This window comes from Pelecanus crispus, chromosome 31, assembly GCF_030463565.1.
Source record: "Pelecanus crispus isolate bPelCri1 chromosome 31, bPelCri1.pri, whole genome shotgun sequence".
NCBI lineage: Eukaryota > Metazoa > Chordata > Aves > Pelecaniformes > Pelecanidae > Pelecanus > Pelecanus crispus.
In genome coordinates, this window is record NC_134673.1 from 135586 (window position 1) to 204500 (window position 68915).

Sequence of the window (68915 nt, forward strand, 5' to 3'; positions counted from 1 at the left end):
GGGACTGGGGGCGTTCGGAGGGGCGGGAGGGGGTGGGGGGGCGTGGGTTCGGCGGGGGGGGCAGGAGGTTGGGGGCTGATGGGGATCTGGGGGGCTCTGGGGGGGGCAGGAGGTTGGGGGCTGATGGGGATCTGGGGGGCTCTGGGGGGGGCAGGAGGTTGGGGGCTGATGGGGATCTGGGGGGCTCTGGGGGGGGCAGGAGGTTGGGGGGCTGATGGGGATCTGAGGGGCTTGGGGGAATGGGGGGGCAGGAGGTTGGGGGGTTGGTGGGGATTTGGGGGGCTCTGGGGGGGCAGGAGGTTGGGGGGCTGATGGGGATCTGAGGGGCTCGGGGGGGACAGGAGGTTGGGGGCTTGATGGGGATTTGGGGGGCTCAGAGGGGTTGGGTGCTGGGGGGGTTGGGGAGGCTCAAGGGGAGTTGCGGTAACTGGGGGGACAGGAGGTTGGGGGCTGATGGGGACTCGGGGGAACAGGGGGGACAGGAGGTTGGGGGGGTTGATGGGGATCTGGGGGGCTTGGGGGAATGGGGGGGAGCAGGAGGTTGGGGGTTTGATGGGGATTTGGGGGGCTCAGGGGTTGGGGGAGCGGGGTGGGGCAGGAGCTTGGGGGGTTTGATGGGGATTTGGGGGGCTCAGAGGGGTTGGGGGAATGGGGCGGGCAGGAGGTTGGGAAGAGCTGGGGCATTGGAGGGCATGGGGAGGGGTGGGGGGAGCTGGGAGAAAGGGGTTGGATGAATTTGGGGGGCTCAGAGGGGGTTGGGGCAAATGGAGCACTATGGGGGGGTAATTGGGGGGGCTGAGAATGATTGGGAAGGGGTTGGGGGGTCCCCCAGGACACCCCCGGCACCTCCCGGAGGACCCAGTGCCACTGGGATATGAGGAGGGATGGGAACAGGCAGGATCCCAGCAGCCCCGTCACCCCATCTCCCTTGTCCCCAGCCCCCCCGCGATGTCCCCTCTCCCGCAGGCCACCCCCTCCCCGGGCCGTGACACCGAGGACACAGTGGTGGGCCAGGACAGGAGCCCCCCCCCAGGCAGCCCCAGAGGGGGACAGCAGCCACCCTGCTGAGGCTGGCTGGGGGGTCCCCACTGCCCCCCCCCCCCCCCAACTTGGGGGCTGCCCCCCCCACGTCCCTTGGGGGAGGCTTGTCACTTGGGCAGGGTTGCCATAAGAGAGGGGGTGGGGGTCCCCTTCTTGCCTCCCCCTTACACCCCCGCTGCTTACGGCCCCCCCATCCTCCCCTTTCCCCCCCTGTTGTTGCCCCCTCTTGCTCACAGCCCCCAGGACTGGGACCGAGGACATCGCCACCCTGGAGCCACCAACATGTCCTGTGCCCTCCGGGGGCAGGTGGGTGACGGGGGGGTGCCGGTTGAGGGGGCGTGTGGCACGTCTCTGGGGACCGGGTGGCCCACGTGCCCCTGTGCCTGGGGTGCCCCACAGTCCCCCGGGGGGCTGGAGCTGGGCATGGGGCAGGGGAGTGTCCTATGGGTGCTGGCCTGGGCCACCAGTATGGGGGGGCTGCCCCGCACCTGCCTGCCCCACATCTCCCTCTCTGCTCCTGCACCCCTCCCTGCCCCACATCTCCCTCTCTGCTCCTGCACCCCCTCCCTGCCCCACATCTCCCTCTCTGCTCCTGTACCCTCTCCCTGCCCCACATCTCCTGTAGCGGCATGGCCATGGGCTCCTTCTCTGTCCTTACATTGTCCAGCCTGATGTGGTCCTTCTTGCAGCTGCCCTTGTATCGTCTGCCCTTACCTTGTCCATCCTGAAGCACCCCCTGGCTTTGGTAGTGGCAAATATCCCCAGCTGTGCCCTACAGATCCCTGAAAAGCCCCCCCAGCAGCCTGGATCTCCTCCTGCTTCCTCCCAGCAGCCTGGATCTCATCCCAGCAGAGGAGGAGCCCAGGCAGACAGCAAGGTCCCTCACCTGGCCAGACCTCAGGATCAGCACATGCTTCTGCCCACCTTCCCTATGCACGTGGAGCATGCCAGGTGTCCTTGTCCTCCAGCCATCTCCATCTGCACCCTGTGCGCCCTTGGGGACCTCGTGTAGGACACAAAACACCAGCCCTGCCTGCAGTGCTGGAGGTGATGCTGGAGGTGCTCCAACACAAGTTTTCCTGCCCATGTACGTGTGGCATTGGCTGCACCAGCTGATTCAGTGGGCCATCTGAAATGCTTCCTCTTACTCCTGCTCCTCCGTGACTCCCGGTGCCACCTTCCCTGGAGCAGGAGGCTTCTCTGAGCAACAGAGGCATCAGACGAGCCCTTTCCCTTCCCCACGAGGCATTCCTTGCCTCTGACAGTGGCTGCTGCTCTCGGTGCAATGTTTGCAAGAGGATGCTCACCCAAAATCAGTGCCCCATGCGGAGGGGCAATGCTGGAAGTGGTTTGAAACCCAGGCAAAGTGGGTACAGCAAGTTACGGCTTCATTGTTTCATACCTTGGTGGTCATTTCTACCTTACTCAACCTTATTTTATTTTATTTAAAAACCAGGGGAAAAAAATAATTGGCAAAAGGAACTTGTTTTGCCTTCCACCATCCGTATGAAGTCTTCCCAGACATTTGCCATGCGGCAAGCATTTCTGGGGGTGGTTGATACCAAGCAGCCATCACCAATCTCCATCAGCTGGCTGTGGGCTCCTGCTCACCTTCAGCAAAGTCCGAAACTGAATTTGTAGCTTAGAGCTTCATTGTGGTAAGCCCAAGGTTCGTTCCTGAGGCTGAATCCTAAAAGCAACCCCAAGTCGATGCCTGCCCCAGCCATTTTTGACCGATGAGACTTGGTTGAAATCCTTGGGTCAACCATGGAGACCCCATCCCAGACCTGGGTGAGCTGAAGAGGAGGAAAGAATCATGAGGAAGATGGCAGTTTAAGCCAAGCAAAAAAGGAGAACAAGAGCTAGGTGGGAAGACATGTTGTCTGGTGTCCTCTGCTCAGCAATTAATAACTGGGAGATCCTTGGCTGCCCTGCTGCCAGTTGTGGTCCCACAGGCATGTCTGCAGCCTTACTGCCCGTGTTTGCCCATGGGGATGGAGAAAAGGACCTCTTCCAGATGGCCTCCACAGGTTTGGGCTGAATTTCTGCTTCAGATCTGAATGAGATAGTAGCTGAAAGTGGAAGAGGCTGCTCTCCTTCCCTGTCAAGAGCACCTGCTGTCTGTCCCAAGCCTCTGAGATGCTCCTGAAGGGTTGCCATGCTGGTGCCCATGCCTGATCTGCTGGTCTCAGCCCCCTCGGTGTGGCCAGACCTGAGTCTGCTCCTCATCAAGGCAATGGGCCATTTGATGCTTATCCATTTTCTTGTCTGTTGGCTATGGAGTCCGCATTGCATATGAGCAGACGCACTTGCTGGGGTGAAGCTAAGACCCTACAACCAAGCCCCGCAACTCCCCCAGCCCTCCCCGTCGCCCATCTGATATCCTCTTGCGCAATGGACTCATGGGACACCACCCATGGGTGATGTGGCCAGAGGATGCTTGCTGGTCACCAAGGATCAAGCTGAAAGCGGAAGATTTGGTTCCTCTTCATCTACTAGGCTCCACATGATGCAAGAGCCACCGGGGAGCCGGGGGACGGAGTAGTGCGGAAAGTGTCCTCTCCCAGCTGCCTTCATCAGGTCTTCAGCATACTTCTCCATCTGGTGATGGTGGACCTGATCTCAGCCTCTGCCAAGCCTACCTCTTCCCGCACCCCTGCCAGGCTGGGAGCAGCTTCTCCAAAAGCACTTTGCGGTCAGCTGGGCACCCTATGGGCGACAGACTATCCACCCATGCTGGGCTTGGGGCTGCAGAGATCCTCCTCATCCTCACAGGGCTGTGCGGTGAGTGCTCTCACGTTTCCCGCCGCGTCTCCTTCTCCCCGTGCTGGTTGCATGCTGCATTTTGGGACGCAGCGTGCCAGAGTGCTGCCGCTCCTCTTTGTTTCTGGGCGGCTTGATTGTGGCTGCTGCAAATTTGTAAGGTGCATGTTTAGAGCAACACCCATGGTTTCATGGCTTCATAAGGTGTGTGTGTAGAGCAGCGCCCATGGTTTCACGGGTGCTTCTGCAAGTAGGGTAGACGCAGACCTGCCAAGCCCAGCTGCAGCGAGCAGGTCTCCTCCAGCCGATGGCTGCAGAAGGCAGCATAGAGTCGCACAGCACATTAGGAATAAGTAGTGAAAAGAGGGAAAGGTGAAGAAACCAAGTGCAGCGAGCGTGTTGCTGCCATTTCAGTAGGGCTCATGATGGGCTATGGAGCTTGAATGGCCAAAAAACTAGGAGGAATGGGATTTACCTGCCCTGTGATGGGGAAGGAAATATCACGGTGCTGATGTGCTTGGGTCAGGCTGGTCTGAGAAAGCAGGATGGGTGCTTGCCGAAAATAAGGGAGCCCTTTGCTCGGCTCCATTCCTTACCCTGAAGTCAAGGCTGTTCATCCAGCAAAGCCAGGTTAGGGCCGTGGGTGCAGAGTCCCTGCCACCTTGTGCTCTGGCTGCACAGTCTTGCTCAAAATCACTCCCACAAAGAGCCTGCAACTCAGTTACCTGTGCTGGTGGTGTGCTTAGGGAGTTCATCCTGCAACCTGTGCAGAGTCAGGCACTTAAAAAGCAATTAGCAGTGCACTTAAAAAGCAATTAGCAAAATGTCTTATTGTATTTTGGCCTTCCTGGTGTTGAGGGACTGTATTCTCAGCTGGAAAAGCCTCAAGTTTGCTCAAGGGCAAGCTGCCATGTGTCCCCCTAAAAATAATTATAATCAAATTATAATTGTTCATGTCCTTCTCTCTCTCTTGCTGGTTCTTCCCCACTCCTTTTGGCCAACAAGTGTCAAGATGCTTTCCCAGCTGCTGCCTAGCCTCTTCTTTTGCATCATTTCCCATTAACATCTCCTTCCTTTTGCTTTCCATCGTCACCAGTGTCAGGTCCTGCTGACGTAAGGCTGGTGAATGGCCCCGACTCCTGCACGGGCCGGCTGGAGGTGTTTTACAATGGCACCTGGGGGACGGTGTGCGATGACCACTGGGACCTCAACGGAGCCCGCGTAGTCTGCCGGCAGTTGGGCTGTGGGACAGCGCTGTCGGCCGTTGGCGGGGCTCGCTACGGGCAAGGAGCAGACCCCATCTGGCTGGATAACGTACGCTGTGCCGGGACAGAGGCCGCCCTTTCCGAGTGCCAGGCACGGCCCTGGGGAGCCCACAACTGCGGGCACAAGGAAGACGCCAGCGTCGTGTGCTCTGGTGAGGAAAAACGCACCCACCATGGCTTGCATCAGCCACTGTGGACAAGCAAAGGGTTAAAGAGCAGGCAGGACAACTATCTTGCCTCTTGCTGTTGACTGGTTGCCCCTTGTTGTTGACCGGTAGCCACTTCTTGTTGACTGGTTGCTCCTTGCTGTTGACTGGGTGTCCTCTGATTGTACAGTGAGAGGAGGCACCTAGCTCACAGGTAGACACATATCTATGGCCGCTGGCAGGTAGGACCCTTAATTTTGAGCTGGATCTGGCCTCTACAGGTAGGCAGAATTACTCCCTCCCTACCTAATTTTGTGAAGAATTAGCCTTTTCACATCATTGCTCCAGGCAATCTCCAAATGCTGTTCTCACCTTCCAAAGCTCTCCACATCTCCTGGCATTGAGGCTGCAGCTCCCTGGCCATTTCTTAGCCCAGCCGCTTCCTGGCTTCACGGGGATGAACCCCTTCATGGGCACAGCCTGTCAGATGCTTGCTGGGCAGACTGCTTCTAAGCATTGCCAGCGACGACATGCCCAGCAAAATCTCTGACTGTTTGCTCCCTGGGGGTGTTCGCAGGGGCTCCCGATCCAGGTTCGACGCGTACCAGGCTGGTGAACGGCTCAAGTTTCTGCTCCGGCAGAGTCGAAGTCCTCCACAATGGCAAATGGGGCACCGTGTGTGACGACGGCTGGAGCATGATGGATGCCGAAGTGGTGTGCAGGGAGGTGGGCTGTGGCCAAGCACTGTCAGCTCTGGTCCAGGGTACCTTTGGGCAAGGGTCAGGGCCCATCTGGCTTGACGAAGTGACCTGTGTTGGGACGGAGGCTGCCCTTTCTCTGTGCCAGGCCATGTCCTGGGGAAGCCATAACTGCAACCACGGAGAGGATGCTGGCATTGAATGCACAGGTAACTCTTGACTCCTGCCCCGTCAGGGCTGGCACCCAGGCTGTCTGTCGTGGTTCAGCCCCAGCCAGCAACCAAGCACCACGCAGCCGCTCGCTCACTCCCCTGCCCCAATGGGATGGGGGAGAGAATCGGAGGAGTAGGAGTGAGAAACACTCCTGGGTTGAGATAAGAACAGTTTAATAATGGAAATAAAGTAAAATAGTAATGATAATAATAACAATATGATAATGATAATAATAATAATATCCAAAGCAAGTGATGCCCAATGCAATTGCTCACCACCCGCCGACCGATACCCAGACAGTTCCCGAGCAGCGATCGCTGCTCCCCGGCCAACCCCCCCAGTTTCTATACTGCCCATGACGTCACATGGTATGGAATAGCCCTTGGGGCAGTTTGGATCAACTATTCTGGCTGTGCCCCCTCCCAGCTTCTTGTGCCCCTGGCAGAGCATGGGAAACTGAAAAGTCCTTGACTGGCATAAGCAGTACTGAGCAACAACTGAAACCATCAGCGTGTTATCAACATTCTTTTCATCCTAAATCCAAACCACAGCACTGTGCCTGCTGCTAGGAAGAAAATTACCTCTACCCCAGCCAAAACCAGGACACTATCATAGTCTTTTTTTTTTTTTTTTTTGATGGAAGGGTAGAGGAAAGAGCAGAAGACCTTTGAAATGGTCCTGGATGTAGATACCTCCATTGTGTCCAGTTTTGGGCCCCTCAATACAAGAAGGACATTGAGGTGCTGGAGCGTGTCCAGAGAAGGGCAGCAAGGCTGGTGAAGGGTCTGGAGCACAGGGCTGATGGGGAGCGGCTGAGGGAACTGGGATTGTTTAGTCTGGAGAAGAGGAGGCTGAGGGGAGACCTTATCGCTCTCTACATCTCCCTGAAAGGAGGTTGTAGTGAGGTGGGTGTTGGTCTCTTCTCCCATGTAGTTAGTGATAGGATGAGAGGAAATGGGCTCAAGCTGCGCCAGGGGAGGTTTAGGTTGGATATTAGGAAAAATTTCTTCACGGAAAGGGGAGTCAAGCATTGGAACAGGCTGCCCAGAGAGGTGGTGGAGTCCCCATCCCTGGAAGTGTTCAAAAAACAGGTAGATGTGGCACTCTGGGATATGGTTTAGTGGGCATGGTGGTGTTGGGTTGATGGTTGGACTGATGATCTTAGAGGTCCTTTCCAATCTTAATGATTCCTAGTTTTTACTTTCATTAAAAATAGTCCAGCCCCCAAGCCAGGAAACATGAAATTGCTACTCTACCCTTAATTGTTTTAGTGGTGGACTTGGTAGTGTAGGTGAATGGTTGGACTGGATGATCTTAAAGGTCTTTTCCAACCGGAACAATTCTATGATTCTATGATTTATGATTGCAGCCCTGCCAGTGGAGGCAGGAAGTATCCCCTGATGGGTGGGTGTGTGCTGGGGAAGGAAAGAGGGAGCTTCTGGGGCAAGTCCATCCAGATGCCACCCGCCAGGGAGGGTGGTGAGTTTGGGGAGGTGGTGAGCGCCTGAGGAGAGCCTGCTTTTCTCACTTTGGGTGGGCAACCTCCTCACCCTCCAGCGCAAGGTTCTGGGATGACTGAAGGACTGGGCAGCTCCAGCGCTGTCACCTCTCCTATGATATCCAGATGGTTTTGGTGCTTGTCTCTTTTCAGAACCAACTCAGGTCCGGCTGGTGAATGGCTCCAGCCGCTGCTCAGGGCGAGTCGAGGTCCACCACAACCAGCAGTGGGGGACGGTGTGCGATGACAGCTGGAACCTGAGTGATGCCGAGGTGGTCTGCCGGCAGCTGGGCTGCGGGCTGGCCGTGTCAGCCCCTGGCAGGGCTCTGTTTGGGCAAGGACACGGTCCCATCTGGCTGGACGACGTGAACTGCACGGGGATGGAAGGTGCCATCACTGAATGCAGCTTCAAGCCCTGGGGAGCCCATAACTGCAACCATGGTGAAGATGCGGGTGTCGTGTGCTCAGGTAAGCCTGGTCCGGGTCATGGCTTCAGGGAGAAGTTTTTCTGTAGGTACGCTCGCATCTAATTTCAGTTTGCTTCCCTCCCTGCACATGTTGTTTTCCTTTGGGTATAATGTCATTGCAAGCAACAGTCAAAAATGCTTGGGAGGTGAGGTAGCTCTGCTTCTGTAGGCATCATATCAATGGAATATCTGAATGCACTCCTGCCCGTTTGTGGTAGTCCTCTATCTGACACCTTAAACTGTCGGTTCTCAAGTGGCTTGCCATGTCCATGCACACCTGCTCTGAATGTTGAAGTGCCTGTGGTCAGAGGAGGCATTTGGCCATTGATGCTTGCCATGCATGGCTGCAGGCTTCTCCATCTCTATGTCCCAAGCTTCTTCTGGATCTCTAGAGGTAGTCCAAGATGAAAAGACATCCCCCCCATCCCTCCAGCTTGCAATGGGATGCCAGCCCTGTCTTACACCGGTGTGACTTCAGGGAATATTTGCAAGGAGCTGCAGTAGAGCAGAGCAAACAGAGAAACAGCATGGAAAGACTCTCCTCCTTGATGGAGCCAAGCCAGTCCAGCCTTAATTTAGTTAGAGTAAATAAATGCAAGTTTTTAGTGTCTTTCATTGTTAGATGTGTTCTCTGAGGTAGATGTAGTCACCCTAGCAGACCTCCAGAGCACGCTCATGGATTGGACATGGATGTCCAAGAGTCTTCTTGGTATTACCCAGGGGAAACACTCTCTGTGAGGCATCCCACAGTGTTTTTACCTTCTCCTGAATACAACCAGGTCTTTCTGTTGCTTCCAACTGAAGATGCTGATGTGGATGGGGGAAGCATGATTATGTAGTCGTACCTTGTACGATTGCACATCGTCACCAACACCAGCAGGGAGTCTGCTTCAGAGGGCTGAGGTGCACCATGCTGCCATTTATTCATTTGTGTCATTCCCCCTTTAGACCCTACGGAGCTACGGCTGGTGAATGGCCCAAATCGCTGCGCTGGGCGCCTCGAGGTGCTTCACAACTGGCAGTGGGGGTCCGTGTGTGACAACGGCTGGGACATGGAGGATGCCAAAGTGGTGTGCCGGCAGCTGGGCTGTGGTGCTCCAATCTCTGCTCCAGGCTGGGCCAGGTTTGGCAGGGGCTATGACCCCATCTGGCTGGAGACAGTCAGCTGCCAGGGGACGGAGGCTGCCCTTACCGAGTGCAGAGCCCAGGTGTGGGGCATCCACAACTGCCACCACGGGGAAGACGCCAGCGTGGTGTGCTCAGGTGACCCCCCCAGTGTGTTCCTTCTGCGTGTCCGTAGGAAGAGCGGTGCCACTACCAAGCCATAGCTCCCTTTCCTCCAGAGGGCAAGGGAATGATAATTCCCTTGATACTAATGATAATAATGGTAATAAGGGCAAGGGATGCAAGAGGGATCCCATCACTGCTGCTTCTCCCATGTACCCTGGCTCATTTTCAGCGCAAGTGGACAACCACTGAGCATCTCCCTGGTGTGAATGACCATGCTGGGTCCCACAGGAATCCCTGTTTTGTGAAGGGGTCATGCCAGGGAGCCAAGAGTAGAGGGGGCCATGGTCCTGCACAAGATCCCATGTCCAGGAACGTTTCCAGCAGCCCTTCCTGAAGGGTTCTTGGTGTCCTTCTTCATTCCAGACCCAATGGTGCTTCGGTTGGTGAACGGCCCCAGCCGCTGCTCGGGGAGGGTCGAGGTGCTTCATAACGAGCAGTGGGGGACGGTGTGTGACGATGGCTGGGACCTGCGCGATGCCGAGGTGGTGTGCTGGCAGCTGGGCTGCGGGGCGGCAGTCGCAGCCCCGGGCTCAGCTCGCTTTGGCCGGGGACGTGATGCCATCTGGCTGGATGAGGTGAACTGCACAGGGAGCGAGTCTGCCCTCTCCGAATGCGGGGCTGAGCCGAAAGGAGTTCACAAGTGCCACCATGGAGAGGATGCTGGTGCGGTGTGCTCAGGTAGCTGCTGTTCCTCTGCTGATGAGCTCCTGGGTAGCAACACTGCAGGAGCTCCAGGGCCAGTGTTCCTTGCTTATCTGTGATGATGTTCTTTCCGCATGGGGATCCTCAAATCTCAGAGTCAAGAGAAATGCTGAACATGTGGGCACTCATCCTCCATCTCACATCTAACACTTGCTTTCTACGTCACCAGGCGCACCACCGCAAGGCGACACCTCTCTATCTTTCCGTTTCAGACCCTACAGAGGTCCGGCTGGTGAACGGCTCGAATCGCTGCTCTGGGAGAGTTGAGGTGCTGCACAAGCAGCGATGGGGAAGCGTGTGCGACGACGGCTGGGACCTGGACGACGCAGCAGTGGTGTGCCGGCAGCTGGGCTGTGGGACAGCTGTAGCCGCTCCGCCCAGAGCTCAGTTTGGGATGGGGCACGAGCCCATCTGGCTGGACGATGTGAACTGCACCGGCACCGAGGCTGCCCTGTCCGAGTGCAGGGCCAGACCGTGGGGAGAGAATAACTGTGGCCACCAAGAAGATGCCAGCGTGGTGTGCCTGGGTAAGCCACCTCGTACTCCACTGTGGTGCAGCTCTGGAAGGAGCACCGTTGGTGCATGGATAACTCAGTGGAGAAACAGCTCCGCTCTGCTGACATTAGGCCTCTTGCGTCTGTGTAGCAACCAATTTCAGGTTGTCGGAGAGCAGCAGCTCCCCTTGGCCACCATGAGGACTTTCTCCCAGGAGAACGAGTGTCAGTCGCCAGCGACCACCTTGCTCTCCCCTATAACCCCTTAACTGGTCCCTCAGCTCTTCTGCTATGAGCATCCTTTCCTTTGTCATACATGGACAGTGCTACCGTGACTCGCATTGTCACGGTACCGTAAAGTCCATTGAACCTCCGCTCCACCTTGGGTCCATCTTGTGTGGCTGGACTGCCCGGACACCAGCATCTAGTGCCGGTTGCGATGCGCTGGCCTCCTGCCACCCCTCCAGGTGGGGGTGGGTCTCCCATTCAGCCCCGTGTCACGGCTGCTCCCTCCTGCTGGGATTCGTGGGTGCCCAAGGGCACCTAAAATGGGATCAGATGCCTGTGTTTGTGCCGGTGACGGTCTCCACGTCACCTTGCAGATGACCACGGTTTGAGGACCCATCTTCCAATGCCTGGGCAAGAAACACCTGTGTGTTTGAGCTCCACGTGTCTTTTGTAATTCCAGGACCAGCTCAGCTCCGTCTGGTGAACGGCTCCAGCCGCTGCTCGGGGAGGGTCGAGGTGCTTCATAACGAGCAGTGGGGGACGGTGTGTGACGATGGCTGGGACCTGCGCGATGCCGAGGTGGTGTGCCGGCAGCTGGGCTGCGGGGCGGCAGTCGCAGCCCCGGGCTCGGCTCGCTTTGGCCGGGGACGTGATGCCATCTGGCTGGATGAGGTGAACTGCACAGGGAGCGAGTCTGCCCTCTCCGAATGCGGGGCCGAGCCGAAAGGAGTTCACAAGTGCCACCATGGAGAGGATGCTGGTGTGGTGTGCTCAGGTAGCTGCTGTTCCTCTGCTGATGAGCTCCTGGGTAGCAACACTGCAGGAGCTCCAGGGCCAGTGTTCCTTGCTTATCTGTGATGATGTTCTTTCCGCATGGGGATCCTCAAATCTCAGAGTCAAGAGAAATGCTGAACATGTGGGGACTCATCCTCCATCTCGCATCCAACACTTGCTTTCTACGTCACCAGGCGCACCACCGCAAGGCGACACCTCTCTATCTTTCCGTTTCAGACCCTACAGAGGTCCGGCTGGTGAACGGCTCGAATCACTGCTCTGGGAGAGTTGAGGTGCTGCACAAGCAGCGATGGGGAAGCGTGTGCGACGACGGCTGGGACCTGGACGACGCAGCAGTGGTGTGCCGGCAGCTGGGCTGTGGGACAGCCGTAGCCGCTCCGCCCAGAGCTCAGTTTGGGATGGGGCACGAGCCCATCTGGCTGGACGATGTGAACTGCACCGGCACCGAGGCTGCCCTGTCCGAGTGCAGGGCCAGACCGTGGGGAGAGAATAACTGTGGCCACCAAGAAGATGCCAGCGTGGTGTGCCTGGGTAAGCCACCTCGTACTCCACTGTGGTGCAGCTCTGGAAGGAGCACCGTTGGTGCATGGATAACTCAGTGGAGAAACAGCTCCGCTCTGCTGACATTAGGCCTCTTGCGTCTGTGTAGCAACCAATTTCAGGTTGTCGGAGAGCAGCAGCTCCCCTTGGCCACCATGAGGACTTTCTCCCAGGAGAACGAGTGTCAGTCGCCAGCGACCACCTTGCTCTCCCCTATAACCCCTTAACTGGTCCCTCAGCTCTTCTGCTATGAGCATCCTTTCCTTTGTCATACATGGACAGTGCTACCGTGACTCGCATTGTCACGGTACCGTAAAGTCCATTGAACCTCCGCTCCACCTTGGGTCCATCTTGTGTGGCTGGACTGCCCGGACACCAGCATCTAGTGCCGGTTGCGATGCGCTGGCCTCCTGCCACCCCTCCAGGTGGGGGTGGGTCTCCCATTCAGCCCCGTGTCACGGCTGCTCCCTCCTGCTGGGATTCGTGGGTGCCCGAGGGCACCTAAAATGGGATCAGATGCCTGTGTTTGTGCCGGTGACGGTCTCCACGTCACCTTGCAGATGACCACGGTTTGAGGACCCATCTTCCAATGCCTGGGCAAGAAACACCTGTGTGTTTGAGCTCCACGTGTCTTTTGTAATTCCAGGACCAGCTCAGCTCCGTCTGGTGAACGGCTCCAGCCGCTGCTCGGGGAGGGTCGAGGTGCTTCATAACGAGCAGTGGGGGACGGTGTGTGACGATGGCTGGGACCTGCGCGATGCCGAGGTGGTGTGCCGGCAGCTGGGCTGCGGGGCGGCCATGTCAGCTCCGGGCTCAGCCCAGTTTGGGCCAGGGTCCAACCGTATCTGGCTGGCTGATATTGAGTGCATGGGGGCAGAAGCTACCCTCTCCGAATGCAGGTCCGGGATTGCAGGGGAGCCAATTAATTGCCACCATGGTGAAGATGCTGGTGTTGTGTGCTCAGGTAATTTTTTTTTTTTTTTCTCAAATGGCGTTATTCAGCGCTTTGTTGGGCTGTGTGGCTGGAAAGGGGGAGGGTGACTTTGCTGGTGACAGGGTCTCCCCTGAGCCTGGGTAGCACCAAAACCCATGGAAGAGCTGAGGTTGCTCTTCTGCAGAGGTGTGTCCATGTTGTTCAGTGACTGGTCTTGCTGATGAAACCCTGGGGGTGTGGAGGACCTGAGCAATCTGAGAAATGCTGAGCACAAGAATTTGAGCAAAGCAATAAGAGACACACAGCCAAGCCTTCAAGGGCACAGGAAGAAAGAGGCTTTACTTAGGGACCTAGAAGGTGACATGTAGAGTTTGTTGCAATCCAGAAAACCACCAAAAGCTGCTGGATTGAGAGCGGTGTAGGAAGAAGGGACCCATCATACAAGGACTCCAGTGGTCAGGAAGGGAAGAGTTTTACATATTCCACTGCTTTTATGCTTTTCCAGCAAACATGTCTGAATTTTCTCTATTTCAGCAGTTTTCTTATTCTAGCTGATGTTAAGTAATGCCTAACTTTAAGTATCCAACATCCCTCTGGTGTTTGGGGATGTTCAGTATAATGGCAGGACCAAGCATATCCTTCTCAAAGGTCCAGGAGCAAAGATGGGCAGTGTGCATTAGCCACTACGAGCAGCGTAGGCATGGAAGCAGACTTCCAAAAAGGGTGTCCACTTTGTCCTGTTTCAGACCCTGTGGTGTTACGGCTGGTGAATGGCTCAAGCCTCTGTGCTGGGAGAGTTGAAGTGCTCCACAGGCAGCAGTGGGGGACCGTGTGTGATGACAGCTGGGATGAAGAGGATGCCATGGTCGTGTGCCGGCAGCTAGGCTGTGGGACGGTGGTCTCAGCCCCTGGTGCAGCTCGGTTTGGGCAAGGGCGCAATGCCATCTGGTTGGACGATGTGAAATGCACGGGGAGGGAGGACACCCTCTTGGAGTGCCTGGCCAGGCCATGGGGGACACACAACTGTGACCATGGGGAAGACGCTGGTGTGGTATGCTCAGGTAATGTGGCCACCATCATTTTGGAAAAGGGTCTGGCCATGCCCCAGCCGTGGAAAAATTCAAGGTCAGGTTGGACAGGGCTCTGAGTAACGTAACCTAGTAGAAGATGTCCCTCAGGGGGGTTGGACTAGATGACCTAGGGTCTAGAAAACAAGTCATGAAGAGCAGCTGAGGGAACTGGGGTTGTTTAGCCTGGAGAAAAGGAGGCTGAGGGGACACCTTATTGCTCCCTACAACTGCCTGAAAGGAGGTTGTAGTGAGGTGGGTGTTGGTCTCCTTTCCCAAGTAACAAGTGATAGGATGAGAGGAAATGGCCTCAAGTTGCGCCAGGGGAGGTTTAGGTTGGATATTAGGAAAAATTTTTTCACTGAAAGGGTTGTCAAGCATTGGAACAGGCTGCTCAGGGAAGTGGTTGAGTCCCCATCTCTGGAGGTATTTAAAAGATGTGTAGATGTGGCCCTTAGGGACATGGTTTAGTGGTGGGCTTGGCAGTGCTAGGTTAACGGTTGGACTCGATGATCTTAAGGGTCTTTTCCAACCTAAATTATTCTATGATTCTATGGCCTTTAAAGGTCCCTTCCAACCCAGACCATTCTATGCTGGTGTGATCTCCTTGCTCAAGCTGGGAGAGTGCACACTTGCTAGTGGCTCAGGAGGCAGAAACAGGGATGTACGTGCTGGAGAGTGAAGATGGGCTTTCATTCAGCACAAGCTGGGTCCTACGTTTGTAGACCCTACTGGAATCATCTTGAGCACCACGGCCAACAACGTCATCTCAGGATGGGGGTTCCCGAGTATGTGCTCAGCACAAGTTGGAGGGGAATGATCCTGGCCATAGGAAATGGAAATATTATGATGAAAACCTTCCAGGAGGAAAATGTACAGCATGGGGAATATCCTCATGGCTGAGCTGGGAAGATGAGGGCCACGGTTGGTGTTGGAAAGACTTGTCCCTTGCCCTTCTCTTCCTGCTTAACTTCAGACAAATCTCAAGGCTTCTGTGGTCCTCTCAAGGCCAATGGGAACAGAGAGGTATCTCCATGTCCTTCTAAGAAGGACGTCTGCATCCAGTGAGTTATCCAGGACTGGATGCACTTGCTTGGGAGCCACCTGGACTCAAATGCAGGCTCCTTGGGGAGAGTACCACATGGGTGGTACATCCTGCAGGCCCTTCTGTCTTAACTGGTCACCCAGGCTTCTCTGAGGAGAGAAACAGGTGACCATGGGATGTGGTTTGTAGAAGGGACCATTCTGCAGTCATCCAGCCCTGGTAGGGCCCACCAGGAATAAGCCACTTTGCAGGTTGCCCTGCTTGGAGCAGTCAGAGTGGTGGCACCTTGAACGGCCTTGGCTTCTCCAGCGGTCTGCCCTTGAAGCATAGACAGTTGTGATGCACCAGACGGTGCATGGATGTGGGCGTTGAATGGCCACGACCAGTGCAAAAGTGCTACAGCACTGAGGGGACCGTGCCTGATGGTGACAGGGTCTTAGCAGAAGCTTTGTTTGTATCTCCTTTCCTGAATCATATGATCACAAAGCAATGTAGATTGGAAGGGATCTCTGGAGAGCTCTGATCTGATCTTCCACTCTCTGTTCGACCAACTAGACCATGTTGTCCATGGCCTTGACCAGTGAAGATGTGAAAGTCCCCAAGGATGGAGATCCAAATGCCTTTCTCATCTCTGTTACAATATTTAACCATGCTCATGAGGGAAAAGAGTATTTTCCATTGCCTAATGGGAATTTGCCATGGCGCACACTGTGCCCATTTCCTCATGTCCTTGTGATGTCCGTTTATCTCCTGAATTAGCTCTGGATGAACAGTTGTTTGCTTTCTCCCCACAGGCTCTGTTACCATCAGACCTCCACAGCCTCTGCCACTGCTGCCGTTGCTGGTCTCAATCATCTTGATCATCTTGATGATGGTCTGCGGGGCTCTTCTGTACCAGAGGAGGCGGCGGCGAATGCAAAACAGGGCTTTTAATTCCGCCCTAGGTGAGCTCTGCTGTGGGTGAAGAGGGCAATGGAGTTTGCAGAAGTGTGTGGCTGGAAACGAGTTTTGTTCAAAACTTTGATGTCAGCAGAGTTGGGGCAGAAAGTTTTTTTCCCCGTGGCTCATGTTGAAAGGAACTTTCTTTTCTGATTTGACCTCTTCTCTCCCCGTCCCCTTTCCCTTTTCCTTTCCACTCTTCCCCTTTCACTTTGATACCATCTTCCCTGCTGGGTTATGGACACACTGGGAGGCGGGACAGCCCTTGAAGCCTCCTCGAACACTGCCTGCACTTCCCCCTGCTGCCTGCGCTGCCTGTACATCAGACAGGAGCTCTGAGCAGAAGACAGCTCTATAGGTTCTTAGCTTCCCGTTGGCAAGGGATGTTCCATCTTTAGCCCGAGGGGTGAGAAAAGACCAGGAATTCTGCCTGTTCCTGAAGTTTTGGGGCTATGATGGAGACTTTTGGAAAGTGGGGTTGAGCGGTTGGGGTTGCCCATGTTGAACATCCCCATGTTGTCTTGTTGAATGTCCACCACGTTGCTGAAAGGTGCTGTGCGTGGACCAAATGCTGGATCAAGGGTGGTTTCTGCAAAGCAGGCTTCATGTCTGAGTGCTGGCAGGGGCAATGGTGGTGTGCCCTGTGCTGCCACTGTTGTTGGCCAAGCCGAAGTGATTTGTGTCATCTCCAGTGGAGTGAGCATCCTCAGTTGGTCTTGTTAAAAAGGGGAAAATTCAGGCTGCGTGGGGCAAACTGTCAACTGAATCACTGTGCTCTGCAGGTTTTGTGCGCATGGAGGAGCTGGTTGTCTCTGACATGTCTGTCTCGACGCATGGGGAAGAGTAAGTGGCAGCCAAGGTGGCTCCTGCTGGGGATGCTGACAACAAGAGAGCTCAGCACAGCCTGTGACCAAGCCTAGACCTAAAACTCCAGTGATGCAGCTGCGTCCCAGCACACAGCTCTTTCACCAAGGGCCCTGGACCACCTCGTCTCAGGTGGTTAACAGAGGTTACAAGTCTCACTAGATCCACCACCCATCTCCATGCCCACCTCGGTCAGTCACCCCGAGCGATAAAAGGTGTGATGCACACCGTGCGGCACCAACAGTCTGCATGCAGAAGACATTTGGCGCATAGAAATATTTCAGGTTCCCTCTTTCAATTTTTTTTCATGCATTTGTGAAAATAAAAACATTCTCTAAGACTCCAGCAGTGTTTTACTGTTGGAGGATTTTTTTGTTGGGGTTTTTTTTTCTTCTTTTTTTTTATACCCAGTCAGTGGAGGCTGCATTTTACCCCGAAGTATATGCCAGGGCTTGTTTCCCTATAATGGTTAAATTGAACAGTTTTGCAAAGTCCACCTGAAAGCTTAGTTTCGGCCTCATGTAGATATTTAGAGCCATCCAAGATGCCCTAGTTCTAGGACATTGATAAGGGACTGGCAAACGTGACAAAGGACCTACAGGTCACTAGATGCATCTGCATGGGGGCAACTAGACCTCGCTGATTGCTTCCATCTGCTGTATTCCTAATCGCGCCTCTGCGCCTTGTGTCCTTGGACATCTGTCTCCTGGGGCCTCTCAGAGGACAGGGGCTTCTTGTGAAAAGGTTGGAGGGCATGGAGGTGCGAGTCAGCCATGCGGAGGGATGCTGGCAGGAGGTTTAAGAAGCTCTGGTCATAGAAACAAGCACTGGGTACCACCACGGCTCATGTCAACCCAAGTGGTATGGGACTACGAGCAGCCAAGCAGGACCCCATGCAAGCACTCTGCTGTGTGTTGGCAGGACAGCGCTGCTCACAAAGGACCAGGAAAATAGATAGGTAGCCAACCAGAGGGAAACAGGATGAGTGATGTGATCAATACGGTGGCTGTGGTGGGGTAAAACATGAACATCTGCAAGGTGGGGGAAGAGAGGAAACGGGAGGCATGCTGGCTTGCAGGGGCTTAGAAGATGAAGGCTTGGAGTGCCCTGAGAGGATTGAGCAAGCTGGAAAACAGAAGATGGCTTGTACGATGTGTGGAAAGCATCTGCCAAGGGAAACGAGGAGTGCATGAAGAGCCCAAACAGACCAAAAGCTCAGAGAACTAAGCTCAGAGTAAAAGTTGATCCTACAGCAAGCAGGACACTTGCAAAGGAGGACCAGACAAGGCTATGGCCAAGTCCATGGCTGTGGCACGTACAGAGGAGTGTTTATGGCTTGTAGAAGTGCTTCTCTGAGTAGTAACTCTTTATGTTAAACTTGTAGTAAGCCTTGCATGAACATTTCATAGTCCAGTTGATGGTGATGTTGGGAATTTTCAGTTAATACCTGCATGGATGTGGGTTGGTCCTGGGCTGTGTTGCACTAAAAAGGAGTTGCCCAGGACACACACTCCCTAGTTTCTGCCACTTTTCCAGATCCTGTGCTCACTTTTCTGCTGTTTCCTCAATCTGAAAGTCAACAGCACCAGTCTTCCTCATGCAAGGGGGCTTGGCAGTGGGTCCGTCAGGGGTCCAAGCGTTTTCCAGGGAAGGGTGTGATGTTGATGGGGTTTCTTCTTCTGCCTCACCTTCTTCCATTTTCAGATTCACATGTTTTCTGACATACCTTCACACTTTGTTCTTCCCTTATCTGCCCGTAAATCAATATTGCACCCAAACTGACTATATATGGGGCTTTTTCTCTGTGTTGGGTACTTGTTCTTTGTTACCCCCAAAGCTATTATTTTCCAGCTCCAGGCCTGCAAGCTGATCATCGGTGAGCTGCTGATAGCCTTGGGCTTTCCAGTGTGCCCCACCTCTTATCATCCCATGCCTGTCCTCTACACCGCCTTGTGTGTTTCCATTTCTCAAGGCTTCTGCTGTAACACCAGCTTTATGTTTCTCCCTGCCTTTGAAAGCCCCAGGACACTCCTAGATGCCCTGCACTTCATGGGCTGCTTCTGAAGGGTGGTAGAGACCACAGCAGGGCTGGATCCTTCACCCCTTATCCAGTCTCCCAAAGCTATCTCAGCAGGTCTTGTCCCACCGGGCACCCAGGTCCTGGCACCATGACCATGCAACACACGGTCCCTTTCATGCTGCAGAAACACCCCTTAGTCAGCTGAAACACACCTTATTTCAGGCACTTGGAGATGAAAACATACATCACAATTAATAGTTCTGCCTTAGGCCACAAGGACGTCTTGTCCTGACCCCTGACTGCCTTGGTCCTGCTCTCCCCTAAAGACTCTAATGAGGGTAATGGAGATGCATGCAGCAGGCTTTGCAAAGTTAGCTTTTCTTTCTTCTTGTTCCTAAAGCTGTGGCCCAGAGTTACACTCTACCTACCTCCACCCCCAGGAAGCACAGTTCCCTTTTCAGCCTTTTCCCGGCACGGTTCAGAGGAGTTCAGCTCCAGGGTCCTCCCTTGCATGGCTGGGTGGTCACCTCGGGCTGCTGCAGCTCCTTCATCTCATCTGTGGATGAGCCATTCTGGACACATCCCTGGGTTGCTCCAGTTTGATGCAACCTGAATATTCGACCACGGATCCTCAGTTGGCTTTTTGTGGAGGACTGGGAGGTGCGACAGGAGATCCAGCCAGCAATGTGGTGGGACAGGGAGTCTACCAACCACCCAACATTTCCTCGGGCACTAACTTTGACTCTACAACCTGCCCATCCTTCAGGTTGTGTTTAAAGCCCACAGAGGTGGTAAGAAAGGGTTAGGAGTGGGGTAAAGCTCTTTTTAAGGGTAGGAATGGTAGCTGAGTGTCTAACGGCACTGAGGGACATAAGGGCACCTTACAAAAAGGAATTGACACCCATGCACAGGTCTCTGAATCGTCCAAGGCTGAGGTGTGCGGATCCTACACCTGTTGTCCAGCCTGTCCCTGCAGTCCCTTTCAGTGCCCTCTGCATATGGGCCCTGAGGGTAACTCTGGTCCATGCCCTGCTGCGCCAGGACGCTGACACTTCTGACCCATCAGTCACGCTGCCTTCTCCGTGGGCTGGTAAACAGGGCAATGGCCCTTGCTAACAGATACTTCTCCATGGAATATCTATTTGTGTGTCTGCTGCGTATCGTTGCGGTGATGATGCCCTGTGAGGGAGCTCCTCCAGGCGGCCCTTGGGGGAGGTTCAGTGCGGAGGACACCAAGGGATGGGCAGATGAAGGGGTGGGGGTGACTGGGCAGGCAGCGATATGCTTCGTGTCTTCCTCCCCTACTCCCCAGACGCAACCATGACACTGAGCACAGCTTAGGTCCCTCCTCAGTACCATCTCCTGCCCCCTCCCAGCCCTGGTGGGGCTGGACTCAGCCCCCAGAGGGTCTGCAAGAGCAGGAGGGGCTGCTTGGCTGCCTGTGCTGGATCCCGAAACACAAGGATCCTCAGGGGCTCTGGGGTGGATCTGAAGGGCTGCCAGGTCCCATGGGGTGGTGTGCCCCACGGGGTCGTCTCAGAAATGTCGATGCCTGCTGTGCATTGTGCCTGGTGTTGCGTGGGATGCAGGCGGGATTTGAGTGGAGACAGCCCAGGGAGGGAGTTTGGGGAGAGGGCTCATCTCTGGAGGGTGGGTGACCTTCCTCCCCGGCCAGGAGCTGAGAAGGGAGAGGGGCTGCAGGGTTTTTGGCTGTGGCATTGGGAGCTGCTGAGCGCTTTTCTTTGCTCCTTCTGCCAGGCATGACCATGCCCAGCTCCATCATCTCTGATGATGGCATGGTGTCGTGGTTTAGCCCCAGCCAGCACTAAGCACCACGCAGCCACTCGCTCACTGCCCCTGCCCCGATGGGATGGGGGAGAGAATCGGAGGAGTGAGAGTGGGAAACACTCCTGGGTTGAGATAAGGAACAGTTTAATAGTTGAAATAAAGTAAAATAGTAATGATAACGCTAACAATATAATGATGATGATAATAATAATAATATAAAAAGCAAGTGATGCACAATGCAATTGCTCACCACCCGCCGACCGATGCCCAGACAGTTCCCGAGCATCACCCAGCCCCGGGACCAGGACACTGGACCGAGTGGGCTCCTGGCCATGTGTCCTGGTTTCGGCTGGGATAGAGTTAATTTTCTTCCTAGTAGCAAGCATAGTGCCGTGTTTTGGATTTAGGATGAGAAGAATGTTGATAAAATGCTGATGTTTTTAGTTGTTGCTAAGCACTGCTTATGCCAGTCAAGGACTTTTCAGCTTCCCATGCTCTGCCAGGGGCACAAGAAACTGGGAGGGGGCACAGCCAGAAGAGTTGATCCAAACTGACCAAAGGGCTATTCTATACCATGTGATGTCATGCTCAGTATAGAAACTGGGGGGTTGGCCAGGGAGCAGCGATCGCTGCTCGGGAACTGGCTGGATATCGGTCGGTGGGTGGTGAGCAATTGCATTGTGCATCACTTGCTTTGGATATTATTGTTGTTATTATCATTATTATATTGTTACTATTATCATTACTATTTTACTTTATTTCAATTATTAAACTGTTCTTATGTCAACCCAGGAGTGTTTCTCACTCTTACTCCTCCGATTCTCTCCCCCATCCCATCGGGGTAGGGGGAGTGAGCGAGCGGCTGCGTGGTGCTGAGCTGCTGGGGCTGAACCCCGACACAGGGCTGGGGACCCTGCGGGGGACCCACGCCGGAGCAGGGGGCTCCTGAGGGGCTGCACCCGTGGAAGGGACCCACGCTGGAGCAGGGGGCTCCTGAGGGGCTGCACCCGTGGAAGGGACCCACGCTGGAGCAGGGGGCTCCTGGGGGGCTGCACCCGTGGAAGGGACACACGCTGGAGCAGTTCGTGGAGGGCTGTCTGCCGTGGGAGGGACCCACGCTGGGGCAGGGGAGGAGTGTGAGGAGCCCTCCCCTGGGGAGGAAGGAGCGGCAGAGACAACATGTGATGGACTGACCCCAACCCCCATTCCCCGTCCCCCTGCGCTGCTCGGGGGGAGGAGGGAGAGAAAATCGGGAGTGAAGCTGAGCCGGGGAAGAAGGGAGGGGTGGGGGGAAGGTGTTTTAAGGTTTGGGTTTATTTCTCATTACCCTACAAATGTTCTCACTCCTCTCCTACTCAGTTTTGATCGATAATAAATTAAACTGGTTTTCCCCAAGTCAAGTCTGTTGTGCCCATGATGGTAATTGCTGAGTGATCTCCCTGTCCTTATCTCGACCCACGAGCTTTTTCATTATATTTTCTCTCCCCTGTCCGGCTGAGAAGGGGAGTGACAGAGCAGCTTTGGTGGGCGCTTGGCATCCATCCTGAATTATAGTATGAGCATGGGGATGTTTAGCACAAACCCAGGGTTTTGTGCTAAACCATTGCCTGCCTCAGAGATCGGTCTGTAAATTCCCCGAATTCCCTTAAACTCAGGACAAGAATCAACACAATGGGGGTGCCCAAAACCTGGGCATGTTTGTAGCTTAATCTCAGCAGCTACAGCACGGTTTCTGGACTACCCTGCCCTTAATCTTTATATTATGGGATACTCCCAGAATACAGGCTGTGCATTTTATATGTGCACTGGCTTCAGCAACGTGACTTTAGGACAGACTCCAGCCAGAGCATGCTATTCAATGCACACAACCCCTTGAAACTCCTTATTTTGGCAGGGGAAAGGAGGCTTCTTGCAAGCACCCTGGGGGTATCTCTGTATAGCAGGGGTTCAGCTTGGATACCTGTAAGATGAGACTAAGCATTTCCCAAGGGTGTAAACCTCCGTAAAGTGAGCATTGCAAACCCTCCTGCTGCCAGATCCACAGCCCGGAGCTGGCTGGGGACCGGGGAGGTGGGGATGGAATGGGGCAGACACAGCTGGGAGCGGGGGAGCCTCCTAGCACACATGGCTCAGCTGCCGGGGGGCACTTAAACCACTTAAAATGAGAGGGCAAAATCCTGGGGACAGCAGGGAGGAGGGGTCAGAGCAGGAGGAGGGATGAGCGCTGGGCAAACACGGGCACGTTACTGCAGAGGAGGGGACAAACCTGCCCTCGCCACCTTCCCGGCAGTGACAGCACCCAGCTCAGCTTGCAGCTCACACTGGGACCTGTCCCAAGGCGTGTGCGACGGGCATGGGGGTTTGGGGATTTTGCCTCCTGCCCCTGCACGGCAACCTGGCTGGCTTCACCGGAGCAGGGCTCCTCATCTACCTGGCGTGTCTCTGCGGTGAGTGGCTCTTGCATGGGGAAGGAGCATCCTAGGAGAAAGACGGGGCCGGAGATCTGCAGGAATGGGGGGAACTGGGCTTGCAGATGGATGGGGCAAAGCCTCCTTTGATCCACCAGCCTTTCAAAGGAAGAGAAAGCAGTGGATGGGGAAGGAGACGTCGTTAGCCGGGTAATTATCCTGGCCTCTGCGCTGCTGCCCTTGCACAGAGCGGTTGGGAAATGCTTGGAGCCTCACCAACTGGTGACAGTCAAGACCAGAAATTGCTTGTTTGTGTTGGCCACCTCTTCAGGGCCAGACAGTTCGTTTACAGAGGGCACAAAGACCTCTTCCCCCCCCAGTGCAAACAGGAGCTTTTATTCTGCTCTGCGCCCTGCAGACACGAAGGCTTTCCAGGAGGTGGCCAATTGTGCTGCAAGTGGGATGCCAAGGTGCTTTTCTTATTTTTTTTCTGCCTCTGCCTGCCTTGTTTTGCATCCCCTTCTCCAGGAGATGCTGCAGCCTCTACCCAGACCCCAGCCCGGGCAGCCCACAGAGGCTTGGCCGCTCCAGCACTTACTGCCACGGTGATTAAACCCCTCGTATTTACCTTTCTTGCTGTAGTTTCAGCCTGTGCAATGCCTTCCTCTCAGATGCAGCTCCACTTGGCTAGGGGCCACGGGCCAATTTGCCACACAGGCTCCCAATCACATCATGCAAACCGCTAATTAAAGCACCAGGTTGCACACAGACAGACTCCCCCTTTCCATCAGATGGCTGGCAGCTACTCCCTACATACAGTTTCCCAGAGTTTTCAGTCCAGCTGGCAGTGTTTTCCTTTTCACTGATTGGGAATACCAAGCAAAAAAATATCTGAAGCCCCTTTAAAGATAATTATCTTTCAAAAAAGGGGTTTGCAGAGCATTTTCTTTCCTGGACTTGGATTTTTTTTTTTTGATTTGTCTTTGAGCCAAAGGAGAAGCACGTCTGTGGTTCATATACTCCACCACTGTTTGCAGAGGCTCCGTGAAGCTCGTGCAAGCGATGCAGCCTTTCCTGGCGCTGCTCTTCCGCACCGGACTCTCTCTGTATCCCTCTTGCAGACCCGGTTTCTTCCCAGCGGGCTCCCCTCCGCCTGTCAGATGGCCCACACCGCTGCGCCGGCAGGGTCGAGGTCTTCTACGAGAACCAATGGGGAACAGTATGCGATGACCACTGGGACCTGGAGGATGCTGGCGTGGTGTGCCGGCAGCTGGACTGCGGCACGGTGCTGTCAGCCCCTGGGGCCGGGCATTTCAGGGCAGGGTCTGGTCCCATCTGGCTGGACGACGTCAACTGCGTGGGGACGGAGGTCGCCCTGTCGTACTGCAGGACAAAGGGCTGGGGAAGGAACAACTGCCACCATGGTGAAGATGCCGGCGTGGTGTGCTCAGGTAATGAATGCCCTGTGGAAATTATGAGGTGGGAGATGACAACAACACATGGTCCACAAAGCAATTCCCTTGCAAGGAGTGTCACCCCCCCAGTTTTCCAAAAGCCCCCTGCAGCACAGAGCACCCATGGCCCCAGCAAGGGATGGTTTTGTGGTTTGTCCCATACAAGGGGCTGCATGCGCGTGAGCAATCTGGGAAGCAGGCTTGGAAACATTATCTGTGCTACTCCACCTTCCTGAGATGCTGAAGCACCTCTGGGAGAGGCGTCGGGACCCCTTGCACATCACACACCTCCATGGTGAGCAGGACCCCACGTACCTTGCTTTGGCTGCATGTTCTGGGGACGGGGGCAGGGCTACAGACCCCTTGTGTTTTGCAGGCTGGCACTGTGAGACACAGCCTTAGGCGGGGGAGAGAACAGCCAGGAGGAGACACCAAGATTCCTCCTCCCCATCACCAACACGGAAGACACGATAGTTTCCATGCCCTCGCCTCTGGCGAGCTGCAATCAGCTAGGGAACACTCTTTTATGGCCACAAACTGTGAGGCTCCAAAAGCTTGGAGCTTTGGTGGCTGATCGAGGTGCAGGCACGCACAGCAATTGGTAGGTGCTGGAGCCCCCGGCGCCAGAATTGTCCCAGCAGACATCAGCACATGGCTGTGCTGAGCTCCCTCGGTTGTCACCTTGTCATGGTTTAGCCCCAGGCAGCAGCTCAGCACCACGCAGCCGCTCGCTCACTGCCCTGCCCCGATGGGATGGGGGACAGAATCGGAGGAGTAAGAGTGAGAAACACTCCTGGGTTGACATAAGAACAGTTTAATAATTGAAACGAAATAAAGTAAAATAGTAGTAGTAATAATAACAATATAATAACAATAGTAATAATAATATCCAAATAATAATATCCAAATAATAATATCCAAATAGTAATAATAATATCCAAAGCAATCGCTAGCCCTTGTTCCGCAATCGCTAGCCCTTGTTCTGCAATCGCTAGCCCTTGTTCTGCAATCGCTAGCCCTTGTTCTCATGGGGGACTTCAACTTGCCGGACATCTGCTGGAAATACCACACAGCAGAGAGGCAGCAGTCTTGGAAGTTCCTAGAGCATGTGGGGGATAACTTTCTAATGCAGCTGGTAAGCGAGCCTACCAGGGGAGGTGCCCCGCTTGACCTGCTGTTTACCAACAGAGAAGGGCTTGTGGGAAATGTCGAGGTCGGAGGCCGTCTCGGGCTTAGCGACCACGACATGATAAAGTTCTCAATTTTGGGTGATGCTAGGCGGAGGGGCACCAAGGCTGTTGCCGTGGACTTCCGGAGGGCAGACTTTGCCCTCTTCGGGACCCTGGTTGGGAGGGTCCCTTGGGAGGCGGTCCTGGGGGGCGGAGGGGTCCGGGAAGGCTGGGCCCTCTTCGAGAGGGAAGTCTTGGGGGCGCAGGAGCGGGCTGTCCCCGTGTGTCGTGGGACCAACCGGAGGGGAGGTCGACCGGCCTGGCTGAATAGGGAGCTTTTGCGGGGACTCAGGGAGAAGGGGGGAGTCTGCCGCCTTTGGCAGAGGGGGGCGGGCGGCTCGGGAGGAGTGCAGGGATCTTGTTGGGTCCTGCAGGGAGGAAATTAGAAAGGCAAAAGCCCAGCTAGAACTCAATCTGGCCAGTGCTGTAAAAGACAATAAAAAATGCTTTTATAAGTACATCAGCAATAAAAGGAGAGCCAAGGAGGATCTCCATTCTTTGCTGGATGTGGGGGGGGAACATTGTCACCGAGGACAAGGAAAAGGCTGAAGTACTTGGCGCCTTCTTTGCCTCTGTGTTCAACAGCCAGACCGGTCATCCCCAGGGTACTCAGGCCCTTGAGCAAGAGGATAGGGATAGGGACCAGAATGGAGCCCTCATAGTCCAGGAGGAAGCAGTTAATGACCTGCTATGCCACCTGGACGCTCACAAGTCTATGGGGCCGGATGGGATCCACCCGAGAGTACTGAGGGAGCTGGCAGAGGAGCTTGCCAAGCCACTTTCCATCATCTATCAACAGTCCTGGTTAACAGGGGAGGTCCCTGATGACTGGAGGCTTGCCAATGTGACGCCCATCTATAAGAAGGGCCGGAGGGAGGACCCGGGGAACTACAGGCCTGTCAGCCTGACCTCGGTGCCGGGGAAGATTATGGAGAGGTTCATCTTGAGCGAACTCCACAGGCAAGTACAGGTCAACCAAGGGATCAGGCCCAGCCAGCATGGGTTCACAAAAGGCAGGTCCTGCTTGACCAACCTGATCTCCTTCTATGACCTGGTGACCCGCCTGGTAGATGATGGAAAGGCTGTGGATGTCATCTACCTGGACTTTAGCAAAGCTTTTGACACCGTCTCGCATAATATCCTCCTCGGGAAGCTGGCAGCTCACGGCTTAGACAGGCATACTCTTCGCTGGGTAAAGAACTGGTTGGGTGGCCGAGCCCAGAGAGTAGTGATAAATGGTGTTAAGTCCAGTTGGCGGCCGGTCACGAGCGGTGTTCCCCAGGGCTCTGTTTTAGGGCCAGTCTTGTTCAATATCTTTATCAATGATCTGGATGAGGGGATCGAGTGCACCCTCAGTAAGTTTGCAGACGACACCAAATTGGGTGGGAGTGTCGATCTGCTCGAGGGTAGGATGGCCCTGCAGAGGGACCTGGACAGGCTGGATCGATGGGCCGTGGCCAACTGTATGAGGTTCAACAAGGCCAAGTGCCGGGTCCTGCACTTCGGTCACAACAACCCCATGCAACGCTACAGGCTTGGGGAGGAGTGGCTGGAAAGCTGCCTGGCCGAAAAGGATCTGGGGGTGTTAGTAGATAGCCGGCTGAACTTGAGCCAGCAGTGTGCCCAGGTGGCCAAGAAGGCCAACAGCATCCTGGCTTGTATCAGGAATGCTGTGGCCAGCAGGAGCAGGGAGGTGATTGTCCCCCTGTACTCGGCGCTGGTGAGGCCGCACCTGGAATACTGTGTCCAGTTTTGGGCCCCTCACTACAAGAAAGACATTGAGGTGCTGGAGCGTGTTCAGAGGCGGGCAACGAAGCTGGTGAAGGGTCTGGAGAACAAGTCTTATGAGGAGCGGCTGAGGGAACTGGGGTTGTTTAGCCTGGAAAAGAGGAGGCTGAGGGGAGACCTTATCACTCTCTACAACTACCTGAAAGGAGGTTGTAGTGAGGTGGGTGTTGGTCTCTTCTCCCAAGTAGCTAGCGATAGGACAAGAGGAAATGGGCTTAAGCTGCGCCAGGGGAGGTTTAGACTGGAGATTAGGAAGAATTTCTTTACGGAAAGGGTGGTCAGGCATTGGAACAGGCTGCCCAGAGAGGTGGTGGAGTCACCATCCCTGGAGGCGTTTAAAAAACGGGTAGATGTGGCACTTCGGGATATGGTTTAGTCTGGTCTACCCTTGATTAGTCTAGAGTGGGCTTGGTAGTGTAGGTTAATGGTTGGACTGGATGATCTTAAAGGTCTTTTCCAACCTAGATGATTCTATGATTCTATGATTCTAAGTGATGCACAATGCAATTGCTCACCACCTGCTGACCAATGCCCAGACAGTTCCCGAGCAGCGATCGCTGCTCCCTGGCCAACCCCCCCAGTTTCTATACTGAGCATGACATCACATGGTATGGAATGGCCCTTGGGGCAGTTTGGATCAACTCTTCTGGCTGTGCCCCCTCCCAGCTTCTTGTGCCCCTGGCAGAGCATGGGAAGCTGAAAAGTCCTTGACTGGCATAAGCAGTACTGAGCAACAACTAAACCATCAGCGTGTTATCAGCATTATTCTCCTCCTAAATCCAAACCGCAGCACTGTGCCTGCTACTAGGAAGAAAATTAACTCTATCCCAGCCAAAACCAGGACACACCTCCACCTGCAACGGGATCATGGTGCCCCATGAACACCAGGAAAAAAGTTTTCTTCCTTCTCCTTTCCCAGCATCCTCAGGACTTCCAGCCACAGCTGGAAAGACCACGGGTTGCTGGGAATGTGTGGCATCGCTCCCGTCTTGGTCTCGAGGTGGCTGCATGTTGGTAGCAACTGGGTGCAGCCAACAACTGTAGTGGAGTGCAGAATGGTCCTGCAGAAATGAGGGGTTTTCACGGTACATCTCTCGTGCCCTCCGTAGGCTCAATCAGCCACCCTACGGCCATCCACACCGGTGCTGCAGAGCTCCGCCTGGTGAAAGGCCCAAACCCCTGCTCTGGAAGAGTAGAGGTGCTGCACAACCACCAGTGGGGAACTGTGTGTGATGATGACTGGAGCCTCCTCGATGCCAGCGTGGTGTGCCAGCAGCTGGGCTGCGGGACCGCCATCTCAGCCTACGGCGCAGCTCACTTTGGCCAGGGATCGGGTCCCATTTGGCTGGACAATGTTCAGTGCAGTGGGACTGAAAATGCCCTGTCTGAATGCATGGCCAGACCTTGGGGTCTCAACAACTGCGACCATGGAGAAGATGCCAGCGTAGTGTGCACAGGTAACCGTGCTTGCGGACCAGGAGCAGAAGTTCAGCAGAGGATGCCCTGCTCTGGGGATTTGTACCAGTTTCACAGCTGCAGCCAAGGGCTGGGCAGCAGACACCTGGGTGGGTGACCTCGTCCCCCTTGTCCCATCTCTTACAACATGCCATGCTGGCACTCTTTAACACACAGGTCCATGAAAGTAAGGAGCAGCAGGGATAATAGGAAGGGAACAACGCCCTTTGGGCAGCATGCAAAAAGTGTGCTTGCGTGGGCACCAAGGAGAGAGGGGAAGCACTGGACTGTGTGCTAGGTGCTCCTAGCAAGGTCCCAATCCACCACGCTGTGGGGACCAGTAGCCCCTGGGCCGTGCAAAGCGGGAGGGCTGAAGTCTTTTTGAAGAAGGGGAAGTGGCAGTAGGGGTCTGCAGAAAGTCTCTCCCTTCGGGGACTGCTGTGGCCCTGTGAAGGTTTCATGGATGGCCACCTGGGAGGACTAAAAAAAAAGATTGCAGCTGTTTATGGTTTGCCTGCGCTCATGTTAAATGTGCACGGGCTCTGAGGTTGCACAGATGGTTTTGTCTGCACCTGAGATGTTTAGCCCCAAACTTCAGATATTCCTCTATGGCTCTCTGTGGGTGTGGGAACCCCCCTGTGCAGAACAGAAGGGAGCATCCTCTGGCATGGGTCTCACCATGGGAGCAAGAAGAGGCACCGTGGGGGAGACCTGATCTGATGCTCCCCCCGTGTCTTGTATCACAAGCAGGCACAACCACCAACACACCAGTTCACCTGCGCCTGGAGAATGGTCCTGGCCGCTGCACCGGGCGTGTGGAGGTGCTCCACCACCATCAGTGGGGGACAGTGTGCGACAAGGGCTGGAGCCTGGCCGAGGCAGCGGTGGTCTGCCGGCAGCTGGGCTGTGGGACGGCCATCTCGGCCCCGGGCTCGGCTCACTTCGGGCAAGGGTCTGGCCGCATCTGGCTGCAAAACGTGAACTGCACGGGGGAAGAAGCTGCCCTCTCCGAATGCCAGTCCAGGCTGTGGGAATCCAACAGCTGTGACCACCGGGAAGACGCTGGTGTGGTGTGCTCAGCTGATCCACGTTAGTTGGGATAAGTACCATGCGTGTTGGGGTGCAGGATCAGCTCAATCGCGTCCCAGGTAGCCAGGGATGGGTCCCTTTACCCTGCCCTGGTTCAAAAAAATAAATCAAGAGAAGGGTATGAATGCCACGGTAGGTGATGCTTTTCCCTGTGTCGGTGCAGGCTGTCAGACCCCAGCATGCTGTTATGATGATTTTGTGTAGGAAGAGCAAGCCCTTCTACCTTTCCAATAGCGCTAGCTACACAAATTCATTGGGCAATGCCTCCTACCAACTGTCATAGTCACTGCTGACCCCAGGACCCTCCCATAGTCACTACTGACCCCAGGACCCTCCCATAGTCACTGTTGACCCCAGAACCCTTTGTTAGGCTCCAAGCCCCAAGCTCTGGAGCTATGACCCCTCTGTCCACCCCAATGAGAAGCAAATCCCAAGCCAGCCCTGTCGGTGTAGCACTTTTCCCAGGCAGCTGGAGGCTGCACATGAAGAAGGATGCTCTGATTTTCCTGCGGCTTAGCACGCTGCAAAGCCCAACTGGAGCTTTGGATGATGGTCAGGCATGAACGTGCCCCTTGCTCCTTTCGCAGACACGGACACTTCGGGGCAGCACCCACTGCGGCTGGCAAATGGCTCGAACAGCTGCCTGGGGAGAGTCGAGGTCTTTCATGACCAGAAGTGGGGGACCGTGTGCGATGACACCTGGGACCTCCATGATGCCACTGTCGTGTGCAGGCAGCTGGGCTGCGGGATGGCGCTATCAGCACCGGGCTCAGCTCATTTCGGGCCAGGGTCAGATCCCATCTGGATGGACGGCGTTCACTGTACAGGGATGGAGTCAGCCCTCACCGACTGTGAGCTGAGCAGCTGGGGAGAGCACAACTGTGGCCACAGCGAGGATGCTGGTGTGGTGTGCTCAGGTGACACAAGGCCGCAGGGACCGGGGCGGGTGAGCCAGGATGGTTGTGTCCATCCAAGGTGGGGCTTGATGGGTGCTGGAGCTGGTGTTCTACCCCAGGGCTGCGCCAGGCTCTCTCATTTCTGCTCACTCTTCCCCAGCCCCAGCATTGGAGCAGAAGTCAGCTTTCACCCAGCCACTTGGCTTGGAGTTGAGCAAAAATGCCACCCTGCTTTAGACAGGAGTTGTGCATCTAACTCATATTGATTCAGTCTAGACTATGTCCCTCTAGCTCATCAACGACAGCATCCTGGGATGGGCAAAGCCTTGCTTAACAAAAAATAATCCAGACACACCTTTCCTAGACACAGAAGTCCAGTGCCACCGGGGAGGTGGGTGTGGGTCTCCCATGAGCCCCATCTCACAGATGGATACCAGCCCTGCGGTGACATTGCTTATCAAGGCCTCTCGTACAAGGGGATGGAGCAAGGCAATCCATGCCTCGTAGCTGGTCATGGGCGCTGGTGGCTTGCCTTCAGCAGGGCACCAGAAAAAAATGGCTAGAGCAAGTCAGAAGCTCTCATCGCCATATGGGGTCAGAGGGGCCGTCTCACCCCCTTGCACTCTTCCTTGCAGGCACAAGCCCCTTGCAGGTACGGGTGCAGGATGGTCCCGGTCCCTGCGCGGGGCGGGTGGAGGTGCTCTACAACGCTACCTGGTACGGGGTGTGCAGCAGCAGCTGGAGCCTGCTGGAAGCCGGGGTGGTCTGCAGGCAGCTGGGCTGTGGGCCAGCCCAGTCGGCGCCCGTCGGAGCCCAGTTCGGCCAGCGGGACGGCCATGCCTTGCTGGAGGGGCTGAGCTGCCGGGGTGTCGAGTCATTGCTCCTGGAGTGCCAGCAGAGAGAGATGGGGCCGGGGCCGTGCAGGCACGGCTCGGCAGCCGGTGTGGTGTGCACAGAGCAGAAAGGTGAGTGCTGGAATCCCCCGTCATCCACTCTGTCTGCATCAGGGCCAACCCAGCGCAGACACATGGTGGGGTAAAGGCTCCTATCTCCATCCCAGTCTTGGCCTTCTCCCAGGCAGGCAGAAGCATTGCCATAAACCTTTTTTCTGGGCACTGTTAGGTGGGCAGGGTAGAGGCAGCTGAGGGCAGTGGCTGTAAGGCAGTGGAGTGGGACCGACTGAGTGAAGACACCTCAGTGGGCATGGGGATCCGAGTATTCCCAGTGTCCATTCACCGAACCTCCCAAAGCAGAGGGTGAGCTGTCATTCCTGCTGATGAGGGTCAGCCCCAGAACCCAGGAGGGCAGCAAGGGAGGATATTGCAATTCCCCAAAAACACGTGGCAGAACGGCAGGGTGAGAGGGGCAGAGGGGGTCAGGCCATCCAACCAACCCTCTGAGCTTCACTCTTCCCACAGACATTACACAGTCCTGCTCGGTGCTGGCAGGCCTGCTCGGCATGGCGGCAATGCTTTGTGGGACCCTCTTGATCCTGTACCTGTGGACGAGGTGCGGAAGACGGGCTGGACGCTCCCCAGGTAAGAGCAGGAGCACAGCACGTGGTGCACCTGGCCTGCTTGTGGAGCTGGCTGCACTCCTGGCTGGCATGGATGCACCCCAACCTGGGGCTGAGGATTGCACCCTCCATGCAGCACCCTGCTCCTTCATTTTGCAGACAAGCCACTTATAAACAAGACAGAGGACACCGGGACATCATCTGAGGCTTAGGCAGCCACGCTCCTGGTGTCGAAGGCAAGGCTCCCTCAGGACCCCCAGAAGACCCCGTTCTGTGGAGCCAGAAGAGCAGAGCAGTCGCTGCGATGGTCAGCAGAGAGGACCCCCTCTGGCAGAGCAGACACCCCTGCCCTGTGTGCCCCATAGCCTCCCGCTCACTGCGCTGAGCCTCTGTGGGCCCCGGTTCCTCCACACAGCACCGCAAAGTCCCTCAGTCTCCAAGCAAGGTCTTCTCAGAATAACACCTATTGGGTCCTCCGGGTAGGCTCCAGCACCCGAACCCCATCTGCACAGGCTCCTCTTATTCCCAGCCCTATAACTGCTATAATCCCTATTCACAGCCCTATAGCCCCCTATAATCCCTATAACCCCCTGCAGAGTCATCTGCAGCGGCACCCAGTGCTGTCACCGCATTCCCAACAGGATCACACCTTTTCCCCTAATCTCCCGTGGAAGTGAGGATTACTTCCTGATCCAGGAGCAAGCAAGCAGGGTGCTCTCCTGCACTGTACATGACCACCTTTGCAAAATGAGGAATGCACTTAAAAGCTCATCCAGAACAGGGTGAGAAGTCCCTCACCCATTGTATTTATTCAACCCACTTTGAATACCAGTAAAAACCCTGAAACCTGAAAGAACGAGAATGCAGCATTATACAGATTCAGCGATGTAGACTGACTTAGCGAGGTGGAAGTGGTGGAAGAATAGGCCCCTTGGTTATAGAGGGACTGTAGATGATCGGGTCAGATACAGGAGACTCAAGATTGCTAACGCTGGGTGAGGTATCATCCTGGCCACCAACAAAGAGGGGTCACGTTCTCAATGGAACAACCCATGGAGTCAGGTCTGAGTCCCAAACTGTCCACCACTTTGGTGAAGCCAGGAGGGGCCACGGTCAGAGGAATGTCCAGGTGCCACGGGGAGGGAACGAAGGGAACACAGGCTTGGCCAGGCTGTGATGAAGGTGTGTGTGCCTTGCGAGCCAAGCTGATCTCTGCACAAGGGCATGGAAGGGAAGTGTTGGTGCAAAAGGCGGAAGGGAGAAGAGATGTATTGAAAGAGTCTCAGTATGTATTTCAATGCCCTTCAGGTCTAGCCTCCCACCTCTCCTTCCCTCCCAGCCAGTGGCTGGCAGCTGTGACCAGTTTGCGTCTCGCTACTTGTCCTAAGCCCCAGCCACAGATGCCCTGGCCGGGTGTCTCCTGTCAACACATGGCCGCAAGGTCATCTTCTACTCCTCCACGGACATCCATCACTCCTGGGACTTCAGGGTTTCTCATCCTCCTGCTAGTAATGAAGCCTTCTCATCTTCCTGCTGGCTGTCCCTGCAGACCTGGTCCTCCAGCCTTGCCTGTCCCGAGGTTACATCAAAGGCCCAGGGCTCCGTCCAGCTCTGGGTAGAGTGTCCTCAGAATAGGGGAAAACAGGGGCTTGGACCGAGTTATATGCAATAAAATATGTGCACCGTTTGGAGAAGGTCTTTGTAGTAAAGTTGGGATGAGATGGGGCTCTTCATAGCTCCAACATGCAGGACCAGCACCTGCTAGATCCGAGCTCAGGCCATGGGCTACTCTGCAGAGATGCTCTGCAGGGACTGCAGTATCTCAAGAAGGGTTTTTTGCAGACTTCCCAGGGGGACACAACACCCAAATTCAGAAGGAGCAGACGGGATGTAGGACAATGACTCACTTCCAGAGCGGCTGTTTGTCCAAACTGTGAAAACAGCCCAGCAGAAACGCCCTTGCCCAGAGCTGCATCGGCCATGTCAGGCTACGACAGTTCACGGCATTTCCGTGCTGGTCAATGTCAGGAATCTCTTTGCTGCTGGCCTGTTTGTTTGCAAAGAAGGGGAACAAAGTCCTTGGGCTCACTTTTCTCAACTGCCCAGTGTTTTACGAGATGAGTTTTGACTTGTGTCCAGCCTAATTTTCACCCACTCACTTTGTTTAGTACACCTCTTTTTTCCTTTTCGTCTTCAGCCATAGCTCTGCATAGCTTTGGGGTTTGGGTTTCTCCTGTTTGATCTTCCCACAGGCAGCAATCGGCTCTCCACTCTACTACCCTCTCATGTTTTGCCAGGCTGAACATGTTAAACTCAGCCTGAGACCTTCCTGGCCATGCTGTCCTCTTCCCATTACATGCTCCAGATTTGCTTCTTATTTTTGCACAGACACGGGCAGAACCATCCACCCTGTTTCTGGCAGGGGTCACATCCTTGTCCAATGCAAGCCCCATCTTCCACGCACCACCAGCACAGCACCCACCCCTGTCTGAACCCTCCCATTCGGAGCAGTGATGTTAATTTGACAACCCTTTTGCAAAACTCATTTTTTCCCGCAACACGCTGCTCTGGCTGCAGGCCCTTTCCTTGCACAACTTCAGCGTGCTGCCATGAAGGGGTGGGAGGACAGCAAACTCTTCCATTCTCTCAGCATCTCAGGATATGCTTGGGGCAGCGATTTGCAAGGGACATGCCTGGAGCGTCAGCTGCATAACAGCAACTGGGAAGCAAACTGCTAATCCAAAAGGGACCCTTGGGGTCTTGCAAGTGCAGCCACAGTAGGATAAGAAAATGGCACTTCTCCTTGTTTTCCAAATCCAGCCAAGCCATTCAAACCATTGCAAGGTGGTGCAAGACCCTTTCTCATCACGGATGGTGTCCAGGCTCACCTGAGGACAAACAGCTACAGTGCAGGTGCTGGTTCCAGCCTCCAAAATAAAGCCATTTCCAGCCTTTAGTAACCTATTTTCTTGCAGTGGATGGTTCCTCACCCCCGAAAACCAAACCAGGCACTTTCAAATGAAGCTAATGTACCTATATTTCCCCAGTTCTGTGCATAAAGGCTTGATTTATCTTGTTGAAAGTAGATCAGCAGTCTTGGTCTTGTACCAGGATGCGTCAGGGCAGCCGAGGTGCCCGCAGGGGCTGGCACGTACGAGACGGGACCTGAGTGCCGAGAGGGTTGTTTGCTTCATGTTTTCCTGGAACAGCTTGCCGTTTCGCAAGCCTATGACAAGACTGGCTGCTGCGTGGGGCAGCAGGTCACCTCCTGGCAGAGCTTCACAGGAAGTGAAGCTCCTGGGGGGAGCAGGGAGGAGGAAGAGGAGGGCTCGCTGCAGAAATCCCAGTTTGTCCTCCCAGTTGGCCAGTGGAACACCAGGTTCAGCTGGCATCTCTCACAAGGACAGTCCACCCCCAGCCTCCAGCTCGTGGCCAGGCTGCGAACATGGGCACGCCGGGCAGTCTCCATCCCATCTCCAGCCGCGCCAGGGGGGGAAACCAACCCACCCACATAGGGGCCAAGAGCGCAGGGACCCTCCTCCTGATGGCATGCCTTTGCGGTGAGTGGCGTTCACCTTTGCTGCTGATTGCAAGGAGTCCATCGGCCATATCTGGTCCTCCAGCCTGCTCAGCTGACACCTCATGGAGCACAGCAGAGGCTGGTTGGGGGTCCTGGGTTTCTCTTGGGGGTTTGGGGCTGGGTGGAAAGTCTTGTGGTGGCTTTGGAAGAGGGTGAAAGGTTTTTTACGTGAAGTCGGGAGCTCAGCTATCTCTGCTACTCTCCAAAAGCCATGCATTGCAGGTCTACTTCCGCCCACATGGTTTTGCCCCATAATCAAAGGCTTGTGCCTCATAATTAAAGGCTTGTGAGCACTACAAGAGTGGAGGGAAGCATGCCCAGTCCTGAAGCTGTCTCTCAGCTGGCCACAGCATCCTGCCCTGCTTTAATCTTGGCTTGTCCCGGACTGTGCATGGCAAACTCATGGTATTGCAGCACGGAGGGGAGTTGGCTAAACCCAAAAGCACTTGCATTAAGAGGGCAGGTCCCCATACGATGGAGGGGTGAGCAAGCAGGAACCCACATTGCCAGAACAAGGCTGGGTGGCTCATGGCTGTGCAGCAGAAAGAACTGAATATTTGTTGGACTAACGGGGCAGACAGGCAAGCTGCTGGCAGGAGACACGACCCTTGTACGCAGGCAGAGCTGTAAGGAAGCTGCAGACCCTATAGGTCCCTTATCTGCAGCCATGGTTTGCTCTCAGACATTGGTGCAAGGATGGGGAAGAGCTCTGCTGCAAGATCAATATCATGCTGATGGTTCAACAGCAGCTTCACTTTGGAAATGGTTAAGAAAAGGCTCAGGGCTTTGCCCAAGCTGTCCCAGCTCAGAGCAGAAGTTGGTTATCTGATTTGGGCAGCTGCCTTAGTGCTGTTTCACATTTACAAAGGGCACAAGCAGAAACACTCATCTTCTGATCAGGTTTGGAGTGAGCAAAATTAGGAACACGCTTTCCCTGCTGGTAGGGATTTCGTTTTAATTTCCAGGATGATTAGTTGTTAATGCCATTTTGTACCACTGCCTCTTGGAACTTGAAATTTTGCTTTAACTCGCTTGGGTTTTCTCCTTCTTTGGTGATCTATTCACAAACAGTAGAATCTTTCCACTTCTTGTTTTTAAATCCTGCACCTGGAAATTTCAGTATGGCATTTGTCTTCGACAGTCAGTATCTCCAGTCAGTATCTCCTGGCTGGCTGGAGTCACCTGTGCTGGGACTTGTCAACCCAACCACAGTCGACGCACACACGACTGGGCAGCGCTTGCAAGAAACACGCCAAAAAATCTATCAGCTCTGCTAAGTCTCACCTGTGGGACTGATTTATTGCTTATAACGGGGTAGCCTCATCGCTCCCAGTAAAAATAAGGAAGGACAGCAAAAAGACACACTGGGAAAGGATGAAACAGAAGAGCCAGCCATCATCAGGACTGTGCTCTTAGCCTGGGGACAGCAGAGCTTGCAAACTGGAGACTGAGTGCCCACAAAACATCTGGTTCATCCTCCTCATAGAAGTGAATTTTGAGCGGTGGCTTTGCAAAGGGGCTTTACAGAAAAGTCACTTTATTGCAAAGACACTTTATTGCAAAGACACTTTTCCACTCCCCGAATGAAAGAGCATACACGCCTGCACGCAGCATGCCACAGCTGCCCAGACGCTGTCCATATTTGAATGACTCAGGGATTTGATTTTCAACCTGTTTCGTCCTCTTTCTGGCCCCCATGACTTCCCAAGTGCTACGTCCGGCCCCTCGCTTGCTGATGGTCAGACCCATGCACAGATCAGTGCTTGAGCACTTTGGAAATCATTATCCATGGTCAAAAAGCTTATTTACACAATGCAATCATATCCCTCTTGAACTTCTTTTTCTGCTGACCCAGTTGAGCTCTCCACGTGACTAACTTCCAGTTACTGCTCCTTTCTGCACAGTCTCCCTTCGGTTAGTGCTCTTGCAAACCGTGCCTACGGGACCAGCGGCAATCTCATGCTGTGGGTTTTGCACATTGCCAGTACCCTTAGTTCAAGCACTGTTCCACTTGTCCCTGCAAGCTCGCGGCTCAGCCGGACCCCAAGGCATTACCCACTCTTGATGGTGAAGCTATATCTTTGTTGATGGCTGCTTGTACAAAAAAATGCATAAGCTCAAATACCCATTTCTTCTGCCTATTACATAAGCAAGAAAAGGGCTCCTGGGGTGTGGGATCCCCACCGAGGTTAGATGAGGTTAGACTCAGGCATTTAGATACAGAGATGGGGCTCAGTTGCCTACAAACAGATGCCCAGTGCCATCTGAGATGCCCAGGGCAGGTGTGGGATGGTCAGTGCCTCCTCTGCAACCCTTTTTGGGGAGCAGGAGCCATCTCAAATGTGCAAGCAGCTGAGTCCCATTCACCCGCAGGATTTCAACTCCCCTCCTCTTTCCCCTCCCGGCTTTGCAGGTGCAGCTGCTGAGAGCCCAGGGGGGCTCCTTCGCCTGGTGGGCGGCCCCGGCAGCTGCGCCGGGCGGGTGGAGGTGCTCCACAATGGGACGTGGGGGACAGTGTGCGACGACGGCTGGGGTCCCCCCGAGGGCCGGGTCGTGTGCCGGCAGCTGGGCTGCGGGACATTGCTGTCGGTGGCACAAGGAGCTCGGTATGGAGAAGGGATGGGACAGATCTGGCTGGACGAGGTCAACTGCACCGGGGAAGAAAGGGACCTCTCCGAATGCCAAGCCAGGCCATGGGGGGAACACAACTGTCACCACGTGGAGGATGCCAGTGTTGAGTGCTCAGGTAGCCCGGGATGGCAGCGATCCAGCTGTGCACCACCTTCACCCCTGCATCCCTTCCTGCTGTACCGGCAGTGATGCACAACCGTTCTCCAACTGTTCCCTTTGGGACACCCACAGACTCCAGCATCACCGCCCTGGGCACCCTCCAGCTGCTCAACGGCCCCAGACACTGCACCGGGAGGGTGGAGGTGCTCCACAACCACATGTGGGGGACTGTCTGCGATGACGGCTGGGACCTGGTGGATGCGGCAGTGGTGTGCCGGCAGCTGGGCTGCGGCACGGCGCTGTTGGCCACCAGCGGGTCTCGCTTTGGCAGGGGCCATGGTCCCATCTGGTTGGACGAGGTGAACTGCACTGGCACCGAGAACACCCTCTTCGACTGCCAGACCAGAGCGTGGGGGGACAACGACTGCTTCCATGGGGAGGATGCTGGAGTGATATGTTCAGGTAACTCAACTTGAGGTGCAAGAGGGGTCAACATCAGACTGTCAGGGTTTCCTAAGGGATCGAGGGATGGTTCCTGCATCCCCCGCCAAGGGCGCTTGTCTGTGGCATCCCCTTTGCAGCGCTGGAGAGCACCTGCAGCATGCAGGTGGGCAAGTTGCCATGCAAAGGCTTCACCCACCTCCTGTTGCCGTGATTCCAGCGCTAAGCTGCAGGAACAGCAAAAGGCCATTTGTTTGCAGTTGCATGCATGAATTACCAAGGACCTACCCCAAAGCCTGGTTTGCCTTGGGGGCAACTAAGCTGTACCACGCAGAGTGTTCTGCAGGCATAACTCACCATCCCCGGTTCCTGCCCATCCAACCAGGCCAGGTCTCTCTCACCCACCACCCACCACCATCCAGGGATTCTGATGGTTTTTTTGATGCATGTGTAGCTCAGCTCTTCTACTTGGGCTGTGCAGCAGGGAGCAGGAAAGTGCCTTGGCAATAAAGTGTCTTTGCAATAAAGTCCTGCACCTGGGTCAGGGCAACCCCTGGTATCAGCACAGGCTGGGGGATGAAGGGATGGAGAGCAGCCCTGTGGAGAAGGACTTGGGGGTACTGGTGGATGAAAAGCTGGACATGAGCTGACGCTGTTTGCTCACAGCCCAGAAAGCCAACTGAATCCTGGGTTGCATTGAAATAAGCGTGGCCAGCAGGAGCAGGGAGGTGATTCTGCCCCTCTGCTCTGGTGAGACAGCTGGAGTACTGTGTCCAGCTCTGGGATCCCCAGTACTGGAAAGACATGGAGCTGTTGGAGCAGGTCCAGAGGAGGGCCACAAAAATGATGCGAGGGCTGGAGCCCCTCTCCTATGAGGCCAGGCTGAGAGAGTTGGGGTTGTTCAGCCTGGAGAAGAGAAGGCTGCGGGGAGATCTTCTTGCAGACTTTCAATACTTGAAGGGGGCCTATAGGAAAGATGGGGAGAGACTTTTTAGTGGGGCCTGCTGTGATAGAACAAGGGGTAATGGTTTTAAACTATAAGAGGGGAGATTCAGACTAGATATAAGAACTTTTTTATGATGAGGGTGGTGAAACACTGGCACAGGTTGCCCAGAGAGGTGGTAGAGGCCCCATCCCTGGAAACATTCAAGGTCAGGTTGGACGGGGCTCTGAGCACCCTGATCTGGTTGAAGATGTCCCTGCTCATTGCAGGGGCGGTTGGACTAGACGACCTTTGAACGTCTCTTCCAACCCAAATTATTCTATGATTGTCTGATAAGGTGACTTTGCGATAAGGTGTCTTTGCAATAAGTGACTTTGCAATAAAATGTCTTTGCAATAAAGCCCCTTTGCAAAGCCACCCCTCAAAATTCACTTTTAAGAGGATGCTGAGCACTGTGGGCACTCAGTCTCCAGTGTGGGCACTCACCGTGCACGGAGGGTGCTCAGGCTGGACCAGAAGCAGACATGGCTCTCGCGGTGCACTTACCCTTGCGTGTTGTTGGCAGCTTCGGGGATGTCCGTGGCTGCAGAGCTCCGCCTGGCCAACGGTTCGACGCACTGCGAAGGCAGGGTGGAGGTGACTCACAACGGCACCTGGGCAGCCCTGTGTGATGAGGGCTGGGGTCTGGCCGAGGCTCAAGTGGTGTGCAGGCAGCTGGGCTGCGGGAGAGCGCTGTCGGCACCCGGTGGGTCACATTTTGGGCAAGGACCCAGGCAAATGTGGCCTGACAGCGTGAGCTGCATAGGCACGGAGACTGCCCTCTCTGAGTGCAAGGTGAAGCCCCGGGGCAACGGCACTTGTCACCATGGGAAAGAAGCTGGTGTGGTGTGTGCAGGTAACCCGCAGGAGTGACGCGGCACGAGAAGTGGGGAGTCTTGGTCCATCACCTTCATTTTCCACCTCTGCAAGCAGCCCCAGACAATGTCCCTTCTTCGTGGGCGTTTCCGTCATGGGATGTCGTGGGGTGTCTGGGGGGCTGGAGACATTTTGGGTGTCCTGCTGGACAGGTCGGTGACGATGCCAGTGGGTGGGATGCTGCCACGGTGCAGCTTGTAGCCTCTCGCCCCTCTGCCAGCAGGCACTGGGGATCAGCCAGCTCCTTTTTGCAGTGATTAGACGAGCCTGCAGCACTTGGTGCAATGCCTAGCGACCTGAGAAGATGCCAGGGCAGTTTTCCTTACCCGGGGGTCGCAGCGTGCCGGCCCTTCCCCTTATTTCCCTCTTTTAGGTAATTCAGAGGGTGACCAGGTCCGGCTGGTGAACTATGGCAGCCGCTGCGCTGGCAGGGTCGAGGTCTTCCATAACACACAGTGGGGGACCGTGTGCGATGACAACTGGGACCTGCGGGACGCTGAGGTTGTCTGCCGGCAGCTGAACTGCGGGCGAGCGCTGTCGGCCCCCGGGGCGGGTCAGTTTGGGCGCGGGGATGGCATCATCTGGATGGACGAGACGAACTGCACGGGGTCGGAGAGCACGCTGTCCGCCTGCCAGGCCCGGCCATGGGGCATAAATAATTGCTACCACGGGGAAGATGCTGGTGTGGTTTGCTCAGGTGACCAATGCTCCTTCGGCATTTGCTCCATGCAAGGTGGTGGGAGTGGGTGTGTGTCATGACGGTGGGTCTGCACCCCCAGGTAAGACTGGGGGTCAACTTCAGCAGCCAGTGGCATTTTCCCTGACCCTCCCTGCACCTGATGGTCCCATCGGAGGGCTGCTCTTCCCATCCCACGGTGTTTATTTAAGGTGGTGGGAGGCATTCCTGCAGGGATCCCTATTTCCCACCCCTCCAGGAACCCTCCAGCTCCAACAACAGGAAGAACTCGTTGCAGGGAGCTCAGTGAAAGCAACCTGCCTGGCGAGCAATTCTTTCAGGGAGTGGGGCTGGGGTCCAGGAGGATGCAGGACCAGTGCAGACCACGGTCTGCAGGGAGATGCTCTGGTGCAGGGTGCTTCTGGGGGGAGTTTTGGGTGGTGGTGGGGACCCCTCCTGTTCTCCCATCCTCTGTGCTTTTTGACAGCTTGAAGAGGGGCTGGGAGCTTAATTGCAATAGGATAAGCATGGAGGGAAACTGGCCGCCATCTGAAGGCATTAATAAATCTCTCCGATGTTTGCAGACTCGATCATCCCCGAGCCAGTTCATCTCCAGCTGGCAAATGGCTCACACCGCTGCGCTGGCAGAGTCGAGGTGTTTCACCAGGAGGAGTGGGGAGCCGTCTGCGACCATGGCTGGGATAAGCAGAACGCCGAGGTCGTATGTCGGCAGCTGGGCTGTGGGATGGCGCTGCCAGCATTGGAGGGCGCGGACTTTGGTGCCGGACCCCCACGCATCTGGCTGGACAATGTGAACTGCCAGGGGACGGAGACAGACCTTACAAAATGCCAGGCGAGCCCATGGGGACAGAGCAGCTGCAGCCACGGAAAGCACGCCAGCGTGGTATGCTCAGGTGGGTTTCACTCCGGCACGAGCAGTGGGTCAGGATGCGCTGGGAATTTGCCCCATCCCAGCTGGGAGCAAGATGACAACTTCACCCCACTTGCTTCTGGGTCAAGTACCCCTAAACCCTTTGAGAAGTTCCTCCGTGAGGTGGGGATGAGATGTTGTGGGTTCAGAGGCGATGTGACCATGCAGCACTGGCTACGTACCAAAATGCAGGGTCCTTCCTCCTCCTGTGAAGGGGCTGGATGCTCTGAGCATCTCCCTGCCTGTTTGCAGGCTCAGTTGTTTCCAGCTTTGCCCCGGTCCGGCTGGTGGATGGCCCAGGTCGCTGCGCCGGGAGGGTCGAGGTGTTTCACAATGAGAAATGGGGGACGGTGTGCGATGACAACTGGGACTTCGTGGATGCCAAAGTGGTGTGCCGGCAGCTGGACTGCGGGATGGTGGTATCAGCTCCACGGCGGGCTCACTTCGGGCAGGGACAGGGCCCCATCTGGCTGGACAACGTGCGCTGCATGGGGACTGAGGCAGCGCTCTCCGAATGCAGAGCCAAGAGCTGGGGTGTCCATGCATGTGAGCATGAAGAAGATGCCGGCGTGGTATGCTCAGGTAACCACCGCCCGTTGTGGTGCTGGGAGCACCACAGCAAACCTTACCACGTCCTCCTGCACTGCAGTTTTAGTTTGCTTTCCCCTATGGGTGCAAGGGCTTGTGACGCAGGAACAGTTTGCAAACAGCCTGGAGACCCTTTGCTTTGAAGTCAGCCCCTCGTGGTCCGTCCTGGTGGAAGAGGGCAGCTGTACGCAGACATTAAAGCCTGAGAAAAACAAACGCCTTGCCCATTTGCACGGCTATCGCTAAAAATGTAGTCTCCAGCATGCATTTGGCTGATGTTCTTTATCACAAACCCTGGCAGTTAGCACGGGCCAGAGACCATTCCCATCAGGCAAATTACAACATGGCCATGTACTTCTTCACAGCAGGGCAGACTGCAGTATGAATGGGTCTTCTCCCATTACAGTCAGGGAGGACTCTCCGACACCTTTGGTTGATCCACGGTAGATGTACCCTGCGATGCGCAGAGCTGCGTGAGCCCATCTCCCACCCCTCTCTCTCTTCTCCAGCTCTGACTTTCTGCCAGAGGAACCCCACAGCCCATTTCAGCGACTGTTAAGAAGCTGGGGCCACTGGGTTGCAACCAGGTTGCTTAATATCAGAATGGACTTTGCTTAATACCGAGGTGTCACTGACTGAGACAGCCAGCGTTGAATTCAGTCACCCCAGCATGGGAAGGTAGCATCTCACCCTAGCTGGGCTAAGAGATGCTTACAGAAAAACCTGTGCCCTTGAGGAGCAGCAGTTAGAGGGCAGGTGAGGTATCCTGGGAGTCCCAAATGGCACAAGGACACCTACATCTTGGCAACTGGACCCTGCCCTCTGTGTCTGCTTTAGGAGGGCAAACTATATAAGGTCCATTGACTATAGTCTGGTCAAGCCCATGCTAATCGAGCCTTGGGCACCACTTGGGCCAGTTCACATCACACCTCAAAGGTCTGCCCTCTCTGTCATCGCAAAAGCATCCTTGACCCACAAGGTGTTGCACAAGAGAATTCTTGACCCCCAGGGCTGCTCAGCCTCTGGTGTAAATCTATTGCTGGCAGCCAGAGGTTTCACAGGGCAGAACGTGTGTATGCTCCTTACACGTCTCCTTAACGTGTGTACGCTCTCTGACGTTGTAGGATCGGGCATTTCCGACCTCGGAAGCCTCCGCCTGGTGAATGGCTCAAACCCGTGCTCCGGGAAAGTTGAAGTGTTTCATGATCAGCGCTGGGGGGGCATCTGCACTGACGGATGGGACCTGGCTGAAGCCCACGTGGTGTGTCAGCAGCTGGGCTGCGGGGCAGCGCGCTCGGCCGTGGAGTCTACCCAGGCTGGGACAGGCGACGGCCTGATCTGGGTGGATGCCGTGGAGTGCACTGGGACGGAGGGGACCCTCCTCGAATGCAAGGTCAAGTTGTGGGGCACTGAGAGCTGCAAGTCGAAGGGGCACGCAGGCGTCTCGTGCTCTGCAAGCACAGGTCAGTGGCGGTGAGTCGGGGATCAGTCCTCTGGGCGAGGCCATGCAGTCTGACCAAACTCGCCCATCCAGCTCAACCACCCCTTGTTCCTGCAGTCCCACCAGGGAGCACAAGGTGTTTTCCATTTCGAGGTCTACCAGTCCCTGGCTTCCCTCAGGCAAAGTACTTGGAAATCCCAAGCCTGGGATTCCCAGAAATCCCAAGCCTGTAAGGTGTAGGCTTTCCATCACACACAAAGAGCCCCGGCACACCAGGGTTGCAGCTGCCTGGGTGGGGTTTTTTTGATCGGTGCTATTGCACGGGGAGTACCTTCTCTTCACCCAGCTGTTCCTTGCTCAGGTGCATGATGCACTTGTTGCCTCCTTGCCTGCTTGTCGCCGTGAGGATAGTTGCATCACGGGAGCTCCTCGGTAACTTGGCCAGGTTCACAATCTAGTGGGCATGGTCCTAGCAGCCTTGTCCCAAAAGGTGTTCATGCATGCGCACTCAGGGTGCAGCACTAGCAGAAATGCCACATGCTGGTAGAGAATTTTATAAGACCCCTTGCAAGGGGAGGTCCACCGCACTGCCAGCCACTGCACAGGCAGGCATTTCTGGCCAGGATTTATTGTCCTCCAACTCTGTTTTTAGACTTGGACATGGGGAGCTTGGAAGCCCTGCGGCTGGTGAACGGCCCGCACGGCTGCACTGGGAGGGTGGAGGTCTTTCACAACCAGCAGTGGGGGACCATCTGCGATGACGGCTGGGACCTGAAAGACACAGCTGTGGTGTGCCAGCAGTTGGGCTGTGGGATGGCTGTGTCAGCTCCAGGTTTATCTGTGTTTGGGCAAGGATTTGGCCCCATCTGGCTACATGGGGTGAGTTGCTTTGGGACAGAAGCCACCCTCGCTGAATGCCCAGTCAAGCCTTGGTCAGACCATGCATGTAACCACATGGAAGGTGCCAGTGTTGTCTGCTCAGGTAATCCTCACCACACATTTTTACTGTAAGACAGACCAAGCCCCATCCTTCTGCAGGCTGGGAACCATTTGGGAGCGAGTTGGCCGACAAATTACCCAGACTGGTAGAAGCCATGATAAAATAACAGCATCCAGAGACATGGAAAAATACGATATGCTGGGAAAAAGCAGCATGGCTTAAGATGTGCCTCAGTGTCTGGTACCATTGGAGGTGTCCAAGATGTTTTCATAGGGTGAAACACCTGCACCCTTTGGGAGCGGTAGCTGGAGGGTGCAGGGTGCTGCTTGAGTGGCAGGAGATGCAACTGTGCCCTGCCCCAGCTTAAAGGCAGGCAGAGTGACTTGCGCTGCCAGCACTGTAAAATGCCAGGATATGCAGAAAGATGCACTGGAACCAGCTGCTCTCATGGGATACACCACTTTTGAGCTAGCTGCTACCAGTGTAGCCTTGGCCTTAGAAGGTCAGCCTCCACGGACAAGTCAATGTGGCAGTCAGAAGCAGTCAGGACAGGGGCAACCAGAAGAAGATCCTTTGCCATTTCCTCTAGGCCAAAAAGTGGGTAGAGCCAGGCAAACCTAGGTGATGCAGCTTCCAAGCAAGGGGGAAGGAAAGCACGGAGAAACACTGGGAAGGACCCTTGTGCATCCCTTCTTCCCAGCACAGTGTCCCTCAGGTGGAGACATGCACTTTCTCCTGTCTTGACCTCTGAACCAGGGTGCAACTACCCTCAGGGTGCAACTTATGAAAGGGATCTTCTGCAGCTCTTCCACCCTGCAAAAAAACCCCTGTGCTCACTTTGCTGCAAGTCCCTGATAAAGGGCAAGGGACGTACAAGCTCGCTGCAGCAATGCCATCCAGAATTGCCGCAGGGATGTCCTGCATTCTCCGGCCTAGCAGGTGTTAAGACACACAAGCATATCCCTAATAATGCCCCATTTTGGGTACTTTTCAGGCTCAGGGATTGCCAGCATCCCCAGGCTTCGCCTGGTGGGTGGTTTGAACAAGTGTGCTGGGAGGGTTTTATATGTTTATATGTTTTATAACTATGAGTGGGGGACAGTCTGTGATGACAGCTGGGACCTGGGAGACGCGGCGGTGGTCTGCCGGCAGCTGGGCAGTGGGGAGGCCCTCTCAGTCCCCACCTCGGCTCAGTTTGGGTGGGGAGCCGGCCCCATCTGGCTGGATGATGTGGGCTGCACAGGACAGGAAACTGAGTTCTCCGAGTGCCAAGCCAAGATGTGGGGCACCCACAGCTGCCACCGTGGGGGGGTCGCTGGCGTGGTGTGCACAGGTGAGAGCCGGGATGGGGCTGGCCGGAGGCAGAGCTCCTGCCGGTACCCAGGGGCAGGCAGCTGCCTCCCTTCAGAGGAGATGCTGTGTGCAGGGCTGGTGTAGAAGCTTCTTGCAGCTCTCACCCACGTGTATCTCCTGGACCTTCACATCAAGGCCAAGTGCAAGGTCCTGCACCTGGGACGGGGCAAACCCCGGTATCATTACAGGCTGGGGGATGAAGGGATGGAGAGCAGCCCTGTGGAGAAGGACTTGGGGGTACTGGTGGATGAAAAGCTGGACATGAGCTGGCAATGTGCTTGCAGCCCAGAAAGCCGACCGAATCCTGGGCTGCATCAAAAGCAGCGTGGGCAGCAGGTTGAGGGAGGGGATTCTGCCTCTCTGCTCTGGTGAGACCTCACCTGCACCACTGTATCCAGCTCTGGAGCCTTCAGCACGAGAAGGACATGGACCTTCTGGAGCGGGGCCAGAGGAGGCCACAGAAATGATGCAAGGGCTGGAGCCCCTCTCCTACAAGGACAGGCTGAGGGAGTTGGGGTTCTTCAGCCTGGAGGAGAGAAGGCTGCGAGGAGACCTTATTGCAGCCTTTCAATATATAAAGGGACCTTATAAGAAAGACAGAGAGATTACCAAGGCCTGTAGTGACAGGAAAAAGGGCAACGCTTTTAAACTGAAAGAGTGGAAATTTAGATTGGACATAAAGAAGAAATGCTTTATGTTGAGGGTGGTGAGACACTGGCACAGGTTGCCCAGAGAAGTTGTGTATGCCCCATCACTGGAAGTGTTCCAAGTCAGTTTGAATGGGGCTTCAAGAACCTGACCTAGTGGAAGATGTCCCTGCCCACGGCTGAAGGCTTGGTCTTTAAAAGTTCCTTCCAATGCAAACCATTCTGTGAGTCTACACCGGAAGCATTCGAAGTCTGGCTGGATGGTGTTTTGAGCAACCTGATCTAGTGGAAGATGTTCTTGCCCATGGAAAGTGGGTTAGACTAGATGGTCTCTAAAGGTCCCTTCTAACCCAAACCGTGCAGCCGGGCATCATGCCCAGGGTTTCGTCCCCCCCATTAAAAAGGCAGCACCCAGCCACGTCAATCCCCTCTGTACTCAATGCTACCAATGCCTGAAGGCTGGCCCTGCCCTGCTCCTCCCTGGAGCCATGTGGGATGCTGCGGGTGGGGGTGGTCCAGGGATGCGGGGGTGCCCTGCAACCGCATGTCCACCTATTTCCCTCTCCACAGAAGGAGCCAACTCCAGCTCAGGCAGCCTGCGGCTGGTGGACGGGCCACACCGCTGCGCCGGGAGGGTGGAGGTGCTCAACGCTGGGCAGTGGGGGACAGTCTGTGACGATGGCTGGGACATGGACGATGCGGCGGTGGTGTGCAGGCAGCTGGGCTGTGGCAGAGCTCAGGCAGCCCCTGGCCGGGCTCACTTTAAGCAGGGGATGGGGAGCATCTGGTTGGATGATGTGGCCTGCATTGGGAGTGAGGATGCCCTTGCCAAGTGCCGAGCCCGTCCCTGGGGGAATAATAACTGCAACCATGGAGAAGATGCCGGCGTGGTGTGCTCAGGTACGTCCTGGTCCTGCAACATGGCGTGTCCTGGGGGGCCGGGGATCCATCCTCCATCTCAGTGCCTCCAGGGTGATGCTGCAGCGGGATGGTCAAGCCCTTCTGAGGTGGAAAGTCCTTTTGCCCCAGCCTTGGGCATTGCCACCAGCACCATGCAGGTCCTCAACCCACCGTGACGTTTCTGTGGTTCTTCCAGGTGCTGGCACAACCAACACATCGACTGTCCGGCTTGTGGACGGCCCACATGGCTGCTCTGGGAGGGTGGAGGTCTTTCACAACGAGGAATGGGGGACGGTCTGCGACAACGGCTGGGATCTGAACGACGCGGCGGTGGTGTGCAGGCAGCTGGGCTGCGGGGTGGCCACTGCGGCCACAGCAGGGGCTTCGTTTGGGAGGGGGCTGGATCCCATCTGGCTGGATGGGGTTGCCTGCGTCGGGGAGGAGAACGCCCTCGCGGAGTGTCGGGCCAGGCCCTGGGGAGTCAATGCCTGCACCCATGAAGAAGATGCTGGTGTGGTCTGCTCAGGTGATGCTTGTTCCTGCAGGGTCCTAAAAGCACAGCTTGGGACTGCCCCCCCCCCCAAAAAAAAAAAAAGCATTGGCTCACATTGCTCACATTGGAGCATTGGCTGCAGGCAGGAGATTTCAAGGACATGGGGGCTCGTCCCCGTGGCAGACAGTGTTGGCCCCCATCCCCACACCCCGGTAGCCTGTGGAGCTGCCCTGATCCAACCTCCCTTGGCACAGCTGAGCAGGGAAGGGGGGGAAAAAGGACGTTGATGCCTGGTTTGGGATGCAGGCTGCATTGAGACGCTGCTGGGTCCCAGTGAGGCTCTGAGAAAGGGGATTGATTTCTCCCCTTCCCCATCAGGGGCTGAGTCTGGAGGCCACATGTAGGTGCCTGGTGGTGCTTATGAAGCCCCAAGGGCCATGCCTGCCTGCACGTCTCTGCAGGCAGGGCTCAGGCCAGGATCTGTCCTCCTGTCCCACCGTGGCTGGGCACCTGCCCTAGGTTTGCACCCCAGCTGCTGCCACCAGAAAGCCCCCCCCGGACACGCAGTCCTCTTGTCCTCAACGCTGCATCGCCCGCTTCTCTGCCTGCAGACCTGGCCAGGGCAGAGGTCCACCTGGCAGAAGGACCAAACCACTGCGGAGGGAGGGTGGAGGTGTTCCACGCTGGGCAGTGGGGGACGGTCTGCGACGATGGCTGGGACCTGAACGACGCGGAGGTGGTGTGCAGGCAGCTGGGCTGCGGCAGGGCCGTGGCAGCCCCTGGCCGGGCTCACTTCGGGCAGGGGTCGGGGCACATCTGGCTGGATGACATGAGCTGCACCGGGAGCGAGGACAACCTCGCTCAGTGCCGAGCCCGTCCCTGGGGAAGGAGTAACTGCCACCACGGAGAAGATGCCGGCGTGGTGTGCTCTGGTACATCCCGTCCTGCAATACAGGGCATCTGGCGGTGTGGGGGACGACAGGAGGGTCTGTCCTGCATCTGGCTGCCTCTCAGCTGATGCTAGCCCTGGAAAGGCACGGTTTTGGGCTGGGGGGGCTGGCAAAGGGTCATAGCCTCTTTTTGGCCAGGTTTGTCCCCAACACAGCAACAGGTTCCCACCCCATTCATAACCAACATCTCATCGAAACCTTCACACCCCCCTCCCCATGGCAGTAAGCCAGCCAAGCCCTGTCTTGAGGGGACCACCCAACCCCAAATCCCCAGCCTGGTCTCCATTGCCTGGTCCACACATTTGCATGAAGACACCACCGTTTTAGGAAATGAAGGTGCAACTGAAGTCCAGCCCTACAGCCATGCTCCTGTGGAAGGGTTGGGAGGGTTGCATGCCTTACTGGTGGGGGCAGGGGGGCACCATAATGACTCTGTATTTGCACTCTTGCCTCTAGTTTGGGGATTTTTTTTTTTTGGTGAGGTGATGGGTGCCCTGTTCTCCTTTCCTAACCAGCTTTCTCCTGACAGATGCCAGCATCACAGAGGAGGCACAGGTCCGCTTGGCCAACGGCCCGAACCGCTGTGCAGGGAGAGTGGAGGTGTTTCACGAACAGCGGTGGGGGACCATCTGCGACGACAACTGGGATTTGAAGGAGGCCAAGGTGGTCTGCCGGCAGCTGGGCTGTGGGACAGCTGTGTCAGCCCCGGGCCAAGCTCACTTTGGGCAAGGGTTGAACCCCATCTGGCTGGATGAGGTGGAGTGCACCGGCATGGAGGCCACCTTCTCCCAGTGCAGCCTTAGCAGCTGGGGACTCCATAACTGCAACCACGAGGAAGATGCAGGAGTCGTGTGCTCAGGTGGGCCCCAGGGGGAATGCTCAGATGCCCCAAAAAAGGGTTTTATCTGGGACTGGGAGGCTTGCAGCACTGGTGGGACATCAGTGATGGGAATGACCTTGCAAGGGAGCTGGGGCGGGGAATGGTGCAGCAGGTACAGGTGGCACATGGTGTGCACACCCATCTTGCATGCATGCGAGCCTTGCACGCCCCTCCCCGTCTGCCAGCTGGGTTGGAGGGGCCATCTCACCCCCTTTGCTCCCTCTTGCAGGTACAAGCCCCTTGCAGGTACGGGTGCAGGATGGTCCCGGTCCCTGCGCGGGGCGGGTGGAGGTGCTCTACAACGCTACCTGGTATGGGGTGTGCAGCAGCGGCTGGAGCCTGCTGGAAGCCGGGGTGGTCTGCAGGCAGCTGGGCTGCGGGCCAGCCCAGTCGGCGCCCGTCGGAGCCCAGTTCGGCCAGCGGGACGGCCATGCCTTGCTGGAGGGGCTGAGCTGCCGGGGTGTTGAGTCATTGCTCCTGGAGTGCCAGCAGAGAGAGATGGGGCCGGGGCCGTGCAGGCACGGCTCAGCAGCCGGTGTGGTGTGCACAAAGCCAAAGGGTGAGCACTGGGATCCTCCGTGATGTCTGTGCTGGGTGGGGGGAAAAGGTCCTGAGGCAAGAAGAAAGGGGAAAAGTGGCACATGTTCATCCTGGCAAGCTCTTGAGGGGATCCCCTCTTTCCTGGGGAATGCACCTCATTTTCCATCACCCTTGGGAGCATTGGATATGCTTTTCTGACCCCAAAACACACTTATCCCTCCCATTTCTTATTGGAGCCCGAATTTCCTTATCACCTTATCCTCCCCCCGCAAACCCTCTGGGCTCCCTCCAGGACCAGCCCGTTTCTCAGATAGGTTGTGGTAGAGCTGGGACAACTTTGAAACATGGAGGAAGGGCAGAAATAAGCCTGTGTGAGATGTAGCACCCCAAATCCAAAGCAGGACAATGCACCAGAGAGCTGATGCAGGTTTTAAGAGCAGCAGGAACATGGAAGGTCGCTCTGACCCCGCCATCCCATTGTCCACCCAGGGAAATGGGTCTTAATGTGAAGCCTAATTAGGAAAGCCCATCTCCACCACCAGCTGGGCTGCTGGGGGCAGTCAGGCCATGTTCGGTGCTAGGTTTTCTTGCACGCCTTTCCTGGTCTTGGCTGGAAGTGGGATCCTGAGTCCGCTCTCCCCCCACCTCCAGGTGCTTCACCATCCTGCTCGGCGCTGATAGCGCTGCTGGCCCTGGTGATGCTGCTGAGCGGGGTTCTGCTGTGGCTCAACCTGAAGAGGAGGTACATGGCAGCAACCCAGACTAGAGGTGACAGTCCCATCCCTGTGTGTCCTCCCTCCAACTCATGGTCCCTGCTCCAGCCACCCCAAAACCCAGGGGAACGTGGAGATGGGGGGCAGCTCAGCAGCTGCCAGAGCCCAGTGACAGCCCAGTGTCCCCTCCATCTCGCAGCGCGCTGGCACCCCAGGGACCAGAGCACTTCAGCGATGTCCTTCCAGCCCGTGGGGGCCATCTACCTCCCCACCACGGCAGAAGCCCCTGAGGACGCCGAGACGACGCAGCTCACGAAGGAAGACGCTGCCCCGTGATGCCAGCCCCTCCCCAGCTCACGCCCCGGGGGGTCACAGCGGGCTCTCGCCGCACCCCTGCTTTTCCCTCCTCTGCCTTCCTGATGACTGCAAAGCAGGACCTGACGGGCAGGACATTTCGAAAACAGCCGGTAGCAATGACTTCTACCAGGAGCCCCAGAATAGCTGGCCAAGGGGGGTGGTCTCACGGTCTGGTGACATTTATTTAACCTGCCTCGGCACCCTCCGGGCAGCCCCCACAGCTCAGGAGCCAGATGAACCCGGCAGCCAGCACAAGGCCGAGTGAAAGGAGCAGAGGAACAGAAGGAAGGGTGCAAATGAATTAAAAAGGGGTCCCCAACCCTCCAGGCATGATGGGTGTGAGTGCTGGGGGGGGACATGAGCTGCTTTTGTGCTCCTCTGCCACAGCTTCTCCCAGCCCTTGGATGGAGGCAAGGCCCCCCATTTCTTGACCAACCCAGGTGTCAGAGCTGCAAAGCACTTTATCCCACAACCCCAAATACTCAGCCATCCTCCCTGGATGCATTTTGGGGCAGGCACAGAACCCCATTTTCTTTGCCTCATGGCCCCCAACCTGCGACCATCCCCTGGGGACCCAACCGTAGGGAACCTCCTGTTGAGGTCCATGAGGGCACAAGGCGTGCTATCACCTGGTAGCTCGCAGTTCTCCACTGGCACCCCATGCCTAAAAGCATCCCAGCACAGAGGGGCTCCACTCTCAGCCTCACCCCAGGGTCCATCAGCCTCACAAACTGAGGGCTGTGCCCCCAGAGCACCCAGGATGATGGGAGGGATGTCAGAAGGCCCAATGAGCACAGGTCCCAACAGCAGGAGATGGCATCTGCCAAGGCAACTGATGCCTTCCTTGCCAGACAAAAAGGCAGGTACATTGTGCCCAGTCCTCTCTCCACCTTCTCCAGGGATGAAGAACGTCCCAAAACTGGGAAAGGCACAGAACCAAAGGTTTCTCCACGTTTCTCCTTTTTCCTGTGATGTTTCAGAAGGGCTGAAGAATGAGGTCCCAAAACTAGGAGTAGAATCAGTCAGGGCTGCTTGGGATCCATCACATTCAGAAATAAACTGAAAGCCCTCCATGTGAGCCCCTGTGCTCCTCATCCCAGGAGAAGCTGTCCCTTAGATCCCAGCTGAGAAACTCCAGGAGCACACCAGGTTCTGGAGGAAACCTCTCAAGATGGATTGGAAAAGCTGGGCAGCACCAGCATGACATCACCCCATAGACCATGGCTGAGATGGGAGCAGGGGGTCTGCAGGACATCCCAACAGCACAAAACCTGAAATAATTTCCTCCAGCAGTGAGGCCATCCCTTTCCTTGCCAACTACCAAGCTGGTGCTGGCCCTAAGGTCATCGCTTGGTGACCACCATCGTTTGGTGATCATGCAACGCATGATCCCAGCACATGAGAAAAGCCTTAATTCCGAGACGGGCATCTCTGGGGAGGAGCTACCCTGGGGCTTGAACCACCAGAGATGGTCCTCTCCCTCCATCTGAAATGCAGGAGATCAGGAAGGTAAACTTCGCTTTGGCCTCCAGGATGCCAAAGGCTGGAGATCCCATGTGACAGGATGCCCGTCAAAGGCCGGGGCTTGTCCAAGCACAAGAACACACAGAGCCTAGCTACCACGTACCTAGCACCACCTGAGATGCCCTCAATCACCCCAGACACTCATAGGGCAGCTGGCACGTAGGACACAGGGTCTGTAAGGGATGCAAACACTGCTGGAAGAGGAACTGAAGACCACCTGGGTACCACAAATCATCTCTGATGGCCTCAGCAGTTGAATGCAACCCCAGATCTCCATCAGCCATTTGGAGTACTTGATTGGGCTGCTCCTACACAGGCAACATGCAGCATTGGAGGTGCCTTCAGGTGTGTGAGACACAGAGGCAAAAACGTGACATGGAAGAGACCTGGAGTGACCTAAGTGACACTACATAGGCAGCCACCTTCTGTCACCAAATCCCACATCCCCAAGTTTTTCCTCTTTCACGATAATCCCCGCCTCTGCTCAGGACCATGAGTTAAAGGAGACGGTGAGTTTGGGTGGGATATGGCCCAAGGGGAGCTGCCTCTGCTCTGGGGTTGGGGTGAAGGGGCCCCCATCACTACAACACGCATCATGTAGGTGCTTCATGGCCAATACACCTCCGGCATCTCACCATGCCTTAAAGGGTGAAGGACCACCATCACCACAGGCAGTCTATTCCCAGGGCTGCAGGTGCAACCTCCCTTCCCCAGAGACACATGGACACAGCACATCCCAGGATGGGAACCTGCTGAGATGTGTCCACCACGGGCTGGGCTACAGAGAACAGACATTCAGGGACAGGCTCAACCCTGAAGACAAATCACCACCTCACAACCCACAGCCAGGAACAGCATTTGGAAGAGGCCAGAGCTACCCCAGTGCTGTATCAAGGGCTGAAATGGGAGGAAGTTGGGAAGCTGTGGGGCAGAGAAGACCAACATGACCAGGAGGCCCACAACCATCCTTGCAGGGGGATCCACCAGCCCAAATCCCAAATGCGCCTTGCTGGCCCATCTTGCACCCAACTTCTGCAGGGTACAGGTTTGGTGGTGCTGTGCAAGATCCACCTTGCACCCAGGATTTGGTGGATCTCTCCTTACCACATCTGCTGGCAACACGTGCCAGGTGACCTCCCACTCATGTCTGAAGGATGCTGGGAGAAAGTATTGGGTGGGAAGGAGGCAAGACCACCAAGTACTGTACCAACACCATGTCAAAACCCAGCTGGACACAGCCACGAGCTGGAGGAGGCGATCAGACAGTCATCATTAAATAACCATCCTGTAATTAGTGTGCAGAGCGCCGAGGAGCGTGCACATCCCACCCCCCCGTTCCCAGCGCTACAGGGACCGTACGAAAAGGGGGGACAGGGTGGGACCTGGGATCTCCAGGAGTCTGAGGGACAGCACAAGGGCACCAGTGCGGACAAGGACAGGGCTCCCGTCTTGCCCTCGCGAGCAAAGGTCCATGTGCCACCCTCTGCCCAGCAGCCATCAGCCAAGGGGGTACAAATCCAGGCTCCAGCAGCAGTACAGGGGTAGCTCCAGGAAGTGAGAGAGGAGGAGGAGGATGATGCAGAGGGATGTGTGTGTCTTGCTTGTCTGTACCCCATCCAGGTTCCTGCCTGGAAAGTCCCAGGAGCAGTTGGAGAAGGACTTACAGTGCTGGGCATTGCTTGCTGAGGCTCCCAAAGTGGACGGCAGCAGCATGTGTCCCCCCTTTCTTCTGCTCCCTACCAGCCCCACCAGTGCCCTGGGGCAGAAAAAAGGGGGGTGATTAACCGGGTCATTAGCAGCAGCATGAGATATGGACGGGACACTTGAACCCCAAAAGGCTTCAGGGGGAAAGGGAGGTGCCCGCTCCTCGCTCTCCCCCGTAATCCTTTCCACTGCCTGTACCGTTGTCATATCTCCCAAAAAAACAGGCAGGTCTGTCCCCTCCTGCAGGCAACAGCACACCCCGACTCCCTGGGAGCCCCCAGCCCAGGCTGAGCCACGCTCACTGGGATGACTGGGGAGGGGGTCTTGGGACGACTTAAGGGGGGGTCTCAGCCCTCCTCCCAGCACGAGGGCAAAGAAGAGGGCTCCTGCCTGCCCACTGGCGGTGTGCCACAAGCCATGGTGCGCCACGAGCCACAGCATGCCCGCCTGGAGCTTGCGGCCGCCCTGGCCCACGGGCTCGGGGAGGGTCCCGCTGGGATCACCCCCCACGGAGGGAGGAGAGCACGGCAGCAGGTCCAGGTTCAGCGAAGGGCTGGAGCTCAGAAGCAGCGCCGCAGCTTTCCAGGGGCCCGCGCTGGTCCTCGGGCATGCATACGGGGTCCCCCAGCCCAGGGCTCGTCTGCTGTCGGTGGCAGCACGTTTACGGCCGCCGCGGCCTGGCAACACCGTGGCTGCGCTCGCCGTGCCGCGTCTCAGCTGTCGCGGTGCACGCGCTGGTGCTGCAGCAGGTTGGAGGGGTGAGCGAAGCCCTTGTCGCAGACGCTGCACTTGTAGGGGGTCTCACCCGTGTGCACCTTCTCGTGCACGGCCAGGTAGGCCAGGTCCTTGAAGAACTTGTGGCAGAAGCTGCACTTGTAGGGCCGCTCCTGGCTGTGCACGCGGTGGTGCTGGAGGAGCAAGGAGGGCCGGGCGAAGGCCTTCCCGCACACCTCGCACTTGTAAGGGCGCTCCCCTGTGTGCGCCCGCTCGTGGATCACCAGGTAGGACGACTGCTTGAAGGCCTTCCCGCAGGTTTTGCAGACGAAGGGGCGCTCACCAGTGTGCACCCGCTCATGGGAGGAGAGGGCGTTGGACTGCTTGAAGCCCTTGCCGCAGAGCGGGCAGACGAAGGGGCGGTCGCCCGTGTGCACCCGCTCGTGCACCTTGAGGCTGTGCCCGTAGGTGAACTTCTTACCGCAGACGCCGCAGACATGGGGTTTATCATCGCAGTGCTGGCGCTGGTGGAGGAGGAGCGCGTTGGAGGTGGGGAAGTCCTTCCCGCAGTCGGCGCACTTGAAGGGCTTCTCGGCGCAGTGCGTAAGCGCGTGGCGCTGCAGCTCGTAGGGGGTCTTGAAGCTCTTGGCGCAGCGGGGGCAGCGGAAGGGACGCTCGCCGCTGTGAATGCGCCGGTGCTCTTGGAGGTTTGAGGAGCGCTTGAAGCGCTTGCCACAGAGCTCGCAGCGGAAGGGTCGTTCCTCTGTGTGGACCAGCCGGTGACTTTTGAAGTCCGAGTGCCGCTTGAAGGAGGCCTGGCAGAGGTCGCAGCGAAAGGGACGCTCCTCGTTGTGTACCACCTCGTGGCTGAAGAGCTCCCAGGCCCGCTTGAAGGCCTTCTCGCAGACGCCGCACTGGAAGGGCTTCTCGTCCACGATCACCTCGCGGATCTCCAGCTCGCTGACACCGCTCGCTCCTCGCTTCGGGTGTGCCGGCAGCCCCGCCGCCGCCTCCTCCAGCTCGCCCACCGCGCTCCCCAGCACCAGCTTGGCGGTGGAGTAGATGCCGCGCTCGTCAATCAGCTGTACAAAGTCCGGCTTGGGACGGGCATCGTCAGAAAAGGGCAGCTCAGGGGAGCAGGACCGAGACCGTCTCTCCTCCTCCTCTTCCTCACTGCTCCGCGGTGCCTCCTCCAGCCCGTTCTCCATCTCCCTCTGTCTGAAGTCACCTGTCCGGCCCCAGATCAACCGTAGCCTCTTCCCCCGGGAGGGTCCCGGCTCTTCAGCACTCTCCCCCCGTCCTGGGCACATGGGGGCTCGGCTTGTCTCGGGCTTCAGGCACAACCGGTGCTTCCGCCGGCACAGCCGCAGCTCCCCCGGTGCCTGGCGGCACGGGGAAGCCCCCTCGTCCTCACCAGTCTTCTGGCAGGGCCTGCCGGCACCCCGAGGGGCGAGAGCGCCCTGCCCGTGGCAGCTCCGTCCCGAGCGGCGTGGAGAAGCTTGCCCCAGCCGCTCCGGGGAGCCTTCCCTCGGCTCTTCTCTTGGCTGCACCCTGGCTGCGTCCTCCTCCTGAGCCTCCTCCTGCTCTTCTTCACCTTCAGGCCCATCTCCTTCGGAAAGTGGGGAGAGCCTCTGGGAAAAGGGGGGCTCGCAGGCTGGAGAACCCGGCTGCCCTTCCATGGCAGCCCCTGCAAAAATGGGAAAGAAGAGAGCGTGAGAGGGACGACGGGCCCAGGGCAGGACCGCGAGGGAGGGGTCACGGAGATGAAGACATGGGTGGCAGCAGTGCAGAGGGAGGTCAGAGAGAGCTACAGATGTATACCGGGGGCGGGGGGGGAGTTGGAGAAGGAGCTGGGTTGCGGGGAGGAGGCAGACACACACACACTACAGAAAGTCTGTAAAACCTGCCATCACCGACCCTTTTCCCTTTCGGGGGATCGAGGGGGTGGGCAGTCCTAGGGCCAGACAAACGGCCCACATCAGCACTTAAAAGACTTTTTACCCGTGAGCCTGTTAGTAGCACCCAAAACCAGCTGCTATCCATAGCAGGGAGCTATCTGCTTCCTCACAGGGCCTCCTCATAGTTACCTGGTCGGAGCAAAAACTGAGGGACTGGCCTCAGCCATGTCTCCAGCCATCAAGGGCCACACCGGCTGGCCGGCAGCTTCCAGGCACGGGTTTGAAAAGCTCCTCAGAGGGCACCTGGTCTCCCTGGGCGCCTACGTGACCCCTCGTCTGCAACAAGGAGCTGCCAGCCCTGCCCTGGGCACAGGCGGTGGATGCATGGAGGGATTCAGCCCCCACCTCCTGGGGATTCAACAGCACGACTCAGCTCTGGGGCATATCGGGGTGTTTTGTCAGATCACCTTCTCAGCTCCTCCCTTACGCTGGTGTTTTTGCAGTCTCCCTCCAAGCCCGCTGATACCTCCAGAGCCTGTTCAGCGGTTGTGCAGCTTGATGAGACACAAGGCTCCGATATCCACCTCAGAGATCCCCTGGGCTGGATTTACCGTCCCCATTCGGGACACCACTCGTGAATCGGTTTAGCCAAGGCTGGGGAAGAAGGCTAAAGCACAATCCATCTCCTGAAACCCCACATGAAATCACACCCCGTGAGGGCCTGATGCACAGGCAAGAGTGACCAGCTAAAACAAAGAGCCCTTCACCACAGACAGCTAAATTCAGGTGGTTCAGTCTCGCCTTCCATGTCCAGAGACATCCCGGTGAGATGCAGCAGGGCGGAGGGGATGTCAGGAGCAGCAGATGCTTTAAGAGTCTCCAAGCACCACGTTGCACAGATGAAAGTGCTCCCACCGACCCGACGCCAACACAGCGAGGAAGCTGCCACAAAGCCCTAAAACTGCCCTAAACGCACCCGAGAAGGGAATCCTGTGGGCATGAGCAGGGAAACAGCTGCCAGAGAATAAAAAGCAGAAGAGAAGAAAGGTACGGGCTGGGAAGGCAGCGTGCCAAAGCCTCCCAAGGACTGATAAGTGCTGGAGACCTGCCGGCACAGTTAAGACCCCCAAGAACCGATAAACTCCAGGCACAAAGACCCCTCCGACTCTGCCTGAGGCCACCAGCCCACGCTGGCATCTGCGGTAGGGGGTGTAATTTGGTATAACGCAGTGGATGCTATGAACAGATGGGACTTTGTGGGATTACAGCCAGCCAGTGACACAGCGGGGTCTTGCCAAGGGACTTTCCAAACCCCCCCAGCACCCAGATGTCAATGGGAGTCCACCGCAGCTGCGGATGGAGCTTCAACCGGGCAACTGCAAGGGAAGGCAAGGGGGTGAGCTACGAGAGAATGAGCTGAGTGCTATTAACAACCACTTTGATCCAATTAAAGCTTAACAAGTAAGAGGTGCTCCAAGAAATGCTCCTCCTCACCCATGTCTCCCACCCCGGCCGGGTCTCGAGGTGTGGAGAAGGGAATTCACAGCCAAAGCAAGAGGGTTTGCAGGCACGATTTCATCTCACTGGCACAGAGCGAGTACCGTCAACCCAAAGGGTTGCAGGAGCACCAGGGTGGGACACCCCGAAAAAGCAAAGCCAAAGAATCCCACATGGAAAAGGGAGGAGATGAAGGTGAAGGTTGAATATATTACAAAAAGGGTGAAGGGGACAGCAAGTTGAATAAATGAGAGGGCTAGAAGTAGAAAAGCCAATAAAACCCGCCCCCAAAGCAGCAGAAATCCTTATTTAGCCAAACCGAGACGAACGCTTTTGTCCCCTGCTGAAGCAGGCACTCATGAGACGCTCCCATTGTTGTTTAAATGGCCCAGCCCTGAGCCTTTACTGCACGAGTAACGCTGGAAGCGGAGAAGAGGGCTCAGGATTACCCTCTCCCAGGGCATGCTCGCCTTTCTGGGATGGATTTGACCATTTCTCACCCGGAGGTTGTGAAGCCCTTCCCTTTGGGTTGAGACATTAGGGCGACACTAGGCTGGGGGATCAGAAAGCCCCTGCCAAGAAGAGGGGAGAACAAACCCACTGTCTCAGGTCCCCCTGTGTGATGGCAATGGTGAAGTCATCACGGGGTTTTAGGGTTTCCCTACCTGCCGCAGCATTGGGTATGGCTGTGTGGGAGCCCCTTGAGGCCTGCCACGGTGGGGGGATGCTAATCAGGAGAGGAGTGGAGACAGACACCGGACTCACCGAGGGCCAGGAGGGATCCACCACTGCTGGTTGGCTTAAACTGAGGGGTTTCGGAGGGGTCTGCTCTCAGGGAAAGGATCAAAGCGTACAGGCAGTGCCTGTGGACCTCGTGAGCCAGAGGAACAGAAATGGGCGAAGCAAGAGAAGCACAAGGGTGGCAAGGCAATGTATCTGGGGGAAACACCAGCAAGCGTCTGCTGGAGAGGAGCTTCTACACGCCAAAGCAAAGATTTGGGGGGTTCAGCCCAAGACAGGCGACCAAAAAAGCTTACATGCTCCTAAAACACAGCAGAAGAGGTATTCCCCGGGTGGGCAGCGCTGCGGCCGAGCCGAACGCTGGTGAAAACAGCTTTGGCGAAGATGAAGTGACGGCGAGTTGCCATTTCGGAGAGTCACAGGACTGATCGGGGTGACCGGTCTGACCCGCGGAGCAAGAACTGGGGTATCAAGCGTAGCCGTGAAGGAATTGCTGCCTGTAAGCTCTAAATAAAAGCAAGAAAACACGCTGGGAAGGGAAAAAGAATAATTTCAGTGGAGGGCCGGGGCTGGTGTGGGAGCGAAGAGGCAGCGAGCAGCAATGGAGGAATTTGCAGCAGAGGAAAAGGCTCCAACCGCAGCCACGTAGGAGCTGCTGGGCCAAAAATATATGATTTTTTTCACCCCCCAGTAGCGTCAGCAACGCCCCCAGCCCACCCAGCATCCCCAGTGCCTGTGGGATGGCCAGGAGCCACCCCCCCAGCCCGGCCCCTCACCCCTTTTCTACTCCCCAGAACACCCCAGATACTCCCAGCGTGGCCCAGTTTTCCCCCAGTATCAACAAGGATCCTCTCTGCACATCCTGATATCAACCCCCCAAGAACACCACAAGCCCTCCCAGCATGTCCCAGTCTCCCCTGGTATCACCCAGACACTCCCATCACATCCCCCTCCCAAAACCCATTACACCCAGAGCCTCCAGCACGCCCCCGTCCCCCCCCAGCACCACACAGACCCTCTCCTCTCACTGCTTCCCCCCTGCCTTACAACCAGACCCCTCCAGTACCAACATGGGCCCTCCCGTCTCACTGCCCCCTCTGCAACGTTAAAACCAGACCCCCCCAGTATGCCCCAGTCTCCCCAATATCAACCAGACTCTCTCATCTCATCCCCAATCCCCATTACAACCAGACCCCCCCAATACCTCCCAATCCAGCCCCCAGTATATCCAGCCCCATCTCACTGCCCTCCCCCTTCACTGTTACAACCAGACCCCCCCAGCACACCCCAGTCCCCCCCAGTATCAACAACACCCTCTCATCTCACTACCCTCCACCAACCCCATTACAACCAGACACCCCAGTATGCCTCAGTCCCCCCCCAGCATCAACCAGACTCATCTCATCTCTTCCCTCCCCCCATTAAAGCCACACCCCCCGGTATGCTCTAATCCCTCCCAGTATCAACCAGACCCCCTCACCAACCTGTGCTCCACCACCTCCATTACAACGACAACCTCCCAGCACGCCCCAGCCCCCCCAGTATCAACCAGACCCTCCCATCTCATTGCCCTCTCCCCACACCATTCCAGCCAGACCCTCCCAGCATGCCCAATCCCGCCCAGTATCAACCAGACCCTCTTATCTCACTGACCTCCCCTTCCCTCATTCCAGCCAGCCCCCCCCGTATGTCCCACTCCCCCCAGTATCAACAGACCGTCTCATCTCACTGCCCCCCCATTACAGCCAGACCCTCCCAGTATGCTCTAATCCCTCCCGCTATCAACCAGACCCTCTTATCTCACTGACCTCCCCTTTCCCTACTCCAATCAGACCCTCCCAGCACGCCCCAGTACATCCCAGTCCCCCCAGTATCAACCGGACCCTCTCATCTCACTGACCTCTCCTCCCCCCATTAAAGCCAGCACCCCCCAGTACATCCCAGTCCCCCAGAATCAACCGGACCCTCCCATCTCACTGCCCTCCCCTTCCCCCATTCCAGCCAGATCCCCCCGGCCCACACCAGCCCCCCCAGTATCAACCAGACCCTCCCATCTCACTGACCTCTCCTCCCCCCATTCCAGCCAGACCCTCCCAGTATGCCCAATCCCTCCCAGTATCAACCAGACCCTCTCATCTCACTGACCTCTCCTCCCCCCATTCCAGCCACCATCCCCCAGTATGTCCCAGTCCCCCCAGTATCAACCAGACCCTTCCATCTCACTGCCCTCCCCTTCCCCCATTCCAGCCAGCACCCCCCAGTACACCCCAGTCCCCCCAGTATCAACCGGACCCTCCCATCTCACTGCCCTCCCCTTCCCCCATTCCAGCCAGCACCCCCCAGTACACCCCAGTCCCCCCAGTATCAACCGGACCCTCCCATCCCCCATTCCAGCCAGCACCCCCCAGTACACCCCAGTCCCCCCAGTATCAACCGGACCCTCCCATCTCACTGCCCTCCCATCCCAGCCAGCGCCCCCAGCCCGCCCCCGTCCCGCCCAGCACCAACCAGGCCCCCCCCGCTATCCCCAACGACCCCCGGTACCAGGAGCCCCTCCCCTCCCCCCGTGCCCCGGCCCAGTACCGGGGCGGATCCCCCGGCCCGCCCGCGGCCCGTGCCCCGCTCGGCCCCCCCAGCCCCGCCGCCGCCGCTCACCCCGGGCCGGTGCCGCAGCCCAACGCCTCCCCCGGAGCCGCTTCCGGCCGCGCTCGCGCGCTGCGCGGCAACGCCACTTCCGGGGGCGGGGCGGAGGCGGGGGCGGGGGAGCGCGCATGCGCGCGGCGCGGAGCCGCGCGGCGGGGGCGGGGCCTGCAGGGGGCGGGGCTGAGCGGGCGTGCGGACACGCGTGGGCGTGGGGACAGGCGCGTGCAATGCCGGGGCGTGCGTGCAGCACGTGTGTGCGCACAGGGGCGCGCGTGCGCACGTGGGGGGACACGTGTGCCATGCAGGGACACGCCTGGAGCACGCGTGTGCCCATGGGGGCACGTGTGTGTATGGCAGGACATGTGTGTGCATGTGACTGTGTGCAAAGCAGGAACATGCTTGGAGCATGCGGGTGTGCATGTGGACACGGGTGTGCATGTGGGGACATGCGAGTGCATGGCAGGGACATGCCTGGAGCATGCGTGTGTATGGGGACACGTGTGCATGGCAGGGATGTGCCTGGAGCCCGTTTGTGTGCGTGGCAACGTGTGTGTGCCCAGAGAGGCATGTGTGCAACGCAGTGACATGCCTGGAGCATGTGTGTGCAGGGAGGCACGTGTGTGCATGTGGGAATGCATGTGTAAATGACACAGACATGCGTGTGCAATGCAGGTATTTGGAGCAAGTGTGTGCGTGTGTGGACACGTGCAATGCAGGGACATGCTTGGAGCACGTGTGTGCATGTGGGGACACGTGTGTACATGGCAGGGACACCTGTGTGTATGGCAGGGACGAGTCTGGAGCACGTGTGTGCATCTGGGAACATGCTCGGAACACTTGTGTGTGCATGTGGGAATGCATGTTTGCATGTGGGGACGCGTGTGCATGGCAGAGATGTGCCTGGAGTGCATGTCTGTGTATGGAGACATGCATGTGCGTGTGGGGCATGTATGTACATGGCAGGGTTATGCCTGGAGTATGTGTGGTTTTGCATGTGGGGACACATGTATGCATGTGGGGACAAGTGTGTGCATGGCAGGGACATGCCTGGAGCACTTGTGTGTGCGTGTGAGGACACGTGTGCAGTGCAGGGACATGCCTGAAGTGTGTATGTGTGTATGTGTGCATGGAGGGACACACACGTGCAATGCAGGGATATGCCTGGAGCACACACGTGTGTATGGGGACACGTGGGCATTGCAGGGACATGCCTGGAGCACATTTTAATGTAGAGACACGCATGTGCAATGCAGGGGCACACCTGGAGCACATGTCTGTGTATGGGGACATGTGTGTCCATTGCAGGGACACGTGTACATGTGGGGACACACACGTGCAATGCGGGGACATGCCTGGAGCACGTGTGCGTGTGCATGTGCAGACGTGTGTGCACGGCAGGGACACGCCTGGAGCACATGTACGCGGGGAGAGGTCCCCCGTGGAGCACGGTCCAGCCCCTCACCGTGCCACCCTGTTGTAGGTGCCGGCCAGGGCACCCCAGGCTGCTCCCCTGCCGCTCCCGGCCTCGGCGCACAAGGAGTAGGATCTCTCCTGGCAGATGAAGGGGAGGACACATGGAACGGGGTCAGATCCTTGGAGTGAGATGAAGTAGAATCACGGAATCATCAAATAGTCTGGGTTGGAAGGGACCTTCAAAGGTCATCGAGTCCAAGACCCCTACCATGGGCAGGGCCATCTTCCTCCAGATCCGGTTGCTCACAGCCCGGTCCAGCCTGACCTTGAGTGTTTCCAGGGGTGGGGCATCTCCCACCCCTCTGGGCGACCTGTTCCGTGTTTCACCACCCTTGCCGTAAAAGAGAGGTGCATAACCCTGCTGCATCCAAGCCTGGAACCCGAAGGGTTCGTGTCGTTGGGTCACCACCCTGCTAACCAAACTGGTCCTTTGGGGTTCGCTGTGGGGAAGCTCTGAGATGTTCCTACCACGCAACCCTACATCCACCTCCCAAAGTGGCAATGCAAGAGGACTCAAGATAAACCAGTAACACAGACAACCACCATCAGCCCTTAGGCACACATTTTCGAAGAGCTCAAATACTTGCCCTTGGTTTGAAAGGGCTGGAAGTGACTCAAAGGACCCCGGGATGATGCAGCTCTTTGACTTGAGTTTGCCAAGAGGCAAAGCAAACTAGGAGATATAACGCCACTTGGAGCTGCACCAAGCAGGGAAGTAAAGGAAACGCAGGAGCTGGTTGAAAAGCCGCACCGTACTTCAAAAAATAAAATAAAAATAGAAAAAAGGACAAACCGAGGTTGCAAATAACCACAGAGGAGGTGGAGGAGGTCTTTGGAGGTGCCCAGTGCCATCAGCCCACATGAGCAATGTCTCCATGTGTCCCCAGGTTGCCTGGAGCATCCCGTGGTGCAACTCTATCCGCTGCCTGCTTGGGATCCCAGGAAGGACTTCTCTTGGAGCAACCGGTGGAGGCTGAGGCACGGTGACGTGGTGACATGACCTCTTTGAGGCACATCCCAACGGAGGAGCACCATGCTAACCAGCATGGAGGGCTGCACCTACGAGCACTTTTAGACACCTAAAAGTTGCCAGATTCCCCGTGCGTTCAGTGGGGAGGGGCAGGGAGTCACGTCCCCAGGGGACCTGATGCTCCTCATCATCCCGTTGGGCTGCGTTGCTGCTCCCCATCATCTGCGAGCACCACCGCCGGGCGCCTGCAGAGGAGACCCAGAGCTTGGCTGATCCTGAAGCCAACCGCCTTCTGCCATCCCTGTCTGTGATTGTCTTTGATTGACCGCTCAGTGCCGGCCCAGAGGGTCTAACCACTGCACCCCAGCCGGGTGAGGTCGGAAAAAACACTGTTCCAAGACCGATATGGATATTTTTGCTGCTTGCTTGCTTTCTTTCTCATTTTCCACCCAACTGGGGACAATGTCCTGTTGAAGCTGCAGCAGCAGGGGAATTGCACGGGCTCCTGGAAAGCGTGATGTGTGCGATTTCTCTTCCACTTGAGCACAAATGGGTTTTCTTTAATGAGACTTCACTCCTCTATTACTACTTTAATTAATTTTAAAGCGGTAACTTTAATTAATTAATTTTAATTAATTCTAAATTGCTATGGATTCTGGTTTGGGTAAATTTGGGATTTCTTTTGAAAACCTTAGTGCTGAAGAAATTAATGTATTACATTCATTCCTCATCACTGTGTTTTAAAAGGCTAGCATGCATTCATCCATTCTTAGCTTTTAAATATTGTTTAATTTCTATTAATTCTGACCTGACAAGTTTGATTTGGAATTGTTGCATGTTAATATTTTTAATATTTGACAATCTCTATAATTACATGCTCTTTCTTAAAGTTTAACTTAAATGCCCTGGCTGCAGTTTAAAATCCTTTCTTTGTTTTTTTTTTTTTTTTTTTCTCCTTTTTTCCCCAGTAGCATGGGTGGGTTTTTTAATAAGAAAACTTAAAAATATCTAAAACTTAATATATTAATTTTTGGGTTTCCCTATATCTTAACTAACCCAGCACTGCTCAGCACTGCTCATAATGTTTTAATGCCTTTTAATATGATATGATATGATATATATGATGATATATGTATCTCTAAAATACAGGTGATGCCGCCTTTCAACTAACAATTCATCCACACCAAGGTGTTTACAAACATAGTTGTTATCTAATTTTTAATAATTATTTAGGCTAGTATACTTACTTTTTGGAGGTAGACAAGCCTACAGTTATTTATTAACTGATGATTATAAAACACCAGATAGGTTTTTTCTAGGTCCCTCCTGAAATATGTAGATACCTGCTTGGATTGCAAAGAAAAAAAAAATTGGCAACACTTTGAGGTTTTCCCTGTAGTTTTTAGTTTTGCTTAACTTGTTTCTTAACTCGAAGCGAGGAAGGTGATGGGTTAATTTAGTTTCCCACTCCTACTGTTAACCTCCTACCCCGGGGTGGGTTAACATTCCTCTTTGAAGTGTTTAAACATTTCTTAAGCCTGTTTTCTCTCCTGTTTGCTTGGAAAACAAAGCAAGTGTTTTCCACAGGATCCAAAGGGAAATTCCTGGTTTAGTTGGTTCTCTTAAAAAAAAACACCTGTCCTGTGCGCTCAAAGCCAATATTTACCACTTCTCAAATACTCTGCGCACACCCCATGGACTTATTTTTCAGTCTACTTTTATCAGCATATCGCGTTACATAAAATTTTCAAAACAGCAGTCCTTTTGCAAGCAAGCGGAATGGTTGCTGCGTTCCTAGGGGAACGCGTAGAAAAGGCTTTTAATTTTGCAGATGGCTGCAAGGCTGCCTTATTTACAAGAAGCATTGGTTGTTTCTAATCAATGGCATTAAACATCCCTGTCCTTGGATCGACAGCAGACCACATAGTGCCTCAACGGAGGAAGAAATCACAGAATCATCAAATCGTTTGGGTTGGAAAAGCCCTTTAAGATCAGCCAGTCCAACCATTCACCTAACGCTGCCCAGCCTACCGCTAAACCAGTTAAGGGGAGAGTAGTCATTAATTTCATGTTTCCTGGCTTGGGGGCTGGATTATTTTTTAATGAAAGTAAAAAACAGGAATCATTAAGATTGGAAAGGATCTCTAAGATCATCAGTCCAACCATCAACCCAACACCCCCGTGCCCACTAAACCACATCCCAAAGTGCCACCTCTGCCTGTTATTTGAACGCCCCCAGGGATGGGGACTCCACCACCTCTCTGGGAAGCCTATTACAGTGCTTGACTACCCTCTCAGTAAAGAAATTTTTCCTAATATCCAACCTAAACCTCCCCTGATGCAACTTGAGGCCATTTCCTCTCGTCCTAAATTCTCCTCTTCCTCTCCCTGTAGTGCAATCATGAAGGCTTTTAATGAAAAAGAAGATCTGGCCCATCCCTTATTGCTGTAGCAGCATCTCTGCCTTTCCTGGAAGGACTTTTTTTTTTTTGTGAGCCATTTTAATAATCCATTTTTTAAATGGATTTGTTAAATTTACTGGGATTTACTGGGAAATTTACTGAGCAAGGATCCTCAGCTCAGGGAGATCATTTAATAGTGTATTTGGAGGAAAAGGAAGAGGGTTAAGTGGGAATTCAAAGGGGCATGGAGGAAAGCGGGGTTCTTGCAGGGGGGATGGATTTCAGGGCAGAGGACACAGGACACCAGCTTCCCATCCCGCTGTGCTCCCAAAAGGACCTACACTGCTGTGCTTCCTGCATCCCAGCCCACCCACCCCATCCTTGGGAAAGGGATGCCCACTGGACTTTGGATCTTGTTAATCATTGCTCCAGAATGGTGGCACAAGGGTAGAAAACTTTTCGCTCCCCTTTTTATTCTCCTCCATCTCCTGGCACTGCTGAGGACCTGTAGCTCCTGGAGCAGAGCAAAGCCAGGCTTTGGGTACCAGACAGGGAAGTTCTACCTCCTGTTCCCCTGGCTGGCCAGAGGTCCTGCAACAAAGGCTGCTCGACACCCCTCCTAGTTGTGAGGGCAGGTAAACATGTGGGCCAGCAACGGGAGGGAGGTGGGAGGTTGGTCCATCAGCAGGAACTTAGCCT

At 55.9% G+C, this 68915-nt stretch overlaps 3 protein-coding genes across 3 annotated transcripts; all 3 read left to right on the forward strand.

Moving 5' to 3' along the window:
• Positions 1 to 2672: 2672 nt before the first annotated feature.
• LOC104032887 (scavenger receptor cysteine-rich domain-containing protein DMBT1-like) lies at positions 2673 to 17113 on the forward strand. Its single transcript, XM_075725485.1, has 13 exons — positions 2673 to 3825; positions 4901 to 5221; positions 5793 to 6122; positions 7778 to 8107; positions 9040 to 9354; positions 9718 to 10092; positions 10305 to 10610; positions 11266 to 11642; positions 11828 to 12131; positions 12787 to 13104; positions 13821 to 14135; positions 15981 to 16130; positions 16908 to 17113. Exons 1-13 carry the CDS (start codon positions 3753 to 3755, stop codon positions 16970 to 16972), a joined length of 3579 nt encoding a protein of 1192 aa, XP_075581600.1. The 5' UTR covers positions 2673 to 3752; the 3' UTR covers positions 16973 to 17113.
• Positions 17114 to 23150: 6037 nt separating this feature from the next.
• Positions 23151 to 32837, forward strand: LOC142596355 (scavenger receptor cysteine-rich domain-containing group B protein-like). Its single transcript, XM_075725473.1, has 8 exons — positions 23151 to 23244; positions 24327 to 24656; positions 28786 to 29133; positions 29882 to 30220; positions 30808 to 31166; positions 32239 to 32372; positions 32535 to 32654; positions 32792 to 32837. Exons 1-8 carry the CDS (start codon positions 23151 to 23153, stop codon positions 32835 to 32837), a joined length of 1770 nt encoding a protein of 589 aa, XP_075581588.1.
• A 3240-nt stretch (positions 32838 to 36077) lies between these two features.
• On the forward strand, positions 36078 to 52629 carry LOC104036696 (scavenger receptor cysteine-rich domain-containing protein DMBT1). The gene is made up of 17 exons (XM_075725474.1): positions 36078 to 36192; positions 38626 to 38958; positions 39075 to 39404; positions 40892 to 41221; positions 41624 to 41938; positions 42502 to 42831; positions 43101 to 43430; positions 44561 to 44899; positions 45530 to 45859; positions 46812 to 47150; positions 48388 to 48717; positions 48914 to 49243; positions 49822 to 50166; positions 50690 to 51019; positions 51270 to 51599; positions 52232 to 52348; positions 52493 to 52629. The coding sequence occupies exons 1-17, from the start codon at positions 36078 to 36080 to the stop codon at positions 52627 to 52629; spliced, it is 5010 nt and encodes a 1669-aa protein (XP_075581589.1).
• The last annotated feature ends 16286 nt before the right edge of the window (positions 52630 to 68915 follow it).

What these genes read in the sequence shown, in the direction of transcription:
- LOC104032887 (XM_075725485.1), top strand. Translation starts at nt 3,753, where the DNA reads ATGGGCGACAGACTATCCACCCATGCTGGGCTTGGGGCTGCAGAGATC. An exon ending in CATCCTCACAGGGCTGTGCG is followed by an intron (nt 3,826 to 4,900) that starts GTGAGTGCTCTC and finishes CATCGTCACCAG; the next exon opens with TGTCAGGTCCTGCTGACGTA. An exon ending in CTCTGCTGATGAGCTCCTGG is followed by an intron (nt 10,093 to 10,304) that starts GTAGCAACACTG and finishes CAGACCCTACAG; the next exon opens with AGGTCCGGCTGGTGAACGGC.
- LOC142596355 (XM_075725473.1), top strand. Translation starts at nt 23,151, where the DNA reads ATGGGGGTTTGGGGATTTTGCCTCCTGCCCCTGCACGGCAACCTGGCT. An exon ending in CTACCTGGCGTGTCTCTGCG is followed by an intron (nt 23,245 to 24,326) that starts GTGAGTGGCTCT and finishes TCCCTCTTGCAG; the next exon opens with ACCCGGTTTCTTCCCAGCGG. An exon ending in TGCCAGCGTAGTGTGCACAG is followed by an intron (nt 29,134 to 29,881) that starts GTAACCGTGCTT and finishes TATCACAAGCAG; the next exon opens with GCACAACCACCAACACACCA.
- LOC104036696 (XM_075725474.1), top strand. Translation starts at nt 36,078, where the DNA reads ATGGGCACGCCGGGCAGTCTCCATCCCATCTCCAGCCGCGCCAGGGGG. An exon ending in TGCCAGTGTTGAGTGCTCAG is followed by an intron (nt 38,959 to 39,074) that starts GTAGCCCGGGAT and finishes GGACACCCACAG; the next exon opens with ACTCCAGCATCACCGCCCTG. An exon ending in CTCGTGCTCTGCAAGCACAG is followed by an intron (nt 44,900 to 45,529) that starts GTCAGTGGCGGT and finishes CTCTGTTTTTAG; the next exon opens with ACTTGGACATGGGGAGCTTG.